Source organism: Coffea eugenioides, chromosome 11, assembly GCF_003713205.1.
Source record: "Coffea eugenioides isolate CCC68of chromosome 11, Ceug_1.0, whole genome shotgun sequence".
In the NCBI taxonomy this organism is placed as follows: Eukaryota; Viridiplantae; Streptophyta; class Magnoliopsida; order Gentianales; family Rubiaceae; genus Coffea; species Coffea eugenioides.
Window position 1 is genome coordinate 38,904,410 of NC_040045.1, and position 69,989 is coordinate 38,974,398.

General features: G+C 36.7%; 11 protein-coding genes and 1 non-coding gene across 13 annotated transcripts; 6 read left to right on the forward strand and 6 right to left on the reverse strand.

Moving 5' to 3' along the window:
- The first annotated feature begins 4,563 nt into the window (after positions 1-4,563).
- LOC113751127 (ABC transporter G family member 7) lies at positions 4,564-13,688 on the forward strand. Its single transcript, XM_027294999.1, has 12 exons — positions 4,564-4,901; positions 5,849-6,039; positions 6,122-6,272; positions 6,509-6,641; positions 6,935-7,136; positions 7,918-8,191; positions 9,368-9,499; positions 10,625-10,845; positions 12,054-12,266; positions 12,401-12,485; positions 12,961-13,198; positions 13,333-13,688. The coding sequence occupies exons 1-12, from the start codon at positions 4,650-4,652 to the stop codon at positions 13,383-13,385; spliced, it is 2,145 nt and encodes a 714-aa protein (XP_027150800.1). The 5' UTR covers positions 4,564-4,649; the 3' UTR covers positions 13,386-13,688.
- A 2,235-nt stretch (positions 13,689-15,923) lies between these two features.
- LOC113754415 lies at positions 15,924-16,614 on the forward strand. The gene has a single exon (XM_027298821.1). It carries the CDS (start codon positions 15,963-15,965, stop codon positions 16,455-16,457), a length of 495 nt encoding a protein of 164 aa, XP_027154622.1. The 5' UTR covers positions 15,924-15,962; the 3' UTR covers positions 16,458-16,614.
- Positions 16,615-19,176: 2,562 nt separating this feature from the next.
- Positions 19,177-19,373, forward strand: LOC113754570. Its single transcript, XR_003465253.1, has one exon. It is a non-coding gene; the product is annotated as a U2 spliceosomal RNA (small nuclear RNA).
- A 4,606-nt stretch (positions 19,374-23,979) lies between these two features.
- Positions 23,980-26,421, forward strand: LOC113752977 (protein PIN-LIKES 2). Of its 2 annotated transcripts, none has more exons than XM_027297050.1 (2): positions 23,980-24,255; positions 24,694-26,421. In XM_027297050.1, exon 2 carries the CDS (start codon positions 24,775-24,777, stop codon positions 26,122-26,124), a length of 1,350 nt encoding a protein of 449 aa, XP_027152851.1. In that variant the 5' UTR covers positions 23,980-24,255; positions 24,694-24,774; the 3' UTR covers positions 26,125-26,421. The 2 variants fall into 2 exon arrangements, with proteins under 2 accessions (XP_027152851.1, XP_027152850.1); XM_027297049.1 differs by having other exon boundaries at positions 24,697-26,421.
- Positions 26,422-32,838: 6,417 nt separating this feature from the next.
- On the forward strand, positions 32,839-34,307 carry LOC113751369 (probable ribose-5-phosphate isomerase 1). Its single transcript, XM_027295355.1, has one exon. It carries the CDS (start codon positions 33,273-33,275, stop codon positions 34,092-34,094), a length of 822 nt encoding a protein of 273 aa, XP_027151156.1. The 5' UTR covers positions 32,839-33,272; the 3' UTR covers positions 34,095-34,307.
- A 2,829-nt stretch (positions 34,308-37,136) lies between these two features.
- On the forward strand, positions 37,137-37,628 carry LOC113752531. The gene has a single exon (XM_027296644.1). It carries the CDS (start codon positions 37,137-37,139, stop codon positions 37,626-37,628), a length of 492 nt encoding a protein of 163 aa, XP_027152445.1.
- Positions 37,629-38,316: 688 nt separating this feature from the next.
- Positions 38,317-39,623, reverse strand: LOC113752532 (putative fasciclin-like arabinogalactan protein 20). The gene has a single exon (XM_027296646.1). The coding sequence runs from the start codon at positions 39,621-39,623 to the stop codon at positions 38,532-38,534; it is 1,092 nt and encodes a 363-aa protein (XP_027152447.1). The 3' UTR covers positions 38,317-38,531.
- Positions 39,624-40,290: 667 nt separating this feature from the next.
- Positions 40,291-42,765, reverse strand: LOC113752533 (COBRA-like protein 7). Its single transcript, XM_027296647.1, has 2 exons — positions 42,207-42,765; positions 40,291-41,716 (listed from the first exon to the last, which is right to left on the reverse strand). The coding sequence occupies exons 1-2, from the start codon at positions 42,763-42,765 to the stop codon at positions 40,293-40,295; spliced, it is 1,983 nt and encodes a 660-aa protein (XP_027152448.1). The 3' UTR covers positions 40,291-40,292.
- A 798-nt stretch (positions 42,766-43,563) lies between these two features.
- Positions 43,564-47,001, reverse strand: LOC113754515 (putative late blight resistance protein homolog R1A-3). The gene has a single exon (XM_027298959.1). It carries the CDS (start codon positions 46,314-46,316, stop codon positions 43,653-43,655), a length of 2,664 nt encoding a protein of 887 aa, XP_027154760.1. The 5' UTR covers positions 46,317-47,001; the 3' UTR covers positions 43,564-43,652.
- A 3,076-nt stretch (positions 47,002-50,077) lies between these two features.
- LOC113751481 (putative late blight resistance protein homolog R1B-17) lies at positions 50,078-53,988 on the reverse strand. The gene is made up of 2 exons (XM_027295508.1): positions 53,963-53,988; positions 50,078-53,468 (listed from the first exon to the last, which is right to left on the reverse strand). The coding sequence occupies exon 2, from the start codon at positions 53,319-53,321 to the stop codon at positions 50,268-50,270; it is 3,054 nt and encodes a 1,017-aa protein (XP_027151309.1). The 5' UTR covers positions 53,322-53,468; positions 53,963-53,988; the 3' UTR covers positions 50,078-50,267.
- A 2,940-nt stretch (positions 53,989-56,928) lies between these two features.
- Positions 56,929-58,805, reverse strand: LOC113753332 (anthocyanidin 3-O-glucosyltransferase 2-like). The gene has a single exon (XM_027297457.1). The coding sequence runs from the start codon at positions 58,571-58,573 to the stop codon at positions 57,125-57,127; it is 1,449 nt and encodes a 482-aa protein (XP_027153258.1). The 5' UTR covers positions 58,574-58,805; the 3' UTR covers positions 56,929-57,124.
- A 2,765-nt stretch (positions 58,806-61,570) lies between these two features.
- On the reverse strand, positions 61,571-63,169 carry LOC113754114 (anthocyanidin 3-O-glucosyltransferase 2-like). The gene has a single exon (XM_027298454.1). It carries the CDS (start codon positions 63,153-63,155, stop codon positions 61,710-61,712), a length of 1,446 nt encoding a protein of 481 aa, XP_027154255.1. The 5' UTR covers positions 63,156-63,169; the 3' UTR covers positions 61,571-61,709.
- Positions 63,170-69,989: the final 6,820 nt, after the last annotated feature.

Genomic DNA, 69,989 nt, shown 5'->3' on the forward strand with positions numbered 1-69,989 from the left:
TGACATTTGCACTGACCTCTCCTGTAGTTTGAAAAATTACACTGACCTCCCATGAGGTTACTAATCCTTTGCAAATTCAGTCCAAATGATTAAACTATTGTTTTAGGGAGTGAAATTAGAATTTTTTACCAAATTTGTCCTTTGTACTACATGTCCAATGAATGACAAAATACTACAAATCAATTAACAATTAATAAATTTTAAGGAGTATAGTTTATAGGCAAATATGCATTACCTATTTAAAGTGCCGGCTCTTTATGGGTATTTTACTTTCAAACATTTAATTTAATACAAATATTTACGCTCAAATACTTATTTGTATTTACTTTCAAATATTTAATTTTTGTTAAATACAAAAACTATCAATCTCTTTTCCGTAAAAATATTAATATAACACTTTTTCAATTTTAGTTACAAACATTTATGTATTTAACATAAATTAAATGATTCAGAATAAAATATCCATAAAGAGCCAATACTTTACTCATGTAATGGATGAAAGCCATAAAGAATTAATACTTTATGGGTCATTATTAAAAAAAATATTTAATTTATATTAAATAAATAACCTACCGATTTCCTTTTTGCAAGAATATTACTGTAACACTTTTTGAAATTTACTAACAAACATTGATATATTTATCATAAATTAAATGTTTGAAAGTAAAATATCCGTAAAAAACCGGTACTTTAAATGAGTAATACGTGTTTGCCTATAAAGAGTCGGTAACTATTTAAAGTACCGGTTCTTTAAGGGTATTTTACTTTCAAACATTTAATTTAATACAAATGTTTACGCTCAAATACAGATTTGTATTTACTTTCAAATATTTAATTTTTGTTAAATACAAAACCTACCAATCTCTCTTCCGTAAAAATATTAATATAACACTTTTTCAATTTTAGTTACAAACATTTATGTATTTAACATAAATTAAATGATTCAGAATAAAATGCACATAAAGAGCGAATACTTTACTCGTGTAATGGATGAAAGTCATAAAAAATTAATACTATGGGTCATTTATTTTTTTAAAAAAATTAAATAAATAACCTTTCGATTTCCTTTTTGCAAGAATATTACTATAACAATTTTTGAATTTTACTTACAAATATTGATATATTTATCATAAATTAAATATTTGAAAGTAAAATACTCGTAAAGAACTGGTACTTTAAATGAGTAATGCGTTTTTACCCATAAATTATACTCCTTAAAATTTATTAATTATTAATTGATTTATAGTACTTTGTCATTCATTGGATATGTAGCACAAAGGGCAAATCTGGTACAAAATTCTAATTTCACTCCTAAAAATAATATTTTAATCGTTTGGACTAAATTTGTAAAGGATTAGTAACCTCAAGGGAGGTCAGTGTAATTTTTCAAACCACAGGGGAGGTCAGTGCAAATATCAGAAACCTCAGGGGAGGTTTCTGCAATTATCCCTTTGTTTTATTGAGTTTGAAAGTTATCGAATATAAAATACTATTCAAGTTTAGCTTAACTAGGTTGTAAACCAAGTTCGAATGAACTTTTACTAGATCAAATCGAACCTAGTTTGAATGAGCTTTTTATTGAGTTTGAAAGTTATTATACATAAAATACTGTTCAAGTTTAGTTTGACTAAGTTGGTGAACCAAGTTTGGATGAATTCTTTTTTTTTTTTGAAAAAGTGAACCTCCAATCATTGCAAGTCAACAAAAGCAGCATCCGCAACAGGTTTGGGGAAATTTACAAATCAGACGCTACTTCCCTCAAGAGTTAACGCCACCTTTGACATGATGTGGGCGGGGACGTTATTGGTCTTCCATACATGACTGACTTTGACAAAATCAAAAGTATGCAACTTAGATCTTATGCCATGGATTAGGTTGCCTATCAACGACAAGTCGGGTTCCCTGCTGTTAATCTTTTGTACAATATTTAGAGCGTCCCCTTCGAGTAAGAAGTGCGAGATGCCAAAGTCTCTTGCAAACTCCAAGCTGTGAGAAAAGCCACGCATTCTACGTGTTCAACACTGCATGCTCTTTCAACCCTTGAAGCCATTGCAGCCTCCACTTGACCCAAGTGATTCCTCACCACCACACCAACACCAGCTGCGTCTGCATCGAAAGCTCCGTCGACGTTAAGTTTTAGATAACCCTCATCAGGTGCTACCCATTTGGTTTGCTCCTTACAATGACGTGATGCTTGCCTCTTATGGATATGCCAGTACTCTTGCAAGAATGCCTTAGCGTAATCACCCACCTGAGTTGCATCTCCAGCTTTGCCTGCGAATAAAGACTGGTTCCTGCTTTTTCAAATCATCCACATGGTCACCACAATGAGTTCTGTTAGCTCGTTGCCATGAGCATTCAAAAAGCAATCAAACCTGTCCTTAAAATTTGATGTAGCAGGCCTGCAAATCATTTTCAGCATCCCCATACTCTCCCAAACTTCCCGAGCAAAGCCACAATTGAAAAATATATGCTTATCAGTCTCTTTATCACAACCACACCAGTTGCACCTCAGTTCCTCTTTTTGAATCCGCTGTGATAAATTCTGCCCCGTAGGCAAGATACCGGAGCATGCACGCCAAACAAAAATTCTGACCTTTGGTGGAATGTTTAAGTTCCAGATTTTGAGCCAGTAAGACTTCTCCTTACGATCGGAAGATGCTCCCTCCCTACCTTCCTCCATCCTCTGCAGTGTTTTGGCCAAATGGTACGCGGATCGGACGTCAAAAGTCCCATTTTTAGTATAGAACCATATGATCTCATCCTTAGCCCACCATGAAGGTCGAGGGATTTTCAAAATAATTTGTACCTCATGCTTCAAGAATAGGATGTGAAGCATGTCCAGTCGCCATTCACCAGACTGAGCGTCTATTAAATCAGATACTATAGCCTCTGGCCACAACGTCCTCGAGCACTGTGACACCCAGAAGGATGGGGGGCAGGGTAGCCAAGGGTCATTCCATACCCTTATGTCCGAACCATCACCCACTCGCCATACAATGCCTCTTTGCAATAAGCTTCTTCCAGCTAGTATGCTTCTCCATAGATAAGACGGATTGCTCCCTAATTTCGCGTTCCAGAAATCTGTTTTGGGAAAATACTTGGCCTTTAAAACTCTGGCTGCCAACGAAGCAGGATTTTTTATTATCCTCCAAACTTGTTTTGCTAATAAAGCAAGATTAAAGGCCTCTATATCTCTAAAACCCAGTCCTCCTTTGGATTTCCTTTTACATAATTGATCCCATTTCATCCAGCATAGCTTCCTTTTATTCCCTTTCTGGCCCCACCAAAAGTTTCGAATTAAGAACTGAATGTCAGTGCATAGTGATTTTGGGAGTTTGAAGCAAGACATCACATAAGTCGGGATAGCCTGGGCTACTGCCTTGATTAGGACCTCCTTCCCGGCCTGTGTTAAAGTTTTTTCCTTCCACCCTTTAAGTTTCTTCCAAACTCTTTCTTTAACAAAACCAAAAATCTCAGATTTGGACCTACCAATCATGTATAGTAAACCCAAGTAAAGCCCTTTCCCATCATCAACTTGCACCCCTAACAGATCACATATCCGTCTTTGTATTACTTGGGACATGTTGCTACTGCAGTATAATTGGAATTTTTGAAAATTCACCTTTGGTCCTGATGCTTTCCCATAAATTTGCAATACTTCCATGATAACTTGGATACTCCTCTCGTCTGCTTTAGCAAAGAATAGGCTATCATCTGCGAACAAAAGATGAGAAATTAAAGGGCCTGCTCTTCCCATTTGGATCCCACTCCATAAGCCCTGCCTCTCTATCTTCCGGATAAGTGACGAGAGCCCTTCTGCACACAAAATAAAAAGGTAAGGTGAGAGGGGATCGCCCTACCGCAATCCTCTCCTCGGCTCAAAGAAATCCGTCTGGCTACCATTAATAATAATCGAGTAAGAAACAGAGCATACACACTCCATGATTAAATGCCACCAATGTTGAGGAAAACCGGTAGCATGTAACATATATTCAAGAAACTTCCATTCAACACGATCATATGCTTTACTCATATCGAGTTTTAGTGTCAGAAACTTATCTTGTCTCTCTTTCCTATGCTCCAGCCAGTGGAACATCTCAATAGCTGCCATCACATTATCCGTAATCAATCATTCTTATTAAACTGAATTCGATTCGAATATCGAGTAATTTAATTCATTTTCAACCCTAATCTCGTTATCATTCTTGCTAAAATTGAGACAATGTAGTAAATTGCACCAGCCCCTTAGCTCGGGATCTAACAATCACCCCTACGATTACTAGGTGATGCCTGGTACTTCAAAAGTCCAACCCAATAGCCCAAAAAAGTCTACCTCACAGCCCAAAAGTCCCGCGTAGAAGTCCCCTTATCTTATCCTCACCGGGGACACGTGTGCACAGCCAAACCAACCCAAGCAATAGTAAACATGAAACTTCAACTAACCACAAGTTCTCAACCGTAAATTTTCTCCTTTTCTGCAAAACGGTCCTTTTTATATTCGACCCGTCCATTTCACTTTCCTCAGTAAAACGTCACCGTATCTCCGACACTCACTTCCTTTTATATCCCTCCACCCCTTAAAAGATAAATAATAAAATATCTTCTCATCTACGAAGAAGAGTGAAGACTGAGAAGAAGTAGAAGAAATGGTGCTGAAAATTGGCGGGAAGGGTGGCGGTGGAGTGGGCCAGCTTTTGGTGGCGGTGGCGGCGGCCTTGCTGCTCCGCTTGTTATCCTCCCCTGGACCTGAGCTCTTACCGGAATGTGAGTTTGATGATGACCAGGAGCAAAATGGGGATGCTGAAGAAGATGATGCTCCGGTGACTGGGAAAGTTCCGCCAGTTACTATCAAGTGGACGAATATCACCTGCTCTCTCTCCAATAAAGCTTCAAAATCAGTAATTTCCTGTACTTTTGTTGCTACTTTAGATGACCCTTATAATTAATTAATTGATGATTTTAGCACTAATTAATGAACTATTAACCTCAATTAGTTCTTTCCCGTAATTGATAGCTTAATTTTACTTGTCCCTTTTTGTTAAGTATAATGGGAGCTGGGAAGCAAGGTAGATTACCTCCAGCTTTTAGAGGCAGGGAACATTTACTGTCACCAATTAATGGTTTTACTGTATTGGAAAAATCTTGGGTGAACGAGTAGACCATGGTTGTAAGTGATTGTACCACGTGCGTCAGTATTTGTACCTTTTGTAAGGTGTAAGCACTTGAAGCTGTGGTCTACTCAAGAACTTTCGGAAATTCGAAGTTTGTGCTTGCTCTAGTGAGAAAGTGACAAGGTCTTCTTCCTTTTTTTTTGTTCTCCTTTTCATTTTCTGTATATGTATTTTCAGTATTGACTTTTGATTTGAATTCATGTGAGATTAATTTGAAAATAAAATTATTAATGCTGAAGGAATCACCAGTTTCCACATGTAACCAACATTATCTTGAGGGACCATTTATTTGCGTCCCAAATTGAGTGAGCAAAAACCTTTAGGAGCAGTGAACTATTGCTAATATGTTTTCACCATCCTAGTAACCCTATTTCATTTCATGGTCTTGTGTTTAATATGGGATTAAGAACTAATATTCTGCCTCTTTGACACCTTACTGGTTTTCAATTTTGAAGTTTCGACACATTGTGCTCTGTTACCGTTGCAGTGTCTTATGGTTTTTAGATGGCTGTCTATATCTTTGATCTTTAATATTATTATACAAAAACAATGAAGCCATTCGATGCTTCTAGATATCTTGGAAATAGTGGCGTATCATTTGTTGCTTTTAATTCATTATTTGTAGTTGAGTTCATCATATTCTTCTTCTCTTATCATTCTTTTCTGAACTTCAGGTACGGTTTTTACTTAAAGGTGCGAGTGGAGAAGCACGACCTGGTAGACTCCTTGCAATAATGGGTCCCTCTGGGTCAGGAAAGACAACCCTACTCAACATACTTGCGGGTCAGGTGATGGCTTCACCTCGGTTGCATTTGTCTGGCCTTTTGGAGGTTAATGGACAGAAAATCTCAAAGAGAACCTATAAGTAAGCATGCCATAAAACCTTTTGACACTGTAACTTATATATTTGGTTTCAGATTATGTTAAATAAGAATCTCCTGTTACAGGTTTGCTTATATCAGGCAGGAAGACCTTTTCTTTTCACAGTTGACAGTTCGAGAAACATTGTCTCTTGCAGCTGAAATGCAGCTGGAGGAGATATCCTCAGTCGAGGAGAGAGATGAATACGTGAATAATCTGTTATTCAAACTAGGCTTGGTAAGGCTGCCATTTTTTTCCATACTTTATAAATTTACGTGCTCTGGTATGCATATATTTACATCCATATATGTGAAAAGTGACACCTAATTGCATATTTCTAAATGTGATTTGGGATGAATTATATTGTGGTGTACATTGTCAATATGCTTGTCCGAAATAATTGAAAGTTGTCTTTGGTTTGAACCAAATTTCTTTGATACCTTCTGATGGTTTGTATGAGCTTTTCTTAAAAGGTCAGTTGTGCTGATTCCCGTGTGGGGGATGCAAAAGTTCGTGGAATCAGTGGTGGAGAAAAGAAGCGTTTGTCACTAGCCTGTGAGCTTATCGCCAGTCCATCTGTCATATTTGCTGATGAACCAACAACTGGTATTCTTCATATCTGGACCATTGTCTCTTATTAAGACATACTCCTGACCTTGTGAAATCCTAATGGGCTCCATGTGACTATTTGGTTCTTCTGCTTTCCCTGTCTGATTCCTAAATTTTTTTCCCCCGAGCTCAATGGCATCTGATATAGTGCTTCCTTAGATTATTTGGTATTTAACTCACATTGGGAGCTTTTTCTCACTGATACCCCTCTGTCGGGCTGGTTTTTTCTCATCTTCTATGGAGATAGATAACTTCTAACTCTTACTGTGGGTAACATGCTGGTGCTTCAGGACTTGATGCTTTCCAAGCAGAAAAAGTTATGGAAACTCTACGAGAACTTGCACTAGACGGACATACTGTGATCTGCTCCATACACCAACCAAGAGGATCAGTGTATGGAAAATTTGATGACATTGTTCTTCTGGCAGAAGGTGCACTTGTTTACGCTGGTCCAGCACAAGAGACAGTGTTGGATTATTTCTCTAAATTTGGGTCAGTTGGTACTTACAAGATCTTATGAATTTCAGAATTAGATAATAGAATATCGAGATATTACTGTCTACTTCATATGATTACTCTAAATGCTAAAGCATGCAATACCTTTTCTTGTTTAGTCTGTATAGGCATTGTTTGTTCCCCCAGTATCCTTTGTTATTAATACCTAAGAAAAGCAAAAGATGCATATAAATGCAAGATTGACTCCAGATGATTTGGTTTATTTTGCAAGCTCTTTTAGATTTTTAAAGTGCACGCATCCATGTTTGATGATTCTGAACTGCTTCTGTGAGTAGCAATGAAAAATCTGTTTGCCCTTCTTTCTTTCTTTTCTTTTTTTTTTTGTACTGAAAGTCATACAACGACCATTCAAGAAGTCAAGAAGATAAGCCTGATTGATTTTATTATTCCAGTCATTTAATTTTAGCCTATGGTTGCTTTGTATTAAAAGGTAAATGCAATGCTAATTGCTCTGGTTCTTGAACAAATGGATGCATTTTGTTCAACAGATTAGAAGTTGACTCTTGAAGCATTTTCCTGATACACACAATTATGAATTTCTCTAGGTCTGGTTTCTTATGTGTCTCTGCATAAAACTGAATAAAAGATGATTCATACAAATTAGATGCTTAAACAGCAGAAGCACATAGCTTAACATAAAGTGACTTCCATGCATTGACAACATGCTTCTCTTTTCTCGGAACTTACTTTACGTTGAAAGGATCCTCTAGAACTGATATTGTGTATTTTACTGACTGATCTGATTGTGTGATGATAGGTATCTGTGCCCAGATCATGTAAATCCTGCTGAATTTCTGGCTGATCTGATATCTGTAGATTATAGCTCCTCTAAGAGCGTTTTTGCTTCCCAGAAAAGGGTAGATGCTCTAGTTGAGTCTTTTTCCCAACAGATATCATCGACACTTTCTGCGACTCCTCTTACACGTGAAGGCTACAAGAGCAGCACATACATTAGGAAGAAATCTGTAGTTAAAAGAAAAGTTGGTTGGTGGAGGCAGTTTTGTTTACTCTTTAAGCGGGCATGGATGCAGGTAACTCCTTAAATCATCTTATTACTTGTTTCACTAACTTACTACTTTATCAGCATCCCTCGTTTCATATTGAAATATGGTTTAGGAGCTATTTGTCCAGATGTTGTAGATTTATAATATGGCTTAACACTTTCTCTTTGGCTTGACATATAGCTGGGGTTTATATATTTGGTAGAATACATGATTCCTATTGAAAAGAAGTGCATCAATCAAGTGCACCTTTACTTGCTGGTTTTGCCTTTGAATATTTTAATATGTAACGAATGTCAAATGTGTACTTGAATAGTAATCAAAGTGGATTGTGCAGCTTGATTGTAAAGTTGCTTTGAGAATACACTCTTGATACACATATTCTAAGCAGTTGTAAATTATCTCTATTCTTAAAAAATAATGGTAAATATAAATGTATATGTAGAAATTGACAGTTGTTCTGTAAGCTGATTTTCAGCCTTCTACTGCCCTGGGTTGCTCTCCTGAATAAAAATACCTCAACCATAAGGATTTATGGTGATATGATATTGAACTCTTATTACTACAGTCCATTGTAGCTTTTAATGTGACATGCCTTGGTACATATCTAATAAGACTTTTTATAAAGACTTTTCAAAATTCCTTTCGTGGCAATGCATTTACTCTATATCAGGGGGGGGATCTGATGTCCATGATAGACAAGATTATTATTATAGAAAAATCTATTTCCAATGCAACCTGTTCTACTTCTTTTGAATGCAAACTGATAGTGAACTTCCTTGCAAATCAAATTGTTCATGTGTAATACTATGGTTGGAATTGGTTGAAACCTCTCAAACGAAATTGTCTAGATGGTCTCTCCTGTTTGCTTCTCATTGTCTAACTGGCAGTCAAAGTTTATTTATACATGCAATCTGCACTTTCATCTGGTCTTTTAGGTGCTTTTGCTTCTGAATTTGTTGTGGTGAATGTACCTTTTAGGATCAAACTTCTTAATATCTGAACTTTTCTTAAGAAAACATTCTTGTTTAGAAATTCAATTTCCTACATATGGCACACGATTCAGGAGATTGATGTGACATCTTACTCTCCTCAAAATTGTGACCGTTGCATTGTGGCACTTATGCATAGAATTGTTTCTCATAGCTAGGGGATAAAAATTTCTTTCTTATATTGGTTGTTTGATAACTGTAAACTTGTTAACAGGCCTCGCGAGATGGCCCAACAAACAAAGTTCGAGCAAGAATGTCAATTGCATCAGCAGTTATCTTTGGTTCTGTTTTCTGGAGGATGGGACGATCACAGACATCAATTCAAGATAGAATGGGATTGCTTCAGGTATTAAATTTTGTTTTCGGCTGGAATTTTCATATTCTGTAAATCTTAAATTTGTTTATTAGGCAGCCATGTGTGAATTTTTTTTTTTGAGATAAGAGTAGAATAGTTGATTTCTTAGTTTTTCTCAAATTTGTATAATTGGAGCCTATGAAGAAGAACAAAAGATCATAAAGCCCTTTAAAAATTTGGTTTTTCAAACATGTATTGTTTTTATGGGCACCATGCATTTGAAGAATTATGTGTGCATTAGAATTGAAGTCTGCCTGTGCTGTTTAGATATCCATGTGGCTTTCTTTAAGACCCCTTATTCCTGGTTCTGCTTTAAATATAAATTTGAGAGCTTGAATGTGATCTAGTATCAGAGTATCAGGTTGTAGCTAATTTTCTTGGATGAAGATGATCTAGAAGTTAGATCAGTATGTTGATCAATAGTTGACAATTGAGATAATGTCATTTTCTGCCACTGAATCTGGAGCGATAACTTTATCAGGCTAACTAAATTTTATACTTGCTTGTGTAACTTTTTTTGACGGCCTCACTTGTTATAGATATTCTACTTCCTTGGTTTTCTTTCTGTTTCATGTAAATTTTTGTTTTTATCAGTTGTCCCTCCTTTCGCACATGATTTTCTTGTCCAACACGATTTAAGTTGGGATTTACATGCATTTTTTACGCTGTTTCTTGATACATTCTTTTAAGAGTCTGGATACATCTTTTGTAATTTTAATCTCTCTATAAGGAGCTTGTACATGCATGTCCATCTTATCTTCTTTTTTAATTTTACTTGTCCTCATAATTTAGGTTGGGGGGGAGATTTGGGAAAGAGGGGAATGCTGATCTACAACTTCAATGTCTCTCTTTTGAATGTGGGGCTTCCATCTGATCATGCAAATTTTACTTAACTGAATTTCTCAGAAACTTTCCTGTAATCTGTAGAAATTGCCATTTGTTTTTGCGGCTTCTACTCTGTTTTATTAGTCATGGTTTTATTTACCCTAATAAAGTTTGAATTTTATAGTTAGATTGGAAATTAGCTTTCAGTTACATGGCGATTAGTAAAAAAATGCAATGAGTGTGTATCTGGATTTCTAAGTTGAGTTCTTTTCTCTCTCATCTCTTGCTCAGGTTGCTGCAATAAACACTGCTATGGCTGCACTCACAAAAACTGTTGGCGTATTCCCCAAGGAACGTGCAATTGTTGATAGAGAGCGTGCCAAGGGGTCTTATGGACTAGGGCCATATTTGCTTTCAAAGTTGTTGGCAGAGATTCCTGTTGGGGCTTCATTTCCATTGCTATTTGGTGCAATTCTATACCCCATGGCTGGCCTGCATCCAACTTTATCCAGGTAAGTTGTTAGCTTCCAGTATTTATACTGTAACTGTAATCCTAATTCTTCCAAGAGAGCATGCACAGAATTTTGCTTTTTCAGGCCAAAGTTTTAGCACAAGAAAGTTGAAGTATGTTCTTATTTGATACAATTTTTTATTTTGTTGGGAAGATTCACCGTAATGATGAGAAGTTTTTGTTGGATCTCCTCAGCACCTAGTGAAATGGTTGAGAAAATGCTTTTGTTGTTAACCATATTAAGAATCTGAACAATGCAAGAACCCCTTTTTGTTCTCCGTTCTGACTGCATTGAACCAATTTCTGTTTTCTTGAAAGATCTGGGTGTAAATCATTATTTGTTTGGACTTTGAGAATTTATTGATGTTTAAAAAATGGCCGTTCTCGACAAATTGCCTGGAGTAATAGCAGAATGAGAAAGAATAAATAAAATCAAAGCTGCATAACATGACACAATTTACGTAAGTTCTTATAAATGAGATTTGTTGACAGGCATCAAGGTCTGAAGCTGTGCACATGCACAAGTAACAGGATAGATAAAAATCTACAGAACTTTTAGAGCGGTAGTAGAAATCTTTTTGTCTGATTTCTGGCAGATGTTCACTGGAAGTGGCTTTCTTTCTGCTTTTCCATTATACTGTGGAAACAAGTTGGGAAAAACTGAATCTTTCCTTAAATATCCTTCAAGGTCATATAAAAGAATGGATTCTGAAACTTCAATCCCTTGATCTGATTTTGACCTATAGCCCAAGAAGGGGAGCAAGGGGGGGGGGGGCAAAACTTTACTTTTATTTGTTAATACGACATGGCACTTATACATGCCAAACATCAGTTCCTATAGATCATGTTCTTTGTTCAAGAGAGTGATCCAAGATGAAGATCGTATGAGTCACTACAACAATATGATAATAACTTTTCCTCCATACTCTGGCTTCAAAGATTTTTATTTCAAATAAAAGGAAGTCATAGAGCCATAGCCACTGGAGGGACCAAGCCAAGCACCAATACACTTTGAGTTGCTGCAAAATGTTAGGACTTATCTTTTATCTTTGGAATCTGGTTATGCTCATTGATGGAAGAATCTAGTCTGTGCTGTTCCAGTTCATCTATTGCATCTTTGAACATGATTGAAGAGAATGATCTTATAAAAGTTCCAATATACCTATTCAAATTGTTCTGTGCACTGATTGACAACTTAATTCTTTGTAGATTTGGTAAGTTCTGTGGCATTGTAACTGTGGAGTCCTTTTCTGCTTCTGCCATGGGTTTGACAGTGGGGGCCATGGTTCCAACAACTGAAGCTGCAATGGCATTGGGGCCATCTCTTATGACAGTTTTTCTCATATTTGGAGGTTACTATGTGAACGCCAAGAATACACCAATCGTGTTTCGATGGATTCCTCGAGTTTCTCTCATAAGATGGTAAAAACATGTCATATCAATCGAGTGTTAATGTCTTTTATGATTTCTGAAAGTTAAACATCATAGAAAATGTAATGTTTTCCCAGTGCCTAGGTTGTCAAACCATGGTAACACTTGTAGTGTATCAATTTCAGGGCATTTCAAGGTCTATGCATCAATGAATTTAGAGGCCTTCCATTTGATCATCAGCAGCCATTTGACATCCAATCTGGTGAACAAGTGAGTGAATTCTCTTTGCTATATTGTAGCACTGTTCTATCTTCGAAAGGTATAACAACAAGAGCTTCAGAATTGTGAAAGGTTCGTGATTGAACCAAGAAAGCGATTTTCACTACTTGATAAGGAGTCTCATGAATAGGCCAGATTGTGAATTTTCTCCTATTTTATAAGTGCTTAAACCATCACTTTCATTTTGTGGTAACGTTGTAAGACGGGCACCAAGTGCAGCTCTGATTGACAAGTCAAGCGCCAGGAGGAACCTATCTACTTGATAAAAAGAGGCCATGACTTGTTATCGAGTCCTATCTATGTTTCCCTCCATATGCCTCCTTGGTTTTCATATGTTTGTTTACTGCTGCTAAAGCAAAAGCTGTAACGTCACAAACCTCGATTCCTCCTTTAAAAGAGAAAAAGGAAAGAAGAGTACTCCAAATGTAATGCTGAATCTTAAATACTTTTTTATTCCAATATGCAGGCGCTGGAGCGATTCTCCTTTGGAGGCAGCACTATCAAGGAAACAGTAGTGGCTCAAAGTAGAATACTTCTATTTTGGTATTATACAACTTACCTTCTCCTCGAGAGAAACAAACCTAAATACCAGCAACTTGAGCAGCCACCTGCGGATCAAACTGAGAAACAGCCAAAGCTAGAGCCACTTGACAGTGATCCAGAAGAACAATATGAGCAAATTGAATCTCCTCTTCTAGACCAAGGTATACCCGACCAGGGGCTAGAATCTTCTTCTCCTGGCCCTCTAAATATGTTTGAACTAGAAGGTTTCTAGTTACTTGGACATTCATGGTGTTAATATAAGGTGTGGAAATTTTTATTGATTTATCTCATACAGGTACTAATCTTAAGGGGATGACTCTGCCATGGAGGAGGTCATGCTTATTTTGACATAATCAGCTAATTATAACACAGAATGTGGTTGCTATTGTACTTTTAATGCTCATAGCCAACAAATTCAATGCAAATGGCTGGCCTCATAGTTCAAAGAGCTCCAAATTTTAGGAGATCGGATACGTTTTGAGATCTACTGTGTCAAAATGATGTTTCCAGTTGTGCATTTCTTTCATGGATGTGTTCTTTAACTTCCCGAGTGACTTCATTGGATGGAATGTAAGGCTCTACGAAAGAAAAGTTATCTTTAATATTTTATGCAGTAGCTTGCGCATTTTACAATCTTTTGCGCTTGATTTACTTCTGTGACATTGCATATTTGTTACTACCACTCAGTCTTTGCTGTGGATGCTTTCTTATTGAAAGTCTCTGGTTCAAGCTTCATGGCAAAGGATGTTAGAACCTGAGAATACGAGGTTGATGACTATGGCCCACAGGTATATGATTGAACAAAACTAACGCTTGGAACTATTGAGCCCAACACAAAAACAAGAAGGAATCTCCATGTTGTTCCTTTCTTGAGAATCTCCTCCATCTGTGATGAAAGAACCTGACCAGTTCCATTTGTTGGCTGTTTAAGGTGCCTTGAGTAACGAGTCCTTTGATACTTACCAATTTTAAACGTTTCCGGACACAGTCTCTTTACAATCTTTACAAGGAAACAGAAAAAAAAATATAAAGAAAAATGAACCCAAGTATTTTTGACACATGTCAAATTAATTACGTTCCAAGTTCATCAAAGTGTAAAAACCTGCTAATCCACTTTGACAACGGCACGGCAAGTGCTGTCAATAGCTTAAGCTGTCAGTAGCATAATTTTCTTGAAAAGAGGTGAAAATGATGGGCTTTGACTACATACCAAGTATTTGATAGGATTAGGAGATTAATGCATGGCATCTATAAAAGCATCCTGGGATATGGTAAAGCTAGATTCCATGTCCATATTGCCAACTTCTAAATTGTGAAAGCACAATTTAGAAGCAAATACCCAAATAGATTTAGACATGAATACAACAATACGAGTGTGTTTGTACAATTGTAGACTTTTTAAATTGGTCAAAATATTTATCCAAGAATCAATCTCTACCCTCCAAAATTTAAGTGGATAAATTTCTTTCACCATCTACTTTTTCCTGCATGCTCTCCAACAATTTGTAAGTTTTGGAGAAGCAATGTCTCACTTCCCCTCTCTCCTTTTGACAGCCGAGATTATCGATGGCTTCACAACTAACATTAAGCTGTTGTCACGTTACTGAAATTCCTGGATTGCTTCTACAATCAACTCAGCCTCCTACCAATAAATAAAAAAAAAAAATGTTCAGTCTTGAGATTGGCAGGATTTCTCCTGTATTTGTGGCACCGTTTCTTGAATAATTCCATGTAATAAGCCAAGTCTGATTCTTAGAAGAGGATTGCAGCTACGCCCAACTGTCCAAAACGTAAACAATAGGCATAGAGATTAAACTATGCGCCGTCCTCGTAATCAGTCGAGCCAATCTCAACGGCCACAATCATAGGGGAACCGAAGCCTAGGATATGATCTTCTGCTTTTCTTAACAGCTTGTCCATGTGTCTGCAGCCGTAGATGTCAAATATGATAGAACCCATATGATAGAAAAAAAGAAACCATATATCCTTTTTTTTTAAGGTAAGTAGAAGGTTTTAAATCAACAATCTCTTATTATTTATAATTCTTCTCAACTTATCATCTAATTTAACCCTTCCTGAGAACATGCTTCATTTTGATATGGCCTTTCTCCAAAATAAATTTCTATAAGTGACATTTAATTCTACAAATTCTTTTGCTCCCTCTTCTTTGAAATTTTAATTAATTAAAAGTTATATTGATACATCATTCTCCACTTTTGAAAGTTAAATACGACGCGTGGCGTCCTTTTTCCATTTCTTCTGAGAAATGAGATACACAAAACAAAATAAACTAAAACAAGTTGGAAGATGTTACTCGTCCAAGTTTATTCATCAATGGTGCGCTGCATTTGCACCCTACAATTCTCTCTGTCCAAGCTTCTTTTTCAATTAGGTAGCGGGTACGGGAGATTGTAAATAAGAAATTCTGAATTTAAAGCCTCTCACTTATAAAAAAAAATAAACAAAATAAAAAAAAAAACTAATGATCTTCTTTATTGTCATTTTCAATTGGTTGTTATTTTTTGTCCAATAATAGGAAATCGAACGGCGGTTCGGCTCCCCTACAAAAGGCTTTTGGTGCTTGCGACCTCATAGGATTCTTCGCCCTCGCGCGACAGTAACACGCGTCGCTTTCTTAAGAGTTACGATTGCCAAACTGGCTCTTTTTTAGCATCCGTCGAATAAAAAACACTTCCTTCTTGGAAAATGCGCCGCAAGGTCGGCTGATGTCAGTTAAGACACGGTTTTGCCGCACTAACTTATGAAATTAATCAGCTAATCTTTCCACCGCCACATGCATCCCCCCTGGCAAACTGCTATAAGTACGTCAACCTGTAAAACTTATTCCCTCATCATTCCATCCAAAATCTTACGCATAAATTTTGCATTCTTGAATCTTGATTGAAGCAACCCAAAAAAAAAAAAATGGCAGCATCAACTTCTTCTTCAGTTTGTTCACCAGTTCATCTTCTTCAATCCAGCTCATTTTCTACTAGTACCAAAAGAATTAACCATGCAAGAGCGGTGAATCCAAGAAGATCACGTTCAAGTTCAACTTCAATTTCTGCAATGAGAAGATCAGAAGCTGATCACCATGACCAAAACTACAGCAGTGGGAGAATGGTGGATGAGAACATGATTGTTCTTAGGAAAAGAATCCATGAAACGAAGATGATAGAGAGGAACTACGAGCCACCATCCGAATGGATGGACTGGGAGAAGAAATACTACACAAGTTATGATTCGATGATTTGTGAAGTCATGGGGTTCTTGCAATCGCATTTGATGGACACTAGGCCTAGCTTGGCTCTTGGGATGATTGCTTTGGTCGGCTTGAGTGTCCCAACTTCAACACTTTTGGTCATGTCTCAGCTGATGGAGTTAACCAAAGGTGTTCTAGCTGGGATTAATTTGTCTTAGCCAAAGAGTTCTCTAATATCATATGTTGAGATTCGATTTATTTGTTTGTTGTATATAGAATCCGAGACATGTATTTGACTGTTTTTGATGGTCAGCTAGTCTATAAATGTATTGAAAAAGATGTAATGGTTTTATGTGAATCAGTTAATTTACCTTCCTTTAATTTGTCCTGCAAGTAATTGAGCTATTGGAGCTTTATTAAATCTCAACCTTATTGATGAATTTCAATTTATGCGCTCAAAATTGTTGTCAAGCAGAGCTGTTTCAGCCACCTACAGAAAAAAGCGAGAGTGCATATAAGTGGGACGTCGATTCAGGATTTGTGTCTACTTGTAGCAGATCGCTCATCATCAAAACTGCTTGAAATTTGAATTTAATGGTCGATATTGAATGCAAACACGAACTTTTATAACTCTAGTTTCGATATAGTATGAAGTTGTAGTGAGTGCTTAAAAGAAAGTATTTTTACCGAAAAACTATATGTACGTACGCTATGTGACATGTCACGTGATACACTAGTATCAATCATCTATCACCAAACAATAGCGATAGATCATCCTTTGTGTAATGAATATCAAACAAATGAATGGTCCACCATAAATATTCAGTGATTTGGGTATTAGTGCATTGTCATATAGAGTACTTGGTGTGTCTAATATATATATATTTTTGTCATGTAGATATAGATTATGTAACTTAAACATACAATTAGAAATGATTGTCGATGCCAGTAAATGTACTGCCATCCTGCATTTTATTATTTTGCGTAAATCAAGAAGTGAATGTTTAGTGCAAACTAGTATTTATTAAGAGCTTTCCACAAAATTAATTGTCTCCCAAAACTAAATTAATTACAAAGGCAGCAGCAAAATAGGTAAAATAATCTAAGATTAAGCTGCTGGGCTCAAATGTGTCTCGGAACCGCTGTTATAAGTTGGGCCTCAAGGTAACCAGACCCAACGTCCAGAAGCAAGAAGCTTCAGAAGTAATGGGCTCGCTGTCAAAGTTGTGTTGCTTTTAACTCTAAGCTATTGTTGCTCGAAGGGTCGGGTGTTTTTGTGAAAAACAAAAAAGGGAAAAATGAAAAAAGAGTAGGACAAGTGAGAGCAGCCATCGTGAGTGACTTGAGGAAACCATACCTATATCTTTGCTAATATTTTTTTTTCTTGGGGATAAAACATCAAGATCTCATTAACACTTTGCACTAATAAAAAAAATCATGTCATCAAACATATACAGATATAAAAAATCTAAAGAATAAATACAAGAATTATAAAATTATAAAAAATACCCATTATACTAATTATGATATCTGATGAGTCAACCCTTACTTATCTTATGTAAGTTAATATTTTTTTTTCTATGAATAACATGCAATAATGTAGTTTTGTGGTAACATCACCATTTACTTATTGACATTATTTATAGTTTATTATCATTGTTCTTTTTTTTTTTTCTCAAAAAAGCGACATTTAATTTGATCTCTATTTTCTTCCTCTAAGTTAAAAAAATATGGCATATCAACCATATCTAAAAAAATTGATCAAGAATTTAATATTTGACTAATTTGACAAACAAAAAATGACAATAATATTAGTCTAAAAGCTTATGTAAATCAAAATAATAATAAGTTGCTTTTTTTTTTTAAAAAAACAAGTCTAGTATTACCTTTATTTAAAAAAATTGCAATTGTGTTTACTTTTAGTATTGTGTTATTTATCCTTATTTTTATTCAAAGTCTAATAAATTGAACAAAAAACATAAAAAGGGGAGCATTAATCAAATAGAAAAATTTGAAGGATATAAATTAATTGTAATTTTTTTTTTAACCATTCTTCAGTTTGTTCTTTACGAATATATACATGCCTTGGATCTGAAATGGTTGCTTTACACCATTTGCACTCTTTTACAGTTCTAGCGTACCTCAAGCCTCAAAATGCTAGATCTCCAACATTGTAAAATCTCAAATGTAACTTTATTTGGCTTTACAAGAAAAGTTAGGAATTAGGGTTTAGGACCATTGCTGGTGCACCTTTATTCCGCTACTAAATTTCATCCTTCATAATTTGACATGGTTTCTAACCCCCCCCCCCCCCCCCAAAAAAAAACAATCATTTACTAGGGTTGGGAAATTAGTTGAAGCCTAATTAATTCAGTAATTTGTGCCATTCAACCCTTTATCTAATTCATTTTCTTTATTTAGTCTAATTGTCAATAGGAAGTAAGATAAACAAATATTGGTAATTGTTTATCACACCCTTTGGTTACTGATTTCTGTTCTGTCATGACTGGTGGAAATTGAGGCTAACATATTGCTTGATTAATTAGGGCTGTGCCATTAATTTCAGGGCTTATGATACAATCCTGTCGTGTGCTATATACATTTATCATTTGTGCCAAAAAAAATAAAAAGAAGAAGAACAGACACATCCTTAATTGTTCAGTAAATTGGTGTAATATCTGCTGTATCTCTGCATCAATAAATTCCCAAAAACCTTGAGCCTTAATACAAGATCTTACAACTACTTATGAAATCATTAAGCCAAATCCAGAAATCAAAATAATTTTGGCGTAAAACTGTGAAGTCATAGAATAGGGGAATTGCCTGGTGGATGCAGCAGCAATGCTTCTGATATTTCTAGCTCCCACATCGATAGCTAAAGACGAAGAGGCGGTAATGGAAAGGCTATAATTAGGCGAACCCAAGAAGGGAAAAAGCATACCTTTCTCGGCCTTTTGGCTAAGATCAAGTGTAGTATCTGTTCTTATCAGTTTAATATCTGATACGTGAGCCATCGGCTCACTCGATATTAACTCAATTTTTTTCATAGGGGAGAGCCCGCTTCGGTAGCTTGCTACCAGGGCTCTCGAGCGTCGCCTTGCTCTGCACTGCTGCCTTGTCCTGGCGCACCTATCCAAATCTCAGTCCCAAAAATTGTTTACTTGAGAAAGATGAGGGGAAAGAAAAAAAAAAATCTTGTACCAAATTTCTATTATTCCTTTGAAGTTTTTGAGAATCGAATTCCTCCCAATATATATATTTGTTGCATCCAAGTTTACCTGACAAGGAGAAGAGATGTCAGAAATGTATGTAATCTGTCTGGCATATATATATATGTATGTATATATATATATATAGGGGACCTGCAATTTTGTAAAGGAGCCCTCAATCTTCAACCTGTCAAAACTCAAAAGAAGGAAAACTGGTGATGCACTAACACCTTTCAATAAAACAAGACTGCATGGCACAAACTTGAGGCCACTAATGATATATAAGGAGTCAAAAAAAGATTTAATGCAAGTTAAGACGAAAACTTCATGAAAATCAAGTGCGTATGACCACAAGCTTATTGAAATCATGGTAATATTTGCTATTACAAACAAATAATTTAGAGTATGCAAGTTTAGTAGTAAAAATAATAAGGGCAGTGGAATGAAAGGGAGCTCCCTTCAGTCCAAGACGCGACAGCAAAAACTGAAAACAGCTCCTGCATCATTGAATCACAAAAACATCATCTCCCTTTGCAATTTCCATAAACATTAATTTGGTTGATGAATTCGTGAACCAATGAGTCAGCAGCTGATTCATCAGCCCTTAGCCTGCCTCGGACTGGACTGGAGAGAGCTCCTTCCTCCATAACCCCCAAAACTCATTCTAAGTAAATAGAAAAACCAATCCCAGTTCGCATTATATGCAACCGAACCCTTGCATGGCCCTAAAACCACCACTTCCATGAAATATTTTTAGCTTCTGTAGTGTGATCTATTTTGAGGAGGTATGGAGGGTGGTTAGAAAGAACTGGGGATATATATACATGGGAAGAAGTAAATGACAACAGAGACATGAAAATCTAAGTGAAATACGTACTAAGAAGTGCAGAAGATTGCATAAATAGTGCTCGTGAAAAGGAAATTGGAGAAGGAGACGTATGTCTGATGAGTGCGATACATGGAATGATGGAGCTAGTATAGGTGTCTTCGAAGAGGGGTAGCACTGATTCTTGCACCTGAGAACTGGACAAGTCTTTTGAGCTTCGTACGATAGGAAATGCAGAACATCTAATCATCCAGCTGTGTTGGTTCATGTGACAAGCTAAAAGGTCGATCATTGGAGAACGAGAGCACTGTATAGCATTCTATAGAATCTATACTTGGCAAACGTTGTCTTGATGGTTCTTTTTCCAATAATGGGAAGTCTGCCAGGGAAGGGAAGTGGCTAATAATAGCAACATTTGTTCCCAAACAAGTGGGGAATGCGTAAGGACACAAAACCTCCTAAAATTGTGGTACTTATGATGGTAGTTAAAGGCTTATTATAGACTAAATGACTAGTAATACGTATAGCTTGGGAGCAACTAACTTGTAAATCTAGTTGAGCACTCGAGTGATTGTAAGTTTTGAGTTCAACGAAACATGCACATGCATGAGGCTGTTTTTGAAGCGAAAAATTACACCTAGATTCAAGATTTTGATTGGGAGCATTTAGTAAGTTACTTGAGTTCAAATTAAGTTAAAAATAAAATATCTCGTAAAAATCTTGAACATAAAGATCAAGAATAATCATTGAATGAATCCATCAAATTCACTTCGAACTTGATATGAGTCAAGAAAAGTAAAGTTTTGAGCCAAACAGTGATTCTACTACAAGTTGATTAGAACTTGTAGACAGTAAAGGTTTGGTAGAAGATGTAGACATGCATGATTGATGTTGCCACGCAAACATGCAATTTTCTTCCGAAACCCTTCCCCAAGAACTAGTTTCCCCACAAAAATATTTGTTGGACAAACTATTTACCCATATCCTGCAGAAGTCTGATATCTGAAATTGTGACTGCACGACAACCCCCCAAACCCCCCCCCCCAACCCCACACACAACACACACACACACACACAATAGAAACCATAAAATGAAAAGCGAATCATAAGTCCTATGTCTCAAGTTCCAAAATAAAGGAAAAATTCATATAAATTTTGAGTTCAAATTTAGCAATCAGCACATTGTACAAACATGCTGACCCCAACCTAGGATGTTCAATATTATTTATAGTAAAGTCATTCTAACTGGCTGGTTCACTGTCCTAACCAATCTAGTCCCTCTCCAACCACATCCTTAAAGATCCCAATGCCTCGAAGGGTTTATTAAACAACACTTGAGGGTGGCGAACTTGCAATGATCCATCGAATTGGTCGAAATTTAACTAGAGAGGGAATACTGTGCATATCGTCCTTGTTTGCAGAAGGAAGATTATATTCTTGAGTTTTTGCTGAAACTTTTTTTTGCCTTTGAAAAAGTTATTGATGGATTAGATGACTCGCAGTCTCCTCCTCCTTTTTAGTGGGACCTTTTGATGAATTCTTGAGAATCCGACAGAGTTTAGCTAAGCATTCTTGAGTTATCATTTCACTTGTCAACTCAACTTCTTTGCATGTTGGATTCTGCTACTCTTCTGCTCGCTTGCTTGCCAGAATTTTTGTTCATTCTCACTGTTTAGACCTTCACACAGCATGTGATCTTTTTGTTTTGTTTTCAACAGGTACATACATTCTAGTTCGGTGTAAATTAAGGGCGATCCTAAGTTGAATTCCAAGCAGAGTTTTTCTGTCAAGGAGGAATCCTAACTCTTAAGATGAATTACTAGTTCTTACTATTTTTTTTGGTTCTTATTTTAGTTCTTACATTTCTTGATGAAGAACAAAAAAGAAATTCCTTCTCTAAAAGAAGAAGAAGAAGAAGAAATTAAGATTGGCTTATAAGTTATAACACCTTTCATCCAATCAGAAATTGCCTTACAATTTCTTAATATATTCCCAAACTCTGGGCATGCTGAATATGAAGAATCAATAAGTAAATACCCAAATAGTAATAACTTTAAAACCGAGTACATGCAATGGATATGCAATCATCAACAAATAAAAGAACATATTAACTTTTAATTTTTTTTTAAATAAAATACATAGAAGACTTTAAGTAAGCACCAAAACCTTGCATATAACACTTAAAATTGATGTAATCCAGTAGTTTAGAGGCTCAGAGCCTCCTCGCTTGTTCTTTTCTCTTCTTTTCCTTTGAAAGAAAAAAATCATCTACAAAAATTCTTTCAAAAACTAAAGCGACTCAGACATGAAAATGGCAAAAAAAAAAAAAGGATAGATTCATCTTCTACTTTGTTTTTTATCGCACAAAATCATGTGTTGTGTAGTATATTATTTTCCAACAAAAAGAATCTAGAAAAAGAAACTTCGGAAAGTTTGGATTGTTTTCCTAGTAATAAAAATAAGGCAAAAGTCTTAAAAGAAAAAACAGAAAGGGGGAGATTAAAAATAACTGGCCTAGGCTTAAGAATCTGGGCCAAGAGCACAAAAATCAGATCCTGGCCCAGATAACATTAAATGTACTAAAGTTGGGTCAAAATCATGGGCATGCTGCTGCTCATTTTTACGACAGACTGGAGTTGGAAGGCCCTTATGAATACAATAGAGATTAATTCTTAGCAACCGTAGATTTTAACGCTCGCGCCCGACAGTGTAGTGTTTGATTACAAGGAAAAATTTGAAAAAATTTTAAAAGAATTGGTTATTTTTAGTCCATATATTAGTATTTGGTTAGCAGGAAAAATTTTTTTTTGCACTTTTTTGTATCTCATGAATTATGCAGAAAATTGAAAGAAAATAGTTGGTTAGACACGAAAATATGAATAATTGTCACTATTATCAGCAATTTTATTTTCCCTCAAAATTTTTCTTAGCTTCCTCAAAGCGTGATTTTCATCTTCTTTTATTCTATTGTCCTATACATTACTTTCTCACGCAACTCCTCCCCTATTCAAAATTTAACTATTAAAAATTTGATAAAAAATATTATAATACTTTTTTTTATATATATAAGTAAATAAATTTGTACAAATAATTTATTATTCAAACAAACTATGAGGATTAGCTGTTTTTGGGGGTGTTTTTGAAAAATTTTGCTGTAGCAGAGTTTTTAGAGTATATTTTGAAATATTTTTAGAAAATATTTTGAAATATTTTTTATTGGCACTTTATTATGAGATATTTGGTAAAATTTTAAAAAAATTTAAACTAATTTTTAGATTATCTTTTAGAGTACTTTGTTGTAACTTTTATTGTATTTAAAAAGCTAGTTTTTGAAAAACACTCCAAAAACAGGAGATCCAAACAAAGCCTATCTTTTCCTAAATGAATTACTAAACTCTTCCCTCGTCCAAAATTTAACTATTAAAAAATTGATAACACTTCTTTGATATATGTAGCAAATAAATTTATACAAATAATTCGCTATTCAAACAAACTATCTTTTCCTAAATGAAATAGAGTATTGTAAAAGAATTTTTTTGTAAAATGGATGACGTAGCTTTACTTCAGTCATTATCCATGGATTCTCGCACCACATCGGATCTTCCATCCCATTAGTTTATGTAATTTGGCGAATTAATTAACTAGAAAATTCCATTTTCCCTTCTTCTTCCGTTGACATTGACGGCTGTATTTTATTTCCTTCCTTTAAAAAAGCTTGTGGCTTCAAGCTCGATGTCACCATCATTCTCAACTTGCTTTCCTGAGTGGGTTACCAATTAAAAAATCAAAAGAAAAAGGAGAAGAAGAAAAAAAATTAACGCAACTTCATCAAATTATTCCTGTGAGACTCCTTCCGGAAAGAACCCATTATTCCCATTTATTCCAGAAAATTTCTTTCCTTGAATGTTTCTGGTGTCCTTGTATGAAGTTTGTTTTTTGGCAGTTTGTGGGATTTAAGACGAGCCCTTTTGACTACTGAAGGTAAGATTCGATTTTGTTAATTGGTTTGTGATTCTTTTATTATTTCTGTTCCTGATTGTTGTGCTCTAGTTTATTGTTCTGTGATTATATTGTGCTGTTTGCTTCTCATCTTTGTTTAAATTCTTGCTCAAATCAGTTCAATTTGCGATCCTATGTCAAATTCCAGGATGCTGTTGATTTCGTTAGATCCCTTAACACCAATTCCTGTATTCTAATTAATCTTCAGAAGCCCTCATTGACTTTTGATTTTTTTTTTTTTTTAATTTTTGCTTTCAATGTTTTACTGTTGCGTTTTAATTGTCTTAGCTTCATTTCTGCAATTGTGTTCTTGATCTCTTCTACTGGACTAAATTACTGTAGAATTTGATTTTAAACAATTTGTATTTGGTTTGCTGGCTTGTTTTGCTAATTTTTCGAATTTTTCTTTTCCTTTCGTAGCAGAAGATAGCAGAAGGATATTGTCGATACTCTGGAAAAGGGAAAGATATTGATCTTGGTATAAATTTGTTTGAGGAAAAGATGTCGCGGTATTTGACTGAGATATATAATGACAACATAAAATCTAGCGAGGATATTTTAGATGCTGTATTCCCTTTGCTGAAATTCCTGTCGCTTACGTTATTTGGATTAGTTCTTGCTCATAAGAATGTACAGATTATCCCTAAGGAAACATTCAAGCTACTCAGCAAGCTAGTTTTTGTACTTTTCCTGCCTTGTCTAATCTTTACTCAATTGGGGAAATCTATCACGGTTGCAAACTTCACAAGTTGGTGGTTTATTCCTGTTAATGTGTTAATTAGCACTGTAGTTGGTTGCATTTTGGGGTTCTTAGTAGTAATCATATGTCGCCCGCCTCCAGAGCTGACTAGATTCACCATCATTATGACCGCATTTGGTAATACTGGGAATCTTCATCTTGCGATTGTTGGTACTGTTTGTCATAATGAGGATAATCCCTTTGGACCTGATTGCCATAATAGAGGCGTGTCTTATGCCTCGTTTGCTCAATGGGTTGCCGTGATTCTCGTTTACACTTTTGTGTATCATATGATGGAACCTCCACTGCAGTATTATGGAATTCTTGAAGAAGGGGGTCAAAATGATGAGCAAGAGGAACCACAGAGTGGCGATATCAGTAGACCTCTCCTTGTGGAAGCTGAATGGCCTGGCATTGAGGACAAAGAAACCGAACATTCCAAAACACCTTTTATTGCTAATGTTTTCAAGAGTATCTCAAACGTATCAGAGATGACTCTCCCAGATGTTGAAAACACAATCAAAGGAAACACCGATAGTCCCAAGTCCATCAGGTGTCTAGCAGCACCCAGAGTTGTCCGAAAGATTAAAGTTGTTGCTGAACACACGCCAATACGGTCCATACTTCAACCCCCAACAATTGCTTCTTTGTTAGCCATAATTATTGGCATGATTCCTCAGGTCAAGGCTTTTGTTTTTGGGAGTGATGCACCTCTGGCTTTCATCACTGACAGCTTCGGGATCTTAGCTGGCGCTATGGTGCCCTCTGTGATGCTTATTCTCGGGGGTATGCTTGCTGAGGGGCCCAATAAATCGAGCCTTGGGCTGCGTACCATGATTGGTATCATTGTGGCAAGATTGCTGGTGCTTCCTCTACTCGGGATTGGCATTGTGGCTTTGGCTGATAAGCTACATATCCTTGTTGATGGTGATAAAATGTTTAGATTTGTGCTTTTGTTGCAGTACACAACACCAAGTGCAATCTTATTGGGAGCAATTGCCAGCTTAAGAGGTTATGCAGTGAGTGAGTCCTCAGCGCTTCTCTTCTGGCAGCATTTGTTTGCTTTGTTCTCCCTTTCATTGTATCTTATCATTTATTTTAAATTATTATAACATTTTTAAAGTTAGAGATTTCTCTTAACATTCATGATTGGGTGAGTTGCATGAAAGCCACCGACCTTTAGGTGCCTTCTTTGTTCTAGATGGTTGGCTTGCATACTTTTGATGCTAAATGCCGACTGCAATGATAGTAGTACCTTTTGTTTTCAGCACACTCTCGCTCTGTTTGTGTCTGGAAAGCTTATTCTTCTAAATTTGGGATTTTCTTTCAGCTAAATGTGGTGGGCACCACTTGTACGCTTGATTGATCAAGTATTCTACATCAATGAATTTCACTTTGTGTGTGGAACATCCTAGTTTTCTTGTTTTTGCACTTGATAAATTGATCAAATGCATGGATAACTTTTCTCTGGACTAAAATTTGAGAGATAGTAGAGTGCCAATTTGGAATAGCAATTTCCAGAATGAAAAAAATAAAGAGGTCATGGTGCTGTAAACGAAGGTTGGTTCAGTTGATGTGAAGATTTAGAAGAAAAAGGTTGTTGAGAACTAGTATCCAGAAGTTGCATGTATTGTTTCTCTCTCTCTCTCTTAAAATATAGCTTGTTAAAAACAATCTCCCGTTGGGGCGACAAAATACTACTCAGATATAGAAGAGAGATCAGGAGCATGGTGCTCTTTCTAACTCCCCGTGTGAATGTGTTGCTCCTTTTAGGTGTTCTTTTACATATTCTCTTGCAAATTGTTCATTCCATTTTTGCCATGGACGTTTGTAATGGCAATCCTCGTAAGCAGAAAGAGTCTCGCGGATCGACTGTAATTTTATTAAGGGTAATGGCATTTTCAGAGAAGAACTTGACAAGTTGAAGCTCACCTGCATGTCCATAGCATCCTGTTGTTAACTTTGAGATGTTGGAGTGGATAATCTATAACTTGTGTCTAACTTTCTAATTTCCCTAACTCTGCCTGTGTCCAATGGCCATTTCAAGTTTACCCCTAACTTCTTTGGGAAATCCCCTAATCAAGGAAGTCCATCCAAGCAGTCTTACGTCTACTTCCATGTTGAAACTTCCAGGACTGACTGCTTCAGTCGATGAAGTTCAAGAAGCAAATAATTGCTTCCAGCCGGCTAACCTCCTTATAGTTAGATACTTTAAGAACCTCTAGGTTTGACAGGCAGCAGGAAAGTCCGGGAAGAACCATTCTTGAGGATGCTATCATGCCATCCCTGCCAGACCTCTACTTCAACAAGCAGTGGGGGACATTAGTTTTACAGGTGGAGAAATCTCAAGTGGGACTATATTCGCATCGCACACGATGAGGGATTCCAATTTAAGACACAAGCAGATCTCCAGGTGTTTCAGTGCAGGAAATGGAGCAGAAACCTCCACATTTACCAAATCATCCGATTCATGCACCAGCAGACGTTCAAGAAATTGGCAGTTGATGACCCTTTTCAAAACCAGTTCTTTAAGGCACATTAAGTCGATCAGTGCACTGTCAAGCCCACAGTAGGCATAAGTAAGAGGTTCTGACAACCTGTGATGTCCAATTCCAGTGTTTGCAGCTTCCTAGCAAATGCAAACTGAAGCCATTCATCAATAGCTTATCAAGAAGTTTCGGCCAAACAAAAATGAATCCTGAACTCCTCCTCCATCTCGGAGGCCTCTTGTGATTTCAATACATTTTCCACCCATTTTACCTTCTCTATTCTCTCATTTTCAAGTGAACTCATCGCTTCCCCTTCTGGTTTCCATGAGGAGTCTAGCTATTCTAATGCTCCATAACCATCAAAATCAAGAGGAGGAGAATATGTCCACAGATTTATCCACCCTTTGGACACAGCACTTGTTCTAACAGCTTCTTTAATGGCTAGGACAGGCAGGAATGTAGACTAGAACATCATCCGGTGGCTGACAGATATGATCCTTGCGCAATTCAATACCATACTCAACTTTGTCCATCAAGTTCTTGTTCAAACTTCCTCCCAACATGATTCAGAATATCTGAACTTGGCAAATTAAGCATCTCAGTCGAACAGGTTACCAGAGTACGTTGAATAAAGTCTCTAACCGGAGCTTAGCTAGTGTTGTAATTAAACTTGTAGGAACAAGAATCTAAATTAAGTTCCTAAGAAAGTACAAAAGAGATAATCACACAAGAATAAGTGGCTGAGGCTCTTTTCGCCTGCACCTTTTCTTCCTGTTGATGCTGGTGTTCTTCCGGATAATGCTTAGCTAAGGCAGCAAAAATACGAACAATTTAGATGGTTGATTGACCATTGAATCCAGGACTGGACAAAGAGCCAAAGAGGGGTCCTGACCTATTTTTGACCAAGTATTGGGGAGAAAAAGGAAAATGCGGGTACCAATCCAGCAGGAATTACTTGACAAAGAAACCTATACAAATTGGATTAGTTATCTTTGGTGATGTTTCTAAAAGTTTGATCAATTCTATTTTGTATACCATGCCACACTTTCACGGAAGTTTCTTTTTTCTTTTCTCTGTCTTTAAGCAATATATGTTTGTCGTTTTGACCGAAGTACAAATTTTCTCTGCATTTCTGTTGTATATCCGAGTAGAACCCCGGCAACATTATAATAAAACAACGAGGTCATTTTTGATTGGTGCTGATTATGATCCTTTGCATCATCTTCTCACCATTAGTTACTAAGTCATCGAGTAATTCAATTTCAACCCACATGAAACTCGTTTCTTTTTGGTATGACGACAGTAAAAAGTAAGGATGATTTCCAGGTTTATGTCAAAGCTGACCATCTTTTTCAGTTTTTTCCCTTTTTTTTTTCTGGTTATCAAATACTTATCAAAAAATGGGACAAAATATTAGTCTTATCATGGAATGACTTACTCTTGAATAGACTCGATTTTCAAAAATTCAATAATTCAGATTGTACTGCATTATCTCAATGGTGTGGCACGATTTGAATCATTGATCCTTTAAAATTACGTCTACCCAAATTTTGTCCTTATGAAATTGGGAATTGCCTTCTTTCCGTTCCAATTTTATCGGATGTCCCATCCCCGAAGGGACGCCTTCTCCTCGTCGGACACGGCACGGTTCTGCGCAAATGGAGATAAACTTTGACACGAAAAACAAACAAATAAATAACAAGACCCACGTTTTTTGTACTTAAAAAAACATGTAACGCGTTAGTTTGGTTTATAGATTTTTAAGTTCTTCCGTCTTCCACACACCCATGTTTTGACTTTATGGTCATTTCGTGGGTTTAATTTGTAATTGCTCAAGGTATTCCTAACCCATGAATTCCATCTTTAATTTTGACTTGTCTTTTTAGGAGGAGGAATATCCAAATGAAAGAAAGCCCAGTCATATGCAAAATCTGGGTATGTGTGACGCACGACTTCTTTCTTTCGTCGTCAACCCGTCTAAAAGTTTGAAGGCCTCTTTAGCTAAAATGTTGTTTGAAATTAAGTTCATGCATCCCTAAGATTTATTCAATACGCTTTCTTTGATTGAGAAGAAGCAAAGTTGAATAGTACTTTTACCTTGCTTGTATTAGTGCCGAATTTCTACGAACAAGGATGGAACAAATTTCGTGCCAATTTCTATGGTCACTTGATGGCTTCTTCTTAAAAGGTTCATAGTCATGATTGATCCAAAAAAAAAAATGCAAGATTCATATCATTGTGTATGCATAGTTTTTAACACGATCGAGGTGTAGGATTTATAAAAATTTGTTTTATATTTAATATATGTTTTAAATTTATGAATGTATACCTAGTGAAATTAGACAAAATCGATAAAAACACGGTTGTCAAATCATTAAAAAGGGCCCTTTTCCTTCTTTTTATTTCCAAGGAATTTTGCCTCATTCATGTACCTTAGGAGTTGTTTTCAATAAAAATAACAAGAAGAGCTTTGTGAAAAGCCAACGAAGCGGTATATTTGCTACAATTATACTTTATGCCAAAAGCGTAGGGTGACGGTGAAATGTACTGCCAAAATAGCCAACAACATGACATATTGATGGCTCTTTACACTGTTCCAAATTGACGAGCCAAAATCAAAGTGATGCTGAGTGATCGAGAATATGCGGAAAATTGTAATGAAAGCAATATCCATGCCTTGTTTGCCACTTTCATTGGGTAATGTTTTAAGCTCCTGTGATTCTATTCATACATGGCCTCACAGGAAAGAAAAGACGAATCTATAAACAACATAAAAAAGGGTCAATCAAGCATCTATAATCATCCAACACCTAAGCAAAGCCTAGGTCAAATTTTTTTAGATATCATGCATGATTATTGCTATTCTCTATTGGAGAATCAAATCTGTTACTATTTTGTTTAGTCAAAAGCAGAGATTATGTCGAACCTTTGAGGTTTTTAGTCGTCTCTTCCACTCTTTATATGGACTGTTTTCTATTCAAATCTTTGCCTGTTACCGGTCGAAGGAGACAAATTCAATTAGATCATAGAAATTGACGGGGACTGAATTATCATCGGACCAAACAGATGCGTTATGCACTCATTTGAATTTGTGGAGAAGCCATGTATAAGTAGCAATTGATGGAAGACAAAGATGAACCTTGATACTAGTTAATAGCTACTTTACCGAGTGACTTAATATTTGATCATATACCATCATAACGTGGAGAGCATCATTGTGTTACTTCTAAAGAGTAACTTTACAACCACATATAGTAATAAACTACTCTTATGCTATGTGTGTATTGTTTAAATAAAATTCTCTCTTAGCCAGAAAAGCAAGACTTGATTCGCTTAAATCTTTCTTTTTTTGTCTATATTCTAAACTCTAATTCAATAATAGATATTTTTATGTGGTCTGAATGCAATTTGTAAAAAAAAAAATACAAAAAAAAAAAAGAAAAGCTAAGAAACAAATTTTTAATTATTCTAACTTTCACTCTGTGTGTGTGTGTTTGGATGAATGAGCTTTGAAGGTGCTTCTGCTCGGAGGAATGAGCTGAGAAAAGCTAGAAAACGTGTCTTGCTTTTGGCAGGAGGAATAAGCTTTCTACTTGAGGAAAGACCAAAAGGGTCCAGCTGCCACCGTTGGAAGTTGGAAGACCTTTTGAAGGTGCTTTTGCTTTTCTTCTTCTCCTTCTTCTAGGGTGGCTATGGGAACCAAGTTGAGGCTTCCATTATTGGTTCAGTTGGCTAATTTTATTCGTCCAATCACCAATGGCAGTCAAACAGGTTTTTTCTGGTCGTTCTAATTTTTGTTTTGTCAAGGGGGATCCGTTAGGATTAGGCCATGTCTTCTTTGAAAGTCATGGTGTAATTTGACTAGTCATGTCACAGTTTGGATTAAGTCCTGAATCCTGATCAGACTTCCTGAAAACATGTATGTTAAGCAGAAATTAAACAAAAAATTCATCATCTATTAAACTTAAAACCGTTTTAGTGAAATATTGGTCTGCCTATGCCTGGAGTGAAGGCTTTGTGATTAGGCCAGAAAGAATGATACATTTTATCAACTTATCAGTTATCACCCCTCATTATACCAAAAGCATAGGGATTAGTTATTAGTATTGTGTTAGATATATGAGCTCTATTTGGATTAACTGTTTTTAGGTGTGTTTTTAAAATATTTTACTATAACAGTGTATATGAAAAACTTTTTTTTGAGATTTTTTTTTGAGTTGGTATTGTTTATGTATTATTGTAATATTGTTTTTGAGAAACTTGTTTTTGAAAAACTGGTCCAAATGAACTAAATGCTGATAGCTGTTTAACTTAAATATGATTAACCACCCTTAATTGGATGCTATATACTAGTTGATTACTTTGGCAAACAACTTACTCTTGAGCAACAAGAAAATTTGACCAAGAAGAATCCAATATCCATTGGACCTTGAAATTTGAAAACTGTCTCCTCCATGCAGTCCAAAGAATGAGCAAGATTTTTATTACCAAAAAAAAAAAAGAAGAATAAGCAACATTTTCTTCTAAGATAATAATTTTTTTGAAAACTTTATATAGTTCTTTGGTCCCATTCATATAATAAATTAATAATTTCCTAAAATTATATATAATATTTTTTCTAAAATATAAGTTTATTGTTGTTTTTTTCTTAAAACCTATATCTAATTGAATCTTATCCAAAATCAACTATGATTGATCACAAATGCGTAAAGTATTATGTGAGTGAATATAATAGAAAACATCCCACAACCATCTAAATCTTTTTGATATGTTAATAACAGAAAAATGATATTAATTACTACGCAATTGAAGATGTGTGATAAGGCCATAAATTAGTAATAGACTAAGGAAAAAAAATCACAAAATCACAAATTCTAATCTACATATTCCTAGCAAATTTTACATAAGAAGTTTGCATAACTAACCAAATTCTTTGTCCGTTTTCCCTATTTTCCAAAGACGGTATTAAAAAATTCAATGAGCCAAATTATGTCATACTATCTCATTAAGTGATTTTTAAGCCATTAAAACTTTTAAAAATTGAGATAAATATGCCACAATTTGGATCATTGTCGAATTTATCCAAGTCTTGGCCTTTTAAAAATTGAGGCCGAAACTTGGCTAGGCTGCTGTACCTCCCACGTATCTCCCATACTGGATTCTATGTTGTTGTTTCCAGGATTCTCCGACCCCACTCCTTAAGACTCCTCCAAAAAGTCCAAAATCCAAATCCATTCCCCCGCGTTTCTTTCCCCAGTGTCGCCACCCTCCAATTTCCCTTGAAACCCCCATCCCCCTGCCTATAAATGCCGCCCAGCCCGCCCCGTTCTCCCATTCCAGTTGCACCTCTCCTTTCTTCCTTCTCCTCGTCCTCTCCTGTCCACATTCTACCCCCTTCCCACACAAAATCTCTCCATTGAAGATAGTTAGATTTCCATTTGACCCTTTTGTCATTTATTCACGATACACAAAATCCCATCTTTCATTTTTTCCCAACCAAAAATCATGCTTAGATAATTGAAAAGAATAAATACCTGATTTTTTCCCCCAACCCAAAAATCCCATCTTTATATATACCCCACATGATTTCCCCCTTTCTTCTTCACATCAAACCCTAACAAGTACTAGCCTTCGCCCCTTATTTCTCTCTATCCCTTTAACATGTTATAGCCACCCATTCATTATCCCACGCCCTATAAACCACAAAAAGGGGGAAAAATCCAACCTTTTTTTTTCCCATTTTTTCCCAGGTTTTAGACCGAACCCATATCATGGCAATTGCCTATCCACATTATTTGAGTTCCAAGAGCGCACGAAAATCCGTTGAGCCACCGTTGGTGGTGTCAACCCAATCATCGTCCTCGGCTCGGTCTCCGGTTAATAATTTGACCCAAGATGATCTCAAGAAGATTGCAGCCTATAAGGCTGTTGAGTTTGTCCAATCAGGCATGGTTTTAGGCCTTGGGACAGGCTCTACCGCCAAACATGCGGTGGATCGAATTGCAGAGCTGATGAAATTGGGGAAATTGAAGAACATTGTTGGGATTCCCACCTCGAATATGACCAGGGACCAGGCTGTTTCCTTAGGTATTCCTTTATCTGATCTTGATACTCATCCTATCATTGATATGGCCATTGATGGTGCAGATGAAGTTGACCCGGATATGAATTTGGTTAAGGGAAGGGGAGGTTCATTGCTGAGGGAAAAAATGGTGGAAACTGCGAGTAAGAAGTTTATTGTTATTGTTGATGAATCCAAGCTTGTGAACCACATTGGTGGGAGTGGATTAGCTATGCCTGTTGAGATTGTCCCATTTTGTTGGAAATTTACTCTTAAAAGGCTTGAAATGTTGTTCATGGAAGCTGGTTGCATTGGAAAGCTGAGGATGTTTCCGGGAACTGAGAACCCATTTGTAACTGATAACGGCAATTATATTATTGATTTGTATTTCAAGAAGGATATTGGTGATTTGAAGGCTGCCAGTGATGCAATTTTGAGGCTTGCTGGTGTTGTTGAGCATGGGATGTTTCTTGATATGGCTACTACTCTGATTGTTGCTGGTGAGCTTGGGGTAAGTGTGAGGAATAAATGAACTTGAAGTCAAAGCTGGAGGTAGTTTGCCAGATTTTAGCTTTTAGCTGACACATTAGGATATGTAGGGCGGTCGGGATATTATGTCTTGATTGAATCGGGGGAACTTTTGATGGTTAAATTTATTAATGTAGAAGTGGGAGTTTTATCACTGCTCCTGTATCAATTCTTAAGACATTAAAGTTAATGAATCCACATTTTTCTGATTGAGAAATGTCATTGTTTTCTGTTGATCTTTGGTGCTTGATTCTTTTATGTTTTTGGCTTTGGTTGTAGAAGTAGAATTCAGGTGCCTGAACTATGCAATTGTTAGATGTCCTCAATGGTTGAAGTGGTGCTTTCGAACTGAATTTTTCTCTAGATTTGAATAACACTCAATTAACTAAGCCCAAACTTGTGGATGGAGAAACCAAGTTGAGTATTGACAGACCCAAGGAGTATTAGATTATTTTGCATTAACAGTTTCCTTTTGAGCACTTCAATGAGATGGCTCTGTTGTAGTGACAGGCTCATGAAATTGGTAATAATTTGAAAGTGAATATAGTGCATCTAATATGAATACATTGTTGAGGAAGTATTTTTTAATTGAAAATAATTTGGAAACGATCTCTTACATAGTTGTTTGTAGTTGTGTCGTGGTTTTCTTGATGTTAGATGTTTTGTCAGTTACTTGTGTTTAACCTTCAGTAGTTTGTATTTTTTTGTTATTGTTGTATGTTCTTTTTGTTGCAGTGCATGTCCCCTTACACACTGGATCTCAATAATTATGTATTGTGGTCCTTCAGTCATGTTTAAACTCATCTGTGTTCCTTAAATTGGTACAGTCTTGTCTCAGAAAACCTTAGTTGGCAATGTTTGCTTTTGGTTGAGTCGAACCATAAATCATATCATGAAGATGATATATTGTTCTGGTAGAGTGCATTTGTCAATGACTAACCTTGCCTGTTGGATTTTTGTTTCTATATAGCTTGTAGCATTATTTTTGAAGATTTTACAAGACAAGTGACACACAGGAATCTTAGATGGAATTTCTATTGAAGTGTTGCTATTGCATGTCTCTCTCCTTAATTGATTGTCAATAGCAATCTGCATCCTTACATGATTTAGCATTTGAGGCAACATGTGATTAATTAGGTCATGGAAGCATGTCTTTTTTTCCACCAAAATTCTGTGGAAAAGATGCAAGTGCAGTTGTAAATTGACACTGTGTTGGGGTAAAGGCTGATGCATTGACAGATAGATGCTATTATGCCAACTTGCTATTTGACAGCAATCTAGCAGCAGTTGAAATACCCAGTTCCAGTGTTTATGTTTGTTTTTACTGGATCCAGCACTACTTCCTTAAAGGATAGTTTCTTTGACATTTTGTATTTTCTGTGAGCAACTGAAGATGTCAAGACATATGAAGCACCAGTGCTGTGGTAGTTTTTCAAGGTACTTTTCAAGTTTGTTTGATCTCTTTATACACTCCTCAGCCATGGGCTTGGAGGAAGTTACGAAGTTTTGTTTGTGTTGAGCTTGTCTGCCCATGACACTTCTCAAATTTGTTCAGTCTCATTTCTATTACTAACTAGCAGAAAACACACTGTGATCTGTAGAAGGTGGCTGGATCGTGCATGAAGAAACAAAAATGTAATATGTCATAAAGCTGAATTTAGCTTTGCTTGCATCTATAATAGAAGTTAATTTAAAACATTAAAATCTCTCAATTGTCTAGTTAAATTCAAAGAAAGGTTCCTGACAATTAATCATTCAAAAATTCATACAATTAAAAAATTAATTCAGACAATGAAGTCAATATAGGTATAATTAACTAGAGCTTAAAGTTTATATTGTTGATGTGCTGCCTGTAGCCCTTTTGAGTTCTGCTGTGATATTTGATTCTATGATATAACCGAGTCAAGAACCATTCTAATTCCCAGAAGATTTCAAAATCCTAAGCTACACGGTCGTAGGAAACTAACTAATTCCTTAAACGCCATGGCTTTAGGAAACTCTGGACTTTATGATATAATAAAGCCAAAACTCCACGACTCTGGGAAAGTTTCCATATAATTACGTCCTGGTAACATCTTGATTAGGGATGGCAATGGGGGCGAGTGCCCGCGGGGGGCTCTCGGGGTGGGGGTGGGGGCGGGGGGGAATTTTTCCCCCCCGTTTAGAAACGGCCCGCCACCCGCAAAAAAAAAATTATATATATATAATTATATATAATATGTAATTTAATTAGCTATAAACTTATGATAATAATATTATTAGTTAGATGTATTATATAATGTATATTAGTGTATGTAATATAATTGATATTATCAATTATACGAATAATTAGACATGTCTACTAATAGAATTTATTAATTAGTTATACTAAATTTACTAATACATTTATACTAAATTTCTAATTACACTTAATAGAATAACACTTTTTTCTCAAAAAAAAAGCACAAACACAATAATGAATTAGTGATTGTATTTGTACCAAAAGTGAAAACTTAACTATTTTAGTTGTATTTATTTCATCATTTTAGATTGTATTCAAATAATTTTTGTTTGATTGTTTTTATGAGTTTTAATTGTAAAATTAAAATGAATAATAACTTGATGATGTGTTGATATTTTAGTACTTGATTATTTATTAAAATTTAATAATAATAAAATTTTATTAACCCAGTAGGGAAAATTTTATTAACCCCGCGGAGGAAGCGGGCGGGGCGGGGCGGGGCGGGGCCGGGCCGGGGGGAGTTTGTAGGCAGCGGGGCCGGGGATGGGGGAGGGGTTTCCCCCGCCGCAACCCCGCCCCGTTGCCATCCCTAATCTTGATCCCTTTTATCAGTTTAAATGTTAACCCTTTCGGCTCAAGCAAATTGCAAATAGACATCACCATACAAGCACTACTATCTGCATTCAACTCCTCTTGTTCTTCTCGTTATTCATCTTTAGATGTTTAGCAAATTCCCTTTGTCTATATTATTACAGAAAAAAGCATTCTTGATGAAGAATTAATAGCACTTCATTGGCCAAAAAAGTCATCTGTTGTACTTTTAACATGGTGGAAGACTACGCAATAGGTTGCCGTTTCAGGCCCTCAGAGGAAGAACTACTTTACCTCCTCCGTGACAAAGTTACCAACCCGCGGTTCCAATATGATCAGGTCAAAGAAAAGAAGCTCTACGGGGAAGGTGCCTCACCGTGGAATGTTTTCAGCGATGATGATCTTCAGCGGGAACTTTTTGATGATAATGGAAGCAATGGTAACAAAAGAATGGTCTACGTGTTTACTGAGTTAAACAAATTGAGTGCCAAGAAGGCCGCGAGAACGGCTGGTTCCGGGACATGGGATGGAGAAGCTAAGATTACTACAGTTCAGGACATGATCACTGGTGAGCTATTTGGGAAAAGGAAGATGTTAAGCTATGTTCTCCATTCGGTTCTCCATTCGGGTTCAGAGGTAAAGAAGGGTAGATGGATAATGCATGAGTATGCTTTTGCTGGTGCTTGCTTGAATGGGATAGGTAGTAGCATCCACAATACTGATTAAGTGATTTGTAGGATAATTAGGGATGGTTCTAAAGTCACTAAGGTTAAATCTCCTGTTATCAAGAAAGATGGGAGCAAAAGAAGTAGATAATGCACGTATTATTGCTGTAACTAATTTTGTTCTTATAGTTGTATTGATCTAAATAAACTTTACACTTTGGAGCAAAGGCCCCTCATTTCTATACAAAAAGTGCATTAATAGCACAGAGGATTAATCCATCTTCATCTTGTTTTGAACATTGATATTTCCTAAGGTTACACCTTCCTTTTACTACTTACTTTTCATGTCTTCTGCTTGTAGCTGGTCAATGTTACAGCACCAGCACTCTATGGATCAATATTTTTTTATTTCTTGCTGCTAGATAGTCCTATGCATTGCAAACATGAATACAGTAATTTTTACATCAATAGTAATAAGGACTTGTTATGGTTTTATGTTCTTTAGATTTCATATATTCAGAATTAGCAAGGGATCGGACCTACAAGAAGAATCTTATGTTCTTCAATTTATATATTGTCAAGCGATTTTATTCATCAATATCAAGGGATGTTCTTCATATTCCACACCATCCACCACAAGAAACAAAAGAGATCACAAAATTCCGTTCAAATACAGATCAACCAGAATTTCATTCAAAAATTTACTTGTCTAAAGACAAAACAACACCAAAAATTCAACAAGAAAACACTAACCAAAAGATTCCCTTTTCATATCATGATTAATCCTTTCAACTTTTACAGTATGAGCTCTCCAATTTTCATCGAAGTTCAAGGGAAAAAAATCAATCAAGTGACAGTGGACAATCAGAGTAACAATGGAATACAAAAGTCAGTCTATGGCTATCTTTCAACTCCTATCCTCCTCAATGTACTATCGACAAGAAGAAACCAAAAAACAGAGAGCTCAGAATTCACCACGATCAGGGGCAGGACAATTTCCGTCAACTTTTTTCTTCTCAAGTTTCATGAAAGTTGTCTCTGCAGCATCCTCATCTGTACTATCCAGTACTGGTATTATCTCCCTCACCCCATGAATTGCAATCCCTTCATTCTCGTATAATCCTGGAGCAGCAATCTCAACACCATTAATCATTACTCGATCACCAGACTTTTCGATTTTCATGCTAAGCTCCTCAACATAGTTTCTGAAAACAGTCTCATTTGCAATTCCATTGAGCTCGTTCCAGTTAAGCTTACATGGCAACAGATGCCTCAAGAATATGGAAGAATACTGGAGAAAATTCCCAGTATCCCCAATCAAAGCCTCATCCAGGGGGGCAAAAACTGTCAGTTTCATCCCATTCACAGAAGGGATTTTATGGGAATTCACGAACCCCATCAATTGCAAGTCCAGAAAAGTGGCAAAAATTGAATAACCCCGTGATTGTAGGACCCCTGATGCCTCCTCATACCGTGAAAAAGGACTGAATTCCACGCATTCTGGGTTGGGGTTTATGACCGACTGAGGAGCGGGAAGAGTGAAATTAGGCTCAAAGAAATTGTCCACTGCAAAAACCACAACAGAGCCATCATCATAGACGGGTGAGCCGGAAATCTCAACGTTGTTGATGGAAATTTTGGTGGGGTTTTCAGATGAGGTGGTGATGAAGATGGAAGCATGGGTTCTTGACAGGGTTGGGATGGGTGAAGAAAAGGGCAGAGAACTTAGTGATTGGAGGGAAAGAGAAAGTGGCGAGAAATGGAGGAGGAGCAGGGAAAGTGAAGGCTGGCCGGCAGCGGCAAACGCTGAATCCGGGGGAGTGAAAATGGTGAGAGAAGATGGGAAGCTGATGGAATGGGGTTGATCAAGGAGGAGATTCAGGGTGAGGGACATGGCATTGTAGCCCGAATTGGAAAGGGTCTCGGCTGCATTCAAAAGGGACTGTGGCGGCGGCGGCGGTGGTGGGGAGGTTGATGGCGCCGGGGATTGGAGTTGGGTGAGGGAGAAAAGGGAGAAGAGAGTGAAGAGAGAGAGGAAAACAACAAAGGAAGCCATTTTGCTCGACTGTGTGAGTGTGTGCAACTGCGCCTTAAAAGTTAAAAGGGGTAACAAAGTGCAAGATTCTTGCTCTTTCCTGCAGCTGATGAAGATTTGGCGGGAAAATGATTTTTTATGGACACGTGACCAATGCGTATTGGCTGGCTGTGTTAATTGTTAGTTACAGAGTGTCTTTTTTTTCCCCTTTTCTGATTAGTTACCAATGCAAGTCATTCTCTTCTGGCAAAAGTACTATCCGTTTATGTAATAATTTGATTTTTTTTTCTTTTTTTGAAATGAGTTTTAGAAGTAGTTATCTTGGATATTATTTTTCTTTTAATGCCTTTTTTTTTTGGAAAAAAAAATGGTCTTTTTGCATGCGTTACTAATGGTAGAACAATTCAATGTTTTGTAAATACTTTTGTTTCTGTTTTGTCCTTCTTTGTTCAAAACGGATGTAACACACTGCAGCTTCGAGCATTAATGTAGCTACCCATCCAATTTTGCTCATGAGCTGATCTTTCTGTTATTTCAAGGTCCTCTGTTCCTTCCTAGTTAACACTATAACTGCAAATCATGGCTCTTCAATTGGAAACAGAAATCTGAAAGTTTTGGTGATACTAGCTTTATGAGTGATGTAGTAACAAAAGATATAAAATAATGAAAGAAAAGCTAGGCCTCCAACAGCTACTGTAACACAGCCATAAGAACAAACAGACTCAGAAGGATGGTGATACTAGCGGATGCTGCTGACAAACGGTGAGTGAAGCTAATTGGAAGCCTTGTAGGGAGAGAGCACTCCTCCCCATTGAAGTAAACTTTACTGGGAAATCCGTCACCACGAGGCACATTAATTCCGGGTGTCTTTTTCTTTGTAAATAATATCACAGACTGCTGCGAGCCAGGAATTGGGGGATCTTTCCTTGGTTTGCGTGCTTCCGTTTCTGCAACAAGGTAGTTTAAGCCTGGATGGCCATATAAAAATAGAGTATTGTTAGAATCAGGAATAATAGTTCCATTAAATGAATAGACTGCCTCAAAGCCAGGCATAGCTTTATCCAGTTCCACTGCAGCAGACCAATCCGCAATGCTTGTGTCTCCCCAGTTGAAGAGCGTAATTCTTGCAGTCCAGCCATCTTCAAAATCTGAAAGCAAGTGCCAGTTAATGCTGACTCCACAGTTATCTCCACAGGGCAGAGGATTGGGCAAATGGCGGTGCTTTAGTTTACTGAATTCAATGGCTTTCTTAGTTCGGTTGTCAAATGGGACTAGAAGTGCATCAGGAGGTAGAAGAAGAGCTGGTGCAGTGGCATTGCACATATTGCTTGGATTCAGGTTGCAGCCACAGGCGCAAGTGTTGCATGGAACGACAGAATCATTGAAAAATGAGGAAAATGATACGCAACAATTTGGCTTCTTCTGGGGCGTTTGTGCTTGCGAAATGTTGCATACTATTTGCCAACTAGCAACTGCTGATACGTCGGAACTTAGCCCTTGAGGATTTGGGAAAAAGCTCGAGCTCACTCGAACCGGCTGTCCACATTGATATTCAGGGCCAGATGTGCCATTAATCTTCCAGTTCATGGGAGGATATATCTGAGTCCTATTCAAGTCTGGCTTCATTTTGTAAACTTGCATTACAAACGCTGATTTCGACCTAGTCGGATCCAATGTTGGTGGCAGGAGTGATCCATTTCGACAACAAAAGGGTATCATACCAAGTTTAGTATCATTTGTTCTGTCAGGAGGGAGATCAATGATTGTTGGCCGTCTTTCACAAGTCACAGCAATCGAAAAATCAAGGTCTTTGTAGTACTCTCCCTGTGCACCAAAAAAGCATTCTTTTGTATCAAGAACAGTTGGATAAGCGCCTTTCATTTGATAGATAAATTCTTCCCTCATCCATTCCCAAGTTAACTTCCAATAATCTAGTCTGCTAATGGGGTTCTCATTGGAGATTGTGACTTGTGCCCAGTAATTTGTTTCGTAAGCACTCGTCACATCGTACATTATGCTTATATCACCAGATTGGAGGGGTGACTCCTGTTCTGTAGTGATGTTGGATCTTGCGTTTAAGTCTCTGATGCAGCAGACTTGTGTCAAATTGACTCCTGCATTCACCAAACAGGTTAGCTATCAAGAAACAAGGACAATATGCCAGGGAAAAGGCTACATAATATAGATGCAGGCTGGAATCCAGAAAGTTTGCTAGGGAAGCTTATACTGAATTACTTTTTGTCATTTTGTCACCAGAAATTTCAATAAATCAAAAAATCTTCTTTGTGTGTTTATCTACAAAATTAAACAGTCTGGACCTGTTCAATCCTCTGCTCTAATTTAACTTTTCCCAATAATTCCCCTTACAACCTCTGTTTCCTATGCTATCCAGGATTCATACAAGGACCAAATGGAATACCCAGATCACTTTGCCGGAAGATTCTTGCAAATTTGTGAACCTGATAACTTGCAATTCTCTAGTAGCAAACAGGAGCTCTTAGAACAATACTTCGTTATCGACAAATTGAAGCTATATTTAACTGATTAAAGGATGTCTTGATACAGTAGTTGCAGAACAGTACATGCACAGAGAGATTTTATTACCTTGTGGCATGTTAGAACCGGAGCACAAGTAGCCATCATTAGCAAGACTAAGATTAGAAGGCAGGGGAGCATTAGGAGGTGCAACACCAAACTGTGTACCTACCAATTCTACCCGAGCCATCATCTGATTAAGGTCTCCAGCAGTCTCCACAGATGTCTTGAGGTCAGTCACCGGAGACCCTGAAAAAACTGCACCCTGGCTGACATTACCCGGTAAAGAAGTACCATCATCAAGCACAGCCTCAGAGGCCGAGTACAAGTATTCATTATGCTGAAATCCCACGAAAACCTTCCAATTCTTGAGCTCTTCAAACCCAGCATTGAGAACTGTTAAGGTGGATTCAAACCTGTAGGGCTGTTTATCGGGGGCACCTGGCAAAAGGGTTGGTGGGATTTGATAGCCCGTGTCATAATTATATTGTATCACTACTCCATTGCAGACACCATTTGGGGTGTTTGTAGGCTCCTGAAGCTGAGAAATTGAGGTTGGAAGTGAAATTGTGATTATTATCAGTAGCGGCAGTATTATGTGATTCAAGAAACTGAAAATTTTGGCCATGCTAGGATACTTTAGGTGAACATAAATGTGCAGACAAACTTAAGAATAGCAGAACAAGAAGAAGAAGAAGAAAGGAGGAGATTTTGTTTCTTCTGATGAAGATGAAATGTGTTCGGACTTGGATTAGTATTAGTATACTAGCAGTAATATTACGTGCATCGAAAATGATGTTTGAAGTTTCTTGGGACATTTGATATTGATGTATTTTAAATGCATGTTGCGGTAAGCCGGCATTGAGTAGTTCTTCTAACGGTGAGGCCGGTTAGCTGAGGCAAGCCACAGCAAGAGAGGAACTTGTCCTTTTTATCTGCCTTCTTGACTTTGTCTGATTCTACTCCTTGAATTCTTCCATCTTCACCTGTTCTTTAAAATTTGTTCCTTGTTTATTTATATTTTGGGATTGCTTTGTCATATCCCAATTTTCTCTTTAGAATAATGCTAATTGGAGATTACTTTCGAATGTCACTAGCCTGCAAGGAGTGAACTGGTGTTGAACTGGAAGTTGGGACAACCAAAGATAGGTAGTCTCTTTGGACGGCTTCTGTCCCATATATCAAATTAATTCCCATATGCTAAAGATGGATGTTGATGATATGGCATGCATAGAGAACCCTTTTTCTTTTACTTTTGGGCCAACTTATCTACAATATTAAGTTTAATAAAGAAAAATAACTGTTTAACGAAAAGATTAAGGGCACAGAATAAGAATTGAGCACAATTTTTCTATCTACGAGATTCTATAAAAAAATTTTTGGGCGTTTTTAAAATATAGATCACTGTCATTGTTACGTATAGATATCGAAGAAATGGTTTTCTAAAGGGATCATAAAACAAGAGAACAAGGCTCTTGAGATTGGTTTATATACACTGTTACATACATTCATAACTTACATTTCACTTTTGATAACAACATCAAGACCTTCAACTTCAATACCTTTAGCAGATATCTCAGCAGATTCACTACAGTAATGCAACTCAAATCTCTGAAGAGTATTAATTTCCTCAATTCCAGCTGGGATTCCCTTTAGGAACTTGCAACCCCGCAAGACCAGGTGCTCAAGGCAGGGAAAGTTATCGCTCGAGGCTTCCCAGTTCTCTAGATTGGTGCTGTCAATTAGAAAGTGCTTTAGCCGACGAAATGCCTCTTCAGTTGGCTCCCAATCTGGTCCTTGGAAAGCATAATTTTTCAGTTTGAGCACTTCAAGGTTAGGCAACATGGCAATACATGCAATATCTTTCCATGGCAAGTAGCTCCAACTTAAAGTTAATTTCTTGAGAGTCAAAGGGAAATGGAGAACGCTTGGACGCAAAATTCTAGGTGCTTCTGCATTTTGTTTATAGAAGGAACACTTCAATGCTTCAAGGTACTGCAAGTTGGCAAGATTTTTGAGCCATCTGCAGAACATATCAGTAATGAAATCTTCTTTGGTTTCACAAATTCCAAGTTTCCTAAGATAAGGCATTACCAGAAAAACATCACTTGTGCAACTAGCAAACCTTATCGTGGACAGTGTCTGTAGGTATCGTGGAGCCAAGGGACAGCGAGATGGATCAAAAGGATTACTCAAATAACAGGGCATGCTGATATGCAGATGCCTTAACCATGGCATTATCCAGTATTCAAATAACAGAGTTGGGCTTTCTCCCTGATTTCTGTTGATCCAGGGACCATGGATAACAAGGGTCTGAAGGCTCCTGAGTTTAGATATTGATGCTGGAAGCTCATAAGTAGCAGTAAGCGCCAGGTATCTCAAGTGAACAAGGTCTAGTATTTCAAGTGGGAAATACTTGGAAGAAAGGAAAATTATGTCCAATACTCTGAGCAATTTGAAGCTTGAGATAAACATTGGCACAAAGGAAGAGCCCAAACTGAAACACAGAAAAGATCTGACTAGTGTAACAGAAGGAATAAGTTGCAAATCAGCATGAAAGTCCAAGTGGATGCTGAGACGACGTTGATTCTTTATACCAGAAAGGAAACTTTGAGCTCGTCTATCTATCACGAATAGAAACTTTTCTTTCTGAGCTTCTCTCAAGCACAACTCTCGAAGGAGATCATGGAGGTAGCATGTTTTGACTTTCCCATTGAATCTCCTCTTTCCTATCAGAACTAAACTTCTGTCAATAAGATCCTCCAAATAATCTTCAGCAACCCTTTCTGCACTAAGGGAATCCTTCTTATCCAAGAAGCCTTCAGCAACCCATAGAGCAATCAATTTCTCAACTTCAATCTCACTGTCTTCTGGGAACGCTCCCATATAGAGGAAGCAAGCTTTCAGGTGCTGAGGCAAGTGATTATAGCTTAAAGCCAGTATTTCCAAGCACTGTTCTGGACCACTACTTACAAGTGAGCTTACACTACCGGCAATACCCTCCCAGCAATCACGTGTTCTCCTGATTTTGGAAAGAAGACCAGCTACAACGACTATTGCTAAAGGTAAACCCTGGCACTTTCTGGCTATTTCTTTTCCAATATCCACGAATTCAAGATTGCAACTTTGGCTTCCAAAAACCTTCTTTTGCAACAGGTCCCAACTTTGATCTATGTCTAGAAGGCGCATACGATGAGAAGCACTTTTAGAGTTCACATAATCAGCCACTTCCCCAACCCGAGTAGTCAATACTATTCTACTCGCATTTTTGTCATCTGGAAAAATTCTTTTGACATCATCCCAAGTCCTAGTACTCCAAACATCATCAATGACAATAAGATATCTCTTACCCTTCAGACTTCTATACAGGTGTTCAGCTAGTTCCTCATTGCTCTTTGCACAATTTTCATCTTTGAGCTGGGTAACACATTTTAATAGCCCTAGCAACAAATTCCTTAGTCTATAAACCTGTGACACCTGGACCCAGGCACAAGCATGAAAATTACAAATGGTTGAAGGGTCATCAAATATCTTCCTAGCAAGAGTTGTTTTACCAATGCCACCCATCCCAACAATTGTGACAACCTCTAGTCTGGATGGTACTCTTGAGAGTCTCTCTGACATTAACATCAAATCATCATCTAGGCCAACGGCCTCATTCTTCTGAGCTGGAGGACTTTGAGGTGCATCATCATTCAAAGTATCTCCTAATTTCAGGTTTCCATTTACCAGTGTATCGTTGATCTTTCTCATCTCCTCTCTAATGTCAACAATATCTTCCACCGTCTGCCGCAAACAATGGTGTATGCCATACTTCTTGTCACAAATTTTTTGAACCTCTGCCTCAAAATCAACCCTACCTACTAAAATGTTACAATCAACTTGAGACACATAAATGATAAAGTTCAACATCTTTGTCTCAACTGAACTATCAAACATAGATTCTTCAATAAAATCCTCTGTTCTATGAGCCAAATCAATAAGGCGTCCTTCCAGATGTTTCAACAATTCATGGTCATTGCAAGTATGCGTAGAATCCTCCAGAGCAGCCAATAAGAATATAAGCTGCTCACAAAGAAGTACTATTTTTGTGATCAATCTACAGGAAAAAAATTGAGACTTGCTTACCAGGAAAAAGCGTTTAGATTTCCTTTCAGAATGTAAGGATTCACCATGCATCAGACGTAGCTCAGTAAACCCAAGTACTCTCCCAAACCTATTAAAAACCTTTTCACTGGCCCTGCTTCAGGATACAAAGAAAATATGGATAGATATTTCCAGAGTGAAGTATGGTTGATGGTCAGCATCTCTTTTGTCATATTCCAGAACGCTGTTAAGGCACCGGGAGGCACTGAAGCTTCTGCTGATTTTATTCGTGCAGGGCGTTTACCCATTGTCAGCTGCAATCTCTTCATTCTTCTAGCAGTACGCTCATCAATCTCGATCTGCAAACTCTTAATTCCAAAAATTAGAGAAGGGGAACGCAGCAGATGCTCTAGTGTCTCAATAAGACAAGTAACAGCAGCATAAGCCATCTCGGCTATCACTTATTTAGAATACCCAAAATATGAGAAGGGAAAAAATCAAGCCTTCTTTCCTTCCTTCCAGCTGATCAACAAAGCAGCAATCTACCATATTAATGTGTATCAGGGCGAAAAAAAAATTCAATAAACAAGAAACAAGACGAGCATTTGAGCAGGGTTTAATTCCAGTAAGTCATTTACTGTGGATTAAAATAGGACAGGATTAACAAATTGAACTTCTGAGAAAGCCACCTAAGTCCCGGAATTTCTCTAGCTGAAAGATGGAATCTACTACTTTGGCCACAAATTAGTATCAGTCCACCTACAGCAGCACGCGGGGGACTAAGTGTGACCCTTTGTTTTTTTTATCTTCTGGTAAACAGGACTAACTAAACATGGCCTCAACAGCTGGAAATACTTGAAGGTACATGCTGGAGCAGGGTGCCCCGGTCAGATTTGAACCAAAATCGGATCATAGCCGTCTTGACGGTTTGTTAACCGAAATCGAAACCGAATTTTTGGAATCGGAATCATAACGGTGATTAAAGAATCGAATTCAGTTTCATTTGAATTCTGAACTTGAACTGGAGTCGAAACCGGGGATTTAAGACCCGATCAAATCATTTAAAAAAATATTTACTACCTAAATATATTTGACCAGTTTAGAGTTCAATATCAATAGTTAGCATATAATACCAACAGCTCTAATCCTAATCCAACAATCCATTATCATAGCCGTCTCGATAGTTTGTTAAACCGAAACCGAAACCGAATTTTTGGAATCGGAATCATAATGGTGATTAAAGGTTCGAATTCAGTTTCACTTGAATTCTAAACTTGAAGCGGAACCGAATTGACGGTTTAAGACCCGTTCAAACCGTCTAAAAAAACATTTATTACCTAAATATATTTGACCAGTTTGGAGTTCAATATCAATAGTTAGCATATAATACCAACAGCTCCAATCCTAATCCAACAATCCATTATTCGATTCCATAGTAACTCTACACCCATGACTAATTTAAATTCAAGACGAATCTAATTTAATCAACAATGAGATATCTTTTCATAAAATTTGCATTATTTTTTCTTTTCCTTACACATAATAAAACAATAAAGTTCTTTCTTTCTTTCTTTCTTGACATTCATTGTAATATTTTCTTAGAATTAATTTTATAATAATAAGTCTTTAAACATAACTAAAATAATTGAAATCATAATTGGAAGAAATTGAAATCGTAATCGGACCGAAGGTTTAAGAATTGTAACCGTGACCGTCCCTATAAGGATCGGTTTAAGTTTCACATTATAGAAGAATCGAAACCGGCTAATTTTAAACCGGGACCAGCGGTTATAAAACCGTGGCCATGTTTATGCCGGAGAAATGTAAATAAAAACATGGTGAATATGAAGTCCGGGAGGCTGTAAATTAACAGCTCAACAAGGAAATTTCCCAAGAGGTTGAGAGAAATCTCCTCAGTCCTCCTCCACCCAGACCTAGAGGGCACCAATAGTCCAAGTCCTTTTTCTACAGGCCACAGAAACTACACTACGGATAACAAAAAGGCTTCTCCAGTCAACGTGACAAAAGACAAAACTACACTGAAACATATCATCTTAGAAAAGGACCAAAGACAAAACTACACTGAAACATATCATCTTAGAAAAGGACCAAAATTTTTATAATATCAATTAAATTTCAGTGTCTAATATGTTCTTTTGAAAAAAAAAAAAAAGGTTCATGGCATTTCCTTCATCCAATGTATTACCAGAATTAGCTTACATCTCCAAAGACAACTAACCTTTATCTCAAGCCAAATTTGAACTTGAGGGTTGCAAGTCCTTAAAATCTCTAAATCAACAGGGAAAAGCACAAGCCCTGATACACAGAAAAGAATTGTAATTTTCTAATATGCAACTGCTTATCACAGATAGTAGGAAGTGCAAGAGTGGTGATAAAGAAAGTAATCATCTTGTTTCAATTTTGAAAGAGTTAATCAGCAAATTGACATCTCAACCATTTTTGGGTGAATAATAGAAATTTTATCAAAGATGAAACAAAAGGGTTTACCTCCAACGAACATCTGGGTATGCAAGGACCTGGGATTTCTTAGGAATATTTCATCATCAATTTCAAACTAAAGAGAACTTGGCGGATAGGCAGCACAAAGCTCAAGCCTTTTGCATTTTGAACACTGGACAAAGACAAGTGAAAATGCCAGAGCATAAACTTTAATACCCCAACAACTTTTCTCAATATCCCAACATTACCTATCCCAAATTTTGCATGAGTGTTGTCATCTAGTTTAACTTGAGAGGTGCAATGTTGACAATTTATTCATAGTTGCTGATATTCTGGCATTATCACATGCCCTGGACTAAAGAGTGCAGATAATGATAGAAGTTAATGTTGCCAGGAAAATCAATAGATTTGAATCTCAATTTGGTTCAAATAGACAAAAGATTGGAGAAATGATATCCAGTGATCAAAAACTTATTACTAACTCAGTTCCAACCAGGTTAAAACTTTCATCTCATATGCTGGTACCTTTAAGGTTTAGACGAGTTAACTGAATAATGCTTTGATATTGTTATTCAGTTCATTCATGTTTAAGTAATTATAATAAAGAACCTGAGCTTCTAACTCATAATCATTTGGTAATTAGGGGAGTAGCTTTGATCTTTATTAATTAGTTAAAAGAAACTATGCCCTTACCTCAGGTTCCATGTTGTCTTGATGGAGCAATGCACAAATCTCAGTCCTAGTGCAGTCCTTATTAACAAGCCTTATGCAACATGCCCTTAATCAGGCTTCTAAAAGATATGAACCTCCTTGTTCCATGCTTGTTTAACTCTCTCACTCATTTCTTTAACTTTCCTTCCACAGAAAGTGCTCTCCAATGTTGGAATCCAGCATCATGCTACGAACCCTCCCACTGTAGTATGTGACGGTATGGCTAATTGGGGAACCCGACCGGCAACTTTTCTAACCTTTCTGTGTGTTTCAAAAAGCCTCTGGGAAGAACATCAGTGTTATTCTTAGGTAACTACTGCTTGAATGATCAGACGTATGGATTTTTGATGGTTGATCGAGCGCTTGTTCAGGAAAAGGTTAGTTGAGTGAACAAAGTCACGATGTCTGTTATTCAATACGCCTGGAGAGAAAAACTGAAATCAACGAGATCAGACTGAAATGTAATGTAGATGCGAGAAAGAAGATTGACTTTGCTTGTGCTCCTCTTATTTGCTGATCATCAAAGAAGCAACTTAAAATGTTTGATGCGTGCTCGATTGATCAAGATAGAAAATGATGGTAAAAAATGAACCAAGAAAATCAACAATCGGTGGAAACATTACAATATTATGACTCAAGAGACTGAATAACTTCATTACTGCCGAGAGTAGAGCCTGTCATAGGAACAGTCGGATATCAGTAGCCTATAGGAGCGGTATAAGGTATTCCAAGAAAAGTGGGAGGTGGTGTTGGGAAAGAGCAGAAGCTTGCTCATACATAATATGCCAATGCGTTAGAGTTTAGACACACTGATAAGTGCAATTATGCAATTTAAAATGAAAATCGTATTAAATATTTAAGAATGTGTCTTATTTACAGATCACTTCTGATAATAACTTGAAGGCCTTCAACTTGTTCTCCAATTTCTTTAGCAGAAATCTCAGCAGATTTACTACAGTTGTGCAACTCCAATAGCCGCAGGGTAGGAATTTCCCCTATTTCGACAGGGATCTCCTCGAGGAACCTACAAGCAACCAAAACTAGGTGATCAAGGCTTGGAAAGTGAATGGTGGAGGCATTCCACTGCACTAAATCACTGTTCTCAATCAGCAGCTGCTTCAGATGCAAAAATCCATCTTCAGGTGGTTCCCACTCTGGTCCAAGGAAAGCATAATTTCTCAACTTGAGCACCTCAAGTTTTGGCAACCTGGAAATATTGGTCATGTCCTCCCAGGGAAGATAGCTCCAACTTAAAGTCAATTTCCTGAGATTGGATGGAAAAGCATCCCAAGGTAACGTTCTCCATGGTTTGGCGTCTCTGTAAAAGGAACATTTCAATGCTTCAAGTAAAGGCAAGTGGACTAGACTGCTGAGGTATTTTGAGGTTTCATTGGTATTGTGGTCTTCTTTAGTTTCACAGATTGCAAGCCTCCTAAGATATGGCATACTTCGAAAAACTTCCCTGGTGCAACTAGTAAGCCTTATTGTGGATAGTGTTTGGAGGATTGGAGCCAATGGATAGGGATAGTTGTTCTCTGAAATAGGAGGAATACACAAAGAACAAGTAACAGTGAATCCAAGATGCCTCAGCCATGGCATATTCCAGTATTCAAAAAATATTGTTGGGCTTTCCCCATTTTCACTCAGGATCCATGGACCATGAATGATTAGAGTTTGAAGATTACAAAGTTTCGATATTGATGCTGGAAGCTCATAGGTAGCAGTGAGTGCAAGGTACCTCAAATGAACCAACTTTAGTATTTGAGTGGGGAAATGTTCAGAACGCAAAAAGATTATGTCTAGTACTCTCAACAACTTGAAGCCCAATTGAAGCAAGAAGATATCAGCTGGAAAGCCTAAACCAAGACTAAACATTAGAAAGGACCGGACATGTGGAATTGCAGGAACAGATCGCAGATCACCACAAAATTCTGAGTGGAAACTAATGCGCCGTTGTCTATTTATTCCTGCAGGAAGGCAATGGATGTCCCTTTTTATCAAACACATAAAGTTTTCTCTTTGAGCTTCTCTCAAGCATAACTCTCGCAAGAGATCATGGATACGACATGTTTTGTTTCTCCCACTGAAGCTCCTCTTTGCAACCAAAACTAGGTTTCTGCCAATAAGATCTTCCAAGAAATTCTCTGCAATTGCTTCTCGATCACTTAAAACAGCAGCCGCTCGTTCAGCAAGTCTTGGTAATTGTTTATCCAAGAAGCCCTCGGCAACCCACAAGCGTATCAATTTCTTAACTTCAATCTCACCATCTTCAGGGAAAGCTCCCATATAAAGGAAGCAAGCTTTCAGGTGATGAGGTAAGTAGTTGTAACTCAAAGCAAGAATTTCTATGCACTGTTCTGAATCAGTATTTACAGCGGAACTTACATTATCTGCAATACTCTTCCAGCAATCACTTGTTCTCCTGATTCGAGAGAGAAGACCAGCAATAACAATGATTGCAAGAGGTAGTCCCTGGCATTTTCTGGCAATCGTTTTCCCAATATCAACCAAGTGAAGAGGGCAACTTTCTTTCCCAAACACCATTCCGTGGAGAAGCTTCCAGCTGTTATCTAAATCCAGGAGATTCATCAAGTGAGGAGTAGAGTTGGGATTCACACAATGAGCCACTTCAGAAAGTCGAGTTGTCACTAAAACGCGACTTGCATTTTCGTCATCTGGAAAGCATAATTTGACATCATCCCAAGCCAGGGTATTCCATATATCATCCATTACAATAAGATATCTCTTACCCTTTAAACTTCTATACAGGTCCTGAGCTAGTTCCTCATTAGTCTTCCTGTATATTTCATCAGTGACATGAGTAGTAGAGCACAGAAGCGCTAGCAGCACATCTCTCAATCGAAAAACTTGAGAAACTGTTGCCCAGGCACGAACATGAAAGTTGTAAACAGTAGAAAGGTCATCAAAAACTCTTCTTGCAAGAGTTGTTTTACCGATGCCTCCCATCCCCACAATTGCAACTATTTCTAATCGAGATGGTACAGTTATGAGTCTATCAAAAATTGATTGACAATCATCATCAAGGCCTACCACCTCATTTCTCTGATTTGGGTTAGGTGAAAAGGAATCATTCACCGATGCACCTCCTAGTTGCTCATTTTCACTTGTGAGAGGATCAACATAGATATTTCCAAGTTCTCTCCCAATGGAATCAATGCTTACAAGTGTCTGCTGTAAACATTGATGTATGCCATACTTCTTGTCAAAAATATGCTGCACCTCTGACTTAAAACTGAGCCTCTCCGCAAATGATCTGGGATCAGAGTTCAAGAAACAGATGACATAGTTCATTACCTTTGACTCAATAGAAGTATTGAACATGAAGTCTTCAATCACATCTTGTGTACTATAAGCCACATCCACGATACGTCCTTCCAGACATTCCAACTTTTTTGGGTCATTGCAGACAGTAGCAGCATCCTTTAGACAGTTCTGCAAGAATTCATTTAAACACTTGCCAAGAAATATTATTTTGCCAGGCGGTCTTTCAAAGAATTCCCTAGATATCACTTGTTTCAGTTTTATGGATCTAAATGCAGGCTTACTTATAGAACAAGACGTTATACTATCACAAACAAGTAGCTTAGACTCTGAAGATACATAGTCACCTATTTGATTCCATTCTAAAGGACTTCCAAGTTTTCTCTGGAATCTATTGATAAGCTTTTTTATTCGCCCATCATGTGCATACATCAAAGCACAATCTCGAGAATGTTCAAAATGCAAGTCCAATGTCTGCGGTAAACGTCTACGAAATCCTTCTGCATAGTTCGTGATCTGTTCTGTTGTCCCTGCAACGCTTTTATTAAGCTGGAATTGCAAATGATCAATTTCAAAAGCAAGACAAGTGAAGCACGCTAGACGCTCTATCGTTTCGATGAGACAAGTAACAGCAGCATGAGCCATCCTAAATCTCCGGAAATCACTTATTTAGAAAGCTGATCAAGGGGAAGGAGAAAAGAAAGCCACTTTCCGCTGTTTGTGTCCGAAGTCACAGTTAAGCGGCTGTAAAGTCGTTGTCATCCTTCATGCTAAGGAAGCTTTGGTTCTTTCCTGCTCTCCAACCGATAAAGAAAGTACCATCGTACATTACGGATGTGTACTAGATCAATCAAGACATAGTAAAGAGTATAAAATCAATCAAGAACCCCAAAAAGGAAAAAGGTAACTCCAGCAAGCCATCGCTGTCTTTATACGTCCTTCAGATTATTTGAGGATTCCCTTGAATAGCTATAGTTTAGTTTTTTGGTATGTAGACAAAACGTTGCCAGGTACGGGATAATTGTGCAGCAGATGATCTAGGAGAACTTTAATAGGAAACGTATAAAAGGATAAACATGTCTGTTTTAAATCTTCAAGAATATGCATGTTTGCAAGTGATTAAAACAAGGAAAAGAGATCTGTGTCTTCTTTTCTCACTGATTAATAAAAGTAACAGTTTGCACAATTGATGTTGAATTCATAATCAAGAAATTCTATTCACAAACAAAACAAAAGCAATAAAACATATAATCAAGAATATAATGTTGAGAAAGAAGTTAGTTTACCTGGCTACGGTGCAAACAACCTCAGTGAAAGCAGATCAATTTGGAGAGTAAGCTTGAATAATTGCAATGAGCTGCCATGGATAATTGTGATAAACCTATTTTATATGTTCATTGATTATTGTCTTGGGGTGCAACTTTTCTCTTCTACAGATCACTAAAATATCCACCAAAAGTTGCAGGTCACTTTGCAGCTTCACTTGAAGGAGAAGGCTTCATCACTTAATCCAGCCTTTGACCGTTGCTTTGTGATGGGAACCAGTAAAACCACTTGCTATTAAAAAAAAAAAAAAAACCACTTGCCGAAATTTATTTGAGGGCTAATTACACTTTGTCCCCCTGAACTTGGACACTTATAACACTTTACCATTCGTAGTCAACTTTTTGACGAGATTAAGATGAAATCAGGATTTATTTGGATAGAGTATTATTTGAAATATTGGGTCTGTTTGGAAGCCAAGTTTTTAAGCAAGTTTTTTACCTATTAGTTTTTTAAGATTAAGATGAAATCAGGGTTTGTTTGGATAGAGTATTATTTGAAATAATTACTGTAGTACTTTTTGTGATGTGATGTATGTGAGATAAAAAGAAAATTAAAAATATAAAAAGGTGGGTTGGGAAATGTGTTTATGATGCAAGCGAAATGCATTTAAACACAATTACACAATGCATTTCAATATTTTAGCACTACAATGAATTAGATAATCCACAAAAAAGTAGTCTAAACAACTCAATGTGTTTATCTCAATGCCAGTAGAAATACTTATTTTAAATGAAATAAAATTATTTCAATATATTTAACTCAATGTATTCGAGATGAAAACTATTTGCTTATATTTTCTTATTATAGCACTTTTTAATGTGTCTTACATGAAATAAAAATATAATTAAAAATAAAAATATATTGAAAATGTACTTAGAGAATCTTCGATTTTTCTTTTTTAAAAATGTAGTATTCAAACAAAATACAAAACAATGTATGAATGTAGTATAAAAATATGAAATAGCATCTTGTTGACTCGTGAAAATCTTGCAAAAGCTGCAAGATAAACGAAAATTATCAAAATCAATCTGTTTACAATTTAAAGGAAGAAAAATAAATGATGGAAAACTTGTACAGATGTTTTAGAAATTATTAAATTCTTTTTTTCCCCAATACAAATTTTCAATTCTTTAGCATTATACCATTTTTTATTTTTTAAATCTTGTGACTTTGTGTTTTTTAAATAAGATGTTTCATATTTCGATTAAAAGTATAGCATTATTCTAAAACTATTATGCAAATTTTGGATAGAAAATTTATCATCAACGTTTAACTAGTCGATGAAGCGAGTAAGAGATATATATATATATATATTTAAAGTTTGGGGAGCAAAGTGTTATTAAGGCCAAATTTACGGGGGCAAACTATAATTAACTTTATTTAATTATTATTTAAGCCTTCAAACCTCAAGGCTAGCTTTGAATAGTTATAAGCTGTTGGTGGTCTTTTAGTAACATCATCAGTCCATTTGTATTGTATTCTGGATCCACGAATAGCGTAAGCCCAATGAGTTAAGCCGTTGGATTCTTTTTCTAAGACAATTGGATGGGGGGTTTTTGGCTAATTACAGAAAATTAAAGCATTTGTCTTTTTTGCCGATCGAAAGATAAGAACCAAAGAACAGTCTTCTTCTCGACAATCTATGAATTTCTTCAACCTGCTCATTGTACTTGCATGCATCAGGGCTACAAAAATCCTTTTGCACAAAAAAAAAAAAAGGATTACCATTTGATCAATTTTAGATTGGATTTTAGGTTCTTCTCACCATTTGATCTTTTACAGAAGAGTCATCATTCCGTTAGGTAAGATTTGGATTGTTATTTTTTGAAGTATTTGTAGAAGAGTATTATGTAACGATTTTGATATATATAAAATAAAAAAGTAATTAAAAAATATGGGCTCTAATTGGATTAGCCTATTTTTCACAAATTGATTTTGTTTATAAAATCTATGGTAATAAATTCCAAAAGACACACATCTCAAATACTCTTATCAAGGAAAAAAAAAAAAAATCCTACCATCTTTTCTTTGTCCACCGGCCACCACTATCCACCATACATAACCACCCACCACCGCCGTCAACTTTCCTCCCTCCTCCCATCTCCACCGCTACCGTATATATATTGTACAAAAAATGATGAACATCATATAGTATTAGTAAGTAATTTCGTTGTATTTTTTTGCTTTATGTTTAATTCCGGGTTCAAAGTGAACAGCCTAGGTTTCGTGAAAGAAATAGTTCTGCTCCAAGTTGGCTTTCTTTGGTGTGCCTCTTAGGTGTTTGATGTTTTGTGTGAAAAAAAATGTTGAACATGTTAATTAATTTGGTTAATATGTTCATTTTGTTCTCTGATGTCGCTTTAAACTCTTAGTGAAGTTTGTGCTCATTAGACTTTGGATTAATGCATCTTTTGCATGAGTTTTTTTTTTTGCCTTCTGAGATGTTTGGGTGTACCTAAGACATCACAAATGTTTTTAGCTTGTTGGTTGGTGTCTTGTTTTGTAGTTAGCAGATGTTTGAGTGGCTTTTGAAGTTCATGTCTATGTGGACTTTGTAGTTAATATTGTAATGAATCTTCAAATTTATACCTTACACTTTGAATATGAAGGGAAGAAGGAATGTAAGTGGTAAGAGTTCATTTGATGGATGAGCTTGTTCATTGAGGCTTGCAATGCTCGAGTGTTACTAAGGGACAAAGAAAGATGATTGGATGCATCAACACAATTTGTAGAATTCACTGAAAATTATTCCACCATATTACGGTTTCTTTTTTCCTGTTTCTTCATTAAATCCTTTGAGCCATGCAGCAGGATCATTGTTCTTTGAAGTTTTTAGGGAACCTTCTATGCTGATTTTTCACTACATTATAAAATGTCACCATTGGAATTTCTTTTTTCAATGTGCAGAGTCTATGCTAAGTGTACTCGTGCCAATCATCTAAAACCCCACTACACATTTTCCTGGAGAAAAGGAAAGCAAAATCTTAAATCTGTCATGATGAATTTAGAAATTTAACAGCTTCATGATGGTACTGAGGCAACCAACATAAGAATGATTTGTTTGCAACAGAGGTGGTTAATGATATTAAGAACATATGGAAAACAGCATACCTGAGTTCTTATTAACAACTATCATGCAACATCGTACTAATCAGTCTCCCAAGAGAACCATGTGAAGAACCTCCGAGTTTAATGCTTTCTCTACTCTTATCACTCATTTCTTTAACATTCTTCCTTACTTCACTATCACTCTCCATCACCTTCCTTATTCCTCTTTCTATCTCTTCAGCTGTAACCAGAGGCTGATTTTGATTTCTTGATGAGTAATCCAATGTAATTCCCACGGATTGTTTTAAATCTATCACCAACTGAAATGCATTTAACTGTTGTTCTCCCTCTAAAGGCCATGTCGCAAGGGGCACCCCAAACCAAATGCTCTCTAGTGTCGAATTCCAGCCGCAGTGTGTTACAAATCCTCCCCCTGCAGCATGTGACAATACAGCTAATTGTGGAACCCAACCGACAATTTTTCCAACATTTGCCGTTCGATCCAGAAATCCTTCAGGCAAGACATCTTCATAATTCCCATACTCACTCGGGAAATCAACAATGGTATTCTTAGGCGGCGGACGACGCAGGCACCATAAGAATCTGTAACCACTGCGTTCGAGCCCATTAGCTAGCTCTTTCACTTGGTCCACTGGAAGGCTTCCCAGGCTGCCAAAGCTGATGTAAACTACTGATTTTGGAGGCTGCTCATCCAACCATTTAAGGATTCCTGATTGTACATCACGAGAGACATATTGTACCTGGTTCAGAATTGGTCCTACCGGGTAGATTTGTGGCGAGGATTCTAATAGATTAAGAGAATTAAGGGCATATGGTTCTAGTTCAGTGAATGTGTTGATCAAGATTCCCTTGGCCTTTCTGTATCCACGAGCACATGGTAGGAATCGCCGCGACCAGAGCTGTTTCTCCACTAGAGCCATAGGCAAGACTGATGGTGGAATTGGATTGGCAAAACCCGGGAAAGACACAGCAGTTTCTGACTTTGAAAACTCAGAAACATCCTGGTTGTAGTCATCTTCAAGGGTCTGAAAATGGAGCATGATGCGTAGAAACGCTGCACCAGATGTGAAGAATACATAGCTAGGAATCCCGAATTCATCAGCTACATCGATCATGCTGGTGGAGAACATGTCAACAACTACTCCAATAAGTCTTGAACTGCTTGATTGATCAGTTTTGCGCTGTTGGATGAAGTCCTTGACATGAGGTTTCTGGCTATCGAGTTGCTTCTGAATGAAGTACCCTCGAGTGAGGGAACTCCATTCGGGGGTGGGATTTGTTGGAGGAAGCTGATAGAATTGAAGGGCTTCTGTGGTGCAGGAATCAACTAAAGAGCTGATCAATTTATTGGTGACAGGATCAAGGGAATCAGGGAGCCTGGAGATTAGGACTGTGATGGAAAATCTCTCGTCTCGGCTGATTAACAGCTTTGCCAGCTCCACCAGTTGAGCCAAATGGCCCATCAGTGGCCAAGGGATGAAAATCAACTCTGCTTTCTCCATATCAGCTGATGGAAACAAGAATAGCTGCTGTTCTGTTTTTGGTTTTCTGAGGTTTTAAAAGGTTGGATCTGATCTGTTTCTTCATACAATCCACATATTTTATAACCAATCTTAGCCCTGGGGGCCTGGGTATAGTTGAGAGGCAAATCTATTGATCCAACATGCAATTTTAGAATATTAAATGGTTCACATGGCAACACTTAATATTATTTTAGGTACAAAATCTTCTGTACCGATTGAATAAATTGAGAAATTTTATGAGCTTTTCTCTAGCAGTAGAATTGTGCTGCTTGATTTGTTTTGACATTCCAAGTAAAGACTGCAAAGTTTGCATTATTGCCAAGGGAGTCCCACACCACGCTAAACCACTAACAGAGCAATAGTAGTAGTCGTACTACTCTGGCATTTCTTTTGCTCTTTTGTTCTTTTCGAAGAATAGCTTTTCTAATTTAATTGGCATTTACGATTCTGCCATAAATTGTATATGGCTTGTTTCAGAAACCTGAAAAATGTGGTCAGGATTATCCTATCCTGCCATGGCCTACCTTCTTTTATTTTCTTGTCGAAGTAATGTACGAAAGAGAGCAGACAAGTAATCAATTGTGATGACCAATTTTTCTATGTACGTATTTTATTTTAAAAAAATAGAAAAAATTTTCTAGCAAGCAGGAATAAAATTTAAGAAATAGGTAGTGAATAAAGAAAATTAGAAGTCGAAATCTCTAAATCTTGATGTCTTTGTAATATTATAAGACGCTCGGATCATTCGATTTGTCACGTGTACTCAATCCAGTCTACTCAATACAATAGATATTTTGCAGTGAGTCGAGTGATGTCGTAGTACTATTGGGGTGGGTGATGTCATTCGGGCTGAGATCCAAACAGTTCCAACACGTCATCGTATTAAAGGAGATGACTCTCCTTTTTGCCCTCAATGTACTGCTCTAAAGATTGTCTAAAGAAAGTGTACCACATAGAATGGAAGACTTTCTTGTTCAATTAAATTTCTTTTTTAATGTTTTTCCGTAGCTTGTTTGACCAGTCTCAACTAGACAACGTTGTAGTAAGCCTCTTTTATTTCATTTCAGTGGATTACTAGCATTTGTCATCATATACGCTTGCAAGGAGAAACTGATAGTAAGTGATAACCTCTTGTCCCAGACAAAGGAGAAACTTAAGTTATACTTTATAGACACAAATTCAATAGTTCAAACCCTAAATATTCCTTTAGATGCTTGGATAAGTTGTGAAGGATTTTCTAACTATGAATGAAAGAAGTGATGAAACATCTAAGCGGAAAATAAGGCCACTGTACCATTATTTGAACGAAGATCGAATGACAACAGGAGATAGCTATTGGAAAGGCCAGTCGTACAAGTATCTTCTACATTTTTGTTGGAGTTGGAGCAAAGTATCCGAATGATCAGTAAACTTTTTGAATAGTTGATTTTTTATCACTCAACTATTAATAGTATATTTTTATCCATTGAACTACCAAAAATGTAAATTTTAACCCATTCCGTCTGATTTTATCGTTAACTTTGCCAGATCTAACTATTAATAGTATGTCTCGTGAATCGTGTGGATCCTTAAATCTGGTAGAGTTAATGATGAAATTAGACGGAATGATCCAAAATTTACACGTTTGATAGTTTATTAGGTAAAAACATACTATTAATAATTGAGTGGTCAAATCTTAACTATTCAGAAAGTGCAATGACTACCCAGGTAATTTGCTCTTTTTGTTGTGAACAAGATCCGAGAAACGTGGTCTTATTGTTTCTTGAAAAAAAGTTCAGAAATGGAGGTGGCTGAGCAACGGTTACATGGCCGTTGTCATCAAAATAATTGTCAATGAAGTATTGGAAGCATATATTAATAGAGACCATTCAATTGATGTTCCTAACTTCCTCGACATTGTCATGTTTCCGGCCTTTAATATCCGCACTTGAGAACAAACTATAACTATTAAACAAGTAAAAATTTTTTTGTTTCCTTTTCGTGAACTTGTAACAAAATTGAATTTGGATGGCAAATTCAGAAATGAAATGAACTAGGATAGAGATATCAAAGGTGCTGAAATATAAATAGTAAATGTATTTCATAGGGGAAACTTCCACAAGTTTAAAAATCTTGAGAAGGGCTTCTGTACTTGGCCTCTCCGGTTGAGTTCCATCCCATTTTTGTTCGGTTGATGTAATTTTTATAATATTTAGTATAAATTCATACAATTTAATGAAAACGTAAAAATAATATTATTTAGTTGTATGAACCGACAAAAATGAAAACGTAAAATACGAATGGGTTTTCTTCCATTTTAACTTTATTTGTTACAATTACTGTCATATGGGAAGACTGATCAGAAACAGATGTTTGTGATAATGTGAATGATCATCTTCAGTGCTAATTGCTGGTAAACTAAATAGATAGCCGAAAGGTACTGTGGAACTGATAAATATTGCGATTCTGGACGCCATTGCAGAAATAATGTCCACTGGATTCAAGTTTTCATGAAAAATTCAGAACCTTCTTCATGTTTAATTAATCAATTAGTTTTCCACCGTTTTATTTAGGCTTCAGATTGTCAAGTCCAAGATGAACAATGTTTAAGCTGCTGCACATTCATTGTGACAGAAAGAATTATAAATTGAAACTACTGTTTTTTCATTTTCCAATCTCCAGAGTCTAGGCTTAGGTGGTTTTGATAAAACTGAAATATGAAATCTAAATTCATTAAATTACTGAATTATTAAGTACTAAATCTGATATATATTTGAGTATATATCACATTAAGTAGTAAGTAAATAGTTTATCATTTTTTTTTGGAAATAAATTTTGTTTAGAAAATTCAGTGCCACTTAATTAATTCAGATGTTTTATTTTTTGTTATTAATCGCTTCTAAACATGTTAAGATATAAATCCATTAAGTTTTAGTACCATCGTTTGAAAGAAAATATGCGAAAATCTTAGATCTCAAGATGAATTGATAAATTTAACGGTAGGAAAGATGCTGATACATTGATGATGGTGCAAAGGCTACATGGGATAGATTTCAGTATGTTATTTCCAACTGAGATAGCTAATGATACTAAGAACATGTTAAAACAGCGTACCTCAATTTCAACTAGCAACTAATCAACTATTATGCAACATCTTACTGATCAGGCTTCCAAGAGATTCATATGATGAACCTCTTTGTTTCATGCTTGTCCTACTCTTACCACTCATTTCTTTAACTTTCTTCCTCAGATCACTATCACTCTCCATCACCATCCTTATTCCTGCTTCTATCTGCTCAGCTCTAACCAAAGCCTGATTTTTGTCCATTGATGAATAATCCAGTGTGATTTCCACAGACAATTCCAGTTCCACCACCAATTGAAATGCATTCAACTGTTGTTCTGACTCTAAAGGCCAAGTTGCCAGGGGCACCCCACACCAGATGCTCTCCAATGTCGAATTCCAGCCACAGTGTGATATAAATCCTCCCACTGCAGCATGTGACAGTACAGCTAACTGTGGAACCCAACCGACCACTTTTCCAACGTTTGCTGTTCGATCCACAAATCCGTCAGGCAAGACATCTCTGTAATTCTCATACTCACTTGGGAAATCAACAATGGTGTTCTTAGGAGGGGGACGACGCAGGCACCATAAGAATCTGTATCCACTGCGTTCAAGCCCATTTGCTAGTTCTTTCACTTGGTCGATCTGTAGGCTTCCCAGGCTGCCAAAGCTGATGTAAATTACTGAGCCTGGAGGCTGGCCATCCAACCATTCCATGATTCCTGATTGTACATCACGGGATACATATTGTACCCGGTTCAGAATTGGTCCTACTGGGTAGATTTCTGGAGAGGATTCCGATAGGTTGAAAGAATCGACTGCATATGGTTCTAGTTCAGTGAATGTGTTGATCAGGATTCCCTTGGCCTTTCTGTATCCGCGAGCACATGGTAGAAATCTATGCATCCAGAGAGGTTTGTCCACTAAGACGATAGGCAAGACTGATGGTGGAATAGGATTGGCAAAACTTGGGAATGACATGGCAGATTTTGAATCCGAGAACTCGGAGACATCCTGGTTGTGGTCATCTTGAAGGCTTTGAAAATGGAGCATGAGGCCAAGAAATGCTGCACCTGATGTGAAGAAAACATAACTAGGAATCCCAAATTCATCAGCTACATCAATAATGCTGGTAGAAAACATGTCGACAACTACTCCAACAAGTTTTGAACTGCTTGATTCGTTAGTTTGGCGCTGTTGGATGAATTTCTTGACATGAGGTTTCTGACTATCCAGTTGCTTCTGGATGAAATACCCTCGGCTGAGGGAACTCCATTCAGGGGTGGGATTTGTCGGAGGAAGCTGAAAGAATTGAAGGGCTTCTGTGGTGGAGGAAGCAACAAGAGAGTCTATCAGTTTGCTGGTGACAGGATCAAGGGAAGCAGGGAGCCTGGAGATTAGGACTGTGATGGAAAACCTCTCGTCTCGATTGATTAGCAGCTTGGCAAGCTCCACCAGCTGAGCCAAATGGCCCATCAATGGCCAAGGGATGAAAATCAACTCTGCTTTCTCCATGTCAACTGCTGAAGCAGAACAGCCCTTCTGTGTTTTTTTTTATGGCTCTCTTATTCTTGCATACAATCTGTGTTTTATAACCAATCTTGGCTACTGAGATGGACGCTATAAATTGCTGTAGGATTCTTTCAGAAACGTGCACGATTTTGTTTTCTCTAGGTAGAATCGTAATCCTCTTGCGAAAAAGGCAGGAGACAGTACCATGGCCAACCTTCTTTAACGTCTTGTCAAATTAGCAAGGAATTAATTCTGGATGCCAATTTTTCTGTTTTTGTTTTTTCCTTCTAAATTGGAAGAGGGTTGTCATTTTGCATGTTATGCACAGCTATATTGAGAGTTGAAACAAGTTACACCGCCTAAGATCCCCATCGCGAAATTCACAAATTTCCTGATTTATATAACTTGATTCTTATACTCTCCTCCTAATTTCTTCCATGCATAAAGTTTGGAGTCTCCATTTAAATAAAAATAAAGAAATCCCTTTTTCAAATGTTTTCATCACATTTTGGTCTCCTAGTCAACTTTGTACTAACCCTCCTCAAATTTGTCTAATTTTATTTGAATAGAGACATTAATCAAGAGAAATGTTTGACCCTGTCCGCTGAATGGGAGACACTCCCTTATACTTCGTACACTCAAAGTCAATAGTTCAGCCCCTTTTGATATTTTTGGGTAAGAAACCCCTACGTATGTCTAGCAGATGTTTTGATTTGTCATGAGACGACAAATTGGCCTTGGTACTCCTCTTTAGACCATTATTCTTTACTTTCAATTCTAGAATCATAGGCATGAGAACTTCTTGTCCGGGTTGATCAGTTGATTAGCAACTTGGCAAGCTCTTCTAGTTGAACCAACTGGCTGAAAAACCAATTCTGCTTTCTCCATGTCGACTGATGGAACAGAATAGAGCTGCTCTGTTTTGTTTTCTGGGGATTTAAAAGTTGATTGTCTACTTCTTTGAAAGAGCCGTGTTTTGCAACCAAAATCTTGGATACAGACGCAACCCAGGCAATGGATGATCCTTAACATTTTTTCAGCTACAAAAATTGTATGTACAAATAGTAGAGTTACCTTTTCTTTATCAAATTGGCATTTAGGATACTGCTATAAATCGTTTATGCCTTGTTTCAGGGCTGTGAAAAATGATGTTAACATCTTTGCCGTGTCTTGATATGATGTTAACATCTCTAGTCAAATGCGCGACAGACAGCAACAAAATTTAATTGTGGTGACCAATTTTTCTCATTTGTTCTTTCTGTCTCATTTAAAACGTGGCTGTCCTTCTGTCTTCTACATACTGCTCAATTGATGTCTCGTTCAACTGTTTTTTCAATCTCAACAAGACAAATTATAATCCAAAAGAAAAACCAAAACAAAACAAGAGAGAGGGAACTCTCAACTAGACAACATTGTTGTCACCCTCCCTTCATCTCATTTTTATTTGACTAACAACACTTGTGAGGATGTGCTTGCTAGGTGTGGAGGCCAATTGTGTATTTGTCCGCCTCGACACCGTCTTAGGAAACTAGCCGTGGTAGTGCTTGGAGGGGGTCTCCCCAGGATTCGATCCCTGGTCCCTTGGATAAGGGGCACTTGGTACCACTTGAGCTAGTACCAGGGATCGAATCCTGGGGGGCCTCCTCCAAGCACTACCACGGCTAGTTGCCTAAGACGGTGCCGAGGCGGACAAATACACAATTGGCCTCCACACTAGGAGAATTGCATAACCTTGTCCCAGATAAAAGAGACAATTAGCTATACTTTAAGAATACAAATTCAGTAATTCCACAAGTATATACTTCCTCCGTCCAACTTTAATAGTCTTGGTTTTTTCCCACATGATTTAAGAAAAATTAGTTAATTTTGTTAGAAATGTAAATCTAATATCTTATTTTTCTAGAATGCCCTTACATTATCACTAATCACTATATCTTTATACTAATTATAATAATAACAATGATGGTATAGTGCACCGTTCAAAACATATATCAAAGCAATTATTGATGGAAAATTTGACTGTATTAAATAAGATATGATATATTAAAGAAGTTAAACAAGGGTATTTTAAAGAAGTTAAAAGTCAACTTATATATTTTAATTGGAATGTGGACTATAATTTGGAACGGATAAAAAAAACACAAAACTAGCGAAATGGTACAGAGGGAGCATTGCTTGTAGTTAGATGTTTGGATTTGTCAATAAGCTTTTGTATTTAGTCAATTGTTCTTTAGTTTCAAACATCTGACTGGAAGATAAGGCAACCATACCATGAGATCAAATCCTCAGTCGGTCCAACAATCCACGTACAATCCATCTTTAAGTGAGATTTCCACCTTATCAACAATAATCCACCTAAGAATAGGTTTATTTCCATTTTATAATTTTTATTAGATAAAAAAATACGAGTAAATTTTATATACACTGATAGTGTATACATTATCATGATTAGATGGATGACATATGAGCAAATTTTACACATATATTATATATTCAATGATATAGTAAATATATTATCTATATACTGACAGTGTATAAGAGATTAATTCAAAAAATGTGGCACGGACCATCCAACACGAACAGTATATGGCACGGACTTTTTGTCTGCCTACCTTCCACCGTCCAAATTGCGCGTGCAAAAAATTGACTCGGCTTTCTCAGTCTACAGTCTACACGGTTTACATTCACAGGCCAAAACCCAAAATAATTACTTTTTCCATTGCTGCGTCCTAAACTTCGCCAACGGAGACCAAAAAAAAAAAAAAAAAAAAAAATTGGACTTGAAACCAGCAATATTTTGTTTTATCAAAACAACTGGAAGAGTTTTTGTCTTAGAGGTAAGAGCAATCTTTTAACTAATTTTTTCAATAAGAATTGAATCATTTTTTAACATTAAATGGAATTAATTAACATTTCATATTTATTGATTTATTAAAGAATTTTTATCTTACATGGATGACATTTTGTGAAATTATTTATTATGGATGAAATATTTATTCATTGCGTATTCATGGAAATATGAATCTCATAACTGCAAAATGCATATTAGTAGGTGTACGCGATAAAAATTTTCCAAGTCTGCAAAACGACAAGAAAAAGAAATACACGAAAAATATATGATAAATTTAGGAAAATATGTAGGTACAATCTCTGGGGTTTTCTCAAACTTGTGGAGAGATTCCCTCGATTCTTCTCCTCGAACACCAATCCAAGGGCTTCGCAGCTTGTTCTTGGATCAACCACCGACTCCTTCAAATCTTGATATGGAAGATTTGAAGGATTTGAAAATACTTGAAGGCTCAAGCCTTGCTATGCGGAAGACTTGAGGAGCTTTGAGACCCAGACCTTCGTAGCTTGAAGCTTCAATACTTGAGTGTATGAGATGCTTCTTGATATCTCTGTGTCCCCTTAACTTGGTTGAGAGACCTCTATTTATAGTTGTAGCAAGAGGTGGAGGTTGAGATCATGTACACCACTCTACTTGCCTAGCAAGACGTACAGTCATATTAGGACTGTGCCAGTTAAATATTATCTCTTCATTAATAAAGAGATAAGTAATTTCTCGATTGGCCAGACTTGTGGGGACACGTGACGTGGCGCCATTTTACTGGCCAGGCCATTGCAGTATATAAGAGATATACTTGGATTAAACAATTCTAAATATTATCCCTTTAATAAGAAATAAATATTTAGATATTTATCCAATAAATACATGATATGATATGATTTGGTTGGTGGAGATACTCCTGCAATTTGAATTGATTTGGAACACCTCACCTTGACACGTGGCAAAATATAATTGGTTGCTTAATAACCAAATTTTCCAAGTGTACATGACATATGGCAATATCCGATTGGACAAAAACATTTTAATAGACCAATGGTAATTTTTAGAATTTAATTAAAATTCCATTGTCTACAGTAGGATCTCGTAGTACTTGTTGCAGCCCAATATTTTTTTTTATATTAATTTCTTGGTAGTTCCTATAGCAACAATAAAGCAATATTGACTCTCTTTAAACCAGAACTTTGAATGAATTCTGTCGACATAAACCTTATTTCTTCTCCCTTCTCTGCCGCTAGGTGATTTTTCACGAGAAAAAAAGCTCCCAAGTTTTTATTCTCTAGTTTTCTGAGAGTAAAGAATAAGAAACAATTTGGATAGAGGAAGAACGGCAGACGACAGGTTCGTACCAAAAATTATAAAATAGAAAGAGTTCTATTCTTAGGTGGATTATTTTTGGCAATATGAAGGTCTCACTTAAAGAAAAAAAAAATTAACCCTAGATACTTAATGGGACTTAAGGATCATCCTGTATCTTATGATTCATAGAAGCTCTTATTTTTATTTTATTTTTTACAAAATATAACTACTGAACAGATGTTGCTAATTCTGAAATTTATCTAATTTTTGCCTGAATTCTAAACGTAGAATGTATATAGTCATTCAAATGGTCTTAATTAATCTAAGTTATGGAAGAAAATTTTGTTTCAAATTTATAGTAACTTGAACTCGGATGGTAAATTGGGCGTAATTATTATTCATGTCAAGACTTGGAACTAAAATGAGTTCAGATGGGAAATTGAATAATGAACATTAAAAGACTGACCAGATACACCAGGTCAATGCATGGAAACCAATGAGGAAGAAATTAGTACAGCATAGTCATGAATCCTAGTAATTGAGCAGGAAGAATTTAGTACAACAAAGAAAATTTCAGTCAATGATTCTTCCCTTTGTATCTGAGTAGTTATAAATCTCAGTTTCATCATGAAGGATGATTTTTGGATCTTATTTCCCAATTGTGGATTTTATCTCCTAATATTTTTTTTTATAAAATCTGGACTTATCAAAAAAAAAAAAAAAAGAGTATCCATTTCTGGTCGTCAAATCATTCAATTATGCAAGATGACAAATATAATTTTCCTTCCCCGAACAGCCAATTATTTCGCTAGAAAAAAAAAAAGGAAGAAGAAATATGAAAGAGAGGAAATGAAATAATTACAAAGCAAAGAGTAGTTTCCATCCAAAAGGTGGAAGAAATAAGGGAGATACAAGCTGGGCAGGTGAGAATGAAAGAGTTTGGAAACAGCTATGGAAAACCAGGATAAAGCACAAGCAGAAACTGTTTATATGGAAGAGCCTGAACCATGTTTTGCCAGGAAGGGAAGCAATATACAGAAGAACAGGGAAAGGTGATATGATTTGCAAGAATTGTGGAGAGAATAGTGAGAGAGTGGAACATATATTTTTTCAATGCAGAAGAGCACGAATGATGTGGAAGATGGCACCCCTCCAGTGGAATGGACTCGAGGAATACACAGGTGACTTCAGAAGATGGTGGAGAATGCTGTTGGAAGTGAAGGCCAGAAAGGATGGAATGGAACACATAGCCCTGACGGTGGACATATTATGGCAGATTTGGAAAGTCAGGAATGAAACAGAATTTGAAGATAAAGATAGACATCCAATGGAAGTAATTCGAAAAGCAGTCAAGGATTGGGAGGAATATCACCAATCTCAACAGACAGTGCATCAGATGAGCATCTCAGAAACAGAAATAGCTCAAGAATGAGAAGAGAGGGTGGTTGAAGATGAAAACATGCTGACCAATTGTGTAGATGTGGGGCTGTTGGAGTGTATGCCCTAAAACAATGTATTTGTTTTATTTTATGCATTCCTTATTATATGTTTTGTATTTTAATAACTTCTTATTTATCTGTTAAATATTAGTTATAACCGATAAAGTCCTTAGAACATTTACTGATGTGATGGTAGTCACAAGAGTTGGTGACCATGAGATATCAATCGCATTTATAGTAATATTCTTAGAATTCCCTAGTTATAGTACTAATGAAATAGGACATCTTTAGTACGGTAAAACTAGTACACAGTTAGCATCTGATTAAGGTAATTAGTGGTTGTTTTCATCAACCATGGTATGAAGATATCTAGACTAATGTGTAGATGATTTGAAGAGTTTAAATGCATTGGAGTGATCCGTTTAGAGATCCCGTTAGGATATCTATTTAGTGCCAATGGTGTATCTCTAGTGAAAAATTGTGTAAGTGATCCTACGACTTGAGATCACCATAGTATCTTGAGTGTGAATCACTACATTTTGACTCTAATTACTTGTTACTCTTCATGAGTACCTTAAAGTGTAGAAGTTGGATGTAGTGTGAAGCACGTAAAGAAAATGGGTGATCAAGATAGAATTTACCACTCTGATAGAAGGAGTTGATATCCGGATGACCACTAGTAGAAAATTAACCCTAAAGTCGACTATTAGATAAATTGAAGAATGTCTTCAATTTAACCTAATTCAGGGTAAATTTCGGGAACTAGAAAAACTTAATTAGTCATCAGGGAATTGGCACTTATTCCTCATTCCTGACTAATTGGATATCTTTGGTGAAAGGATAATACTTACACGGTAATTATTCACGAAAAGGTTAGGTCAAATTCTCTTGACTAATTCCGAGGAATTGGACAATCGCGATGTGTTGCTAGACACTGCTCGTGGTCTAGAATTATGGATTGATGTTTTATTATAAGTTATGATAAAATAAAGTCGTTTATTTTATCTAATTATTAAACCATAATTATTACCAATTTATTCGGGATCTATTGGGTCACACGCAATAGAGATTTAATCTTGGATTAAAACTATGTAAATTATCGGGGTTTAATTTTAAAAGAAAATAAATCCCAGGCCTATTTGAGTAGATAAGAGTGAACGATTATCTCTTATCTGTTAGATAACTGATAGATAGAGTCTTGTGTGATGAGAAGTCTTATCGTTTGATTTTGAATCAGATAGCAAAACTCATCAT

Excerpts from the sequence above, each read along its gene's own strand:
- LOC113751127 (XM_027294999.1), top strand. The coding sequence starts at position 4,650 with ATGGTGCTGAAAATTGGCGGGAAGGGTGGCGGTGGAGTGGGCCAGCTT. Across the intron at positions 12,267-12,400 it reads CGAGTTTCTCTCATAAGATG|GGCATTTCAAGGTCTATGCA; the intron begins GTAAAAACATGT and ends TATCAATTTCAG. Across the intron at positions 13,199-13,332 it reads ATCTCCTCTTCTAGACCAAG|GTACTAATCTTAAGGGGATG; the intron begins GTATACCCGACC and ends TATCTCATACAG.
- LOC113754415 (XM_027298821.1), top strand. The coding sequence starts at position 15,963 with ATGGCAGCATCAACTTCTTCTTCAGTTTGTTCACCAGTTCATCTTCTT.
- LOC113752977 (XM_027297050.1), top strand. The coding sequence starts at position 24,775 with ATGTCGCGGTATTTGACTGAGATATATAATGACAACATAAAATCTAGC.
- LOC113751369 (XM_027295355.1), top strand. The coding sequence starts at position 33,273 with ATGGCAATTGCCTATCCACATTATTTGAGTTCCAAGAGCGCACGAAAA.
- LOC113752531 (XM_027296644.1), top strand. The coding sequence starts at position 37,137 with ATGGTGGAAGACTACGCAATAGGTTGCCGTTTCAGGCCCTCAGAGGAA.
- LOC113752532 (XM_027296646.1), bottom strand. The coding sequence starts at position 39,623 with ATGGCTTCCTTTGTTGTTTTCCTCTCTCTCTTCACTCTCTTCTCCCTT.
- LOC113752533 (XM_027296647.1), bottom strand. The coding sequence starts at position 42,765 with ATGGCCAAAATTTTCAGTTTCTTGAATCACATAATACTGCCGCTACTG. Across the intron at positions 41,717-42,206 it reads CGGTTCTAACATGCCACAAG|GAGTCAATTTGACACAAGTC; the intron begins GTAATAAAATCT and ends TGGTGAATGCAG.
- LOC113754515 (XM_027298959.1), bottom strand. The coding sequence starts at position 46,316 with ATGCATGGTGAATCCTTACATTCTGAAAGGAAATCTAAACGCTTTTTC.
- LOC113751481 (XM_027295508.1), bottom strand. The coding sequence starts at position 53,321 with ATGGCTCATGCTGCTGTTACTTGTCTCATCGAAACGATAGAGCGTCTA.
- LOC113753332 (XM_027297457.1), bottom strand. The coding sequence starts at position 58,573 with ATGGAGAAAGCAGAGTTGATTTTCATCCCTTGGCCACTGATGGGCCAT.
- LOC113754114 (XM_027298454.1), bottom strand. The coding sequence starts at position 63,155 with ATGGAGAAAGCAGAGTTGATTTTCATCCCTTGGCCATTGATGGGCCAT.